Raw genomic sequence first — 65,136 nt, 5'->3', positions numbered from 1 at the left:
TTTGTAAGGTTTGGGAAGATGGAACTTAACTGGATTACGCAGGTTTCTTTCTTTTTTTAATGTGGGGATGTTATTTGCAAGTTTTGACCATCCTTTGCTCGAAGAAAAGGTAAATTCAAAGCAGGTTTTTCAATCTCCATAGCTCAGATTGCACCACCACGGATTCAGGTATGCAAAAAGATAAAAAAATATATTTAGTACCCAATCAAAATAATAAATGAAATTAGAATAAATAGATTAGGAATATGGAAAATACCATTTTCAGACTCGGAAGTTCATTTTGCTTTTAGGCTCTTTTTCGTCTGTCAACACCTCCATGTTGGTTCGAGTGTTCTTCAATGATGTGAGAACAAAGTATTGGCAGGGCTTGAGTAGACTTGTTCTTGCATGACCAACACTTTCAAATCTAAATATCTAATTTGCATATTATTAGATTATAGGGGTGAGCTCTTATTTATAGAGTTCGAAACATGATATGGATCAATGGATTTTTGAGGTCTAGATCCAACTCAAATAAATTTTAGACTATCCCAAATGGGGGATAAGACCTATCCTAGAAAGTCCTCTCGGATGAAGGTTTGTCCAAGAGGAGTCTTCCTACCCCGAAACACCTGCAAGGCATTGGAAAGAGATAGATATAAGCCTCAAAGCTTATCTCCACATTCGGCATAGCAGACGGTGAAGCAACTGTGCCATCCCATGGCGGATGACACTTCCGTTTTGCCATTTTCAATACCGGACAACAGTCTGTTCTACCATCTCATAATGGACAGCAGTTCAAAAAATCATCCTTTAGATGAATGACAAAATCTCCTTTGTCGTCCATCCTAGCTTTAATACCTCTATGCTTACTTTTAATTTTTGAAATCTCTGAAAATTTGGGCAAGAGAATTATGAAAATTTGGAGGGACTTCCTATGGTCAGGCAAAAAAGACTTATAATGTGCATTAGTAGCTCATCGCTCAGCCCATTGATCTTGATGGTTTAGGTGTTTGTGATCCTACATTAACCAACAGGAGGTTGTTAGCCATATGGTGGTGGTGTTTGACAATGTGCCATGGTGTTGCCTTTTACGGAACAAATGTGATATACATCCTAACCTTAAACAATGGGACATATGCAACAAGTGGAAACGAGGATGAGTCATTTGGTGCAATTGGTTGTCTGTGATTCATGACTTCCAGCAGCTCCTTATGTTCAAACTAGGCCAAGGTGATAAAACTCGGTTCTGGTTGGACACTTGGTTAGGTCCAACACTTCTTGCACAAACCTATCTAAGACTATACCAGATAGTTGTGTCCAAAAACTACCTAATAGAAGATTGCTGGTCAGAAAACTCAGGTTGGTTCATTAAGCTTAAACGACAATTGCACGAATTTGAGACAACTTAACTGCAGTAACTCTTACAATAGTTAAGCTTGGTGTATTATATACGAGTTGAACCAGACAGTTGGCTATGAATGACCAGCAATTCGGGTGTCTTCACGTTGGCTTCATTCATCAGAGCCAATGGAGCAGTGGGTCCGCCCACCCCTTTCTCGAAGAAAGTCATCTGGGTGTTGGGGTTGTTGCCCAGAACCAAAACATTCCTTTGGATATTGTCAATTGACTAAAAACAGAGTCATCAATCTCGCTAGCATGTGTGTTATGTGTAAAGCAGTTGAAGAATCATCAGAACACAACCTTCTAAAAATGGCTTGGCTATGTCCTCAATGGCTACAATTCTTATACTGCATCAAAAGCCTCATTTTCGGCCCTTCTTGCATCCAAGGGAAGCAATGGTGGAAGGTGCAGTATGCTGATGGAGGATCTCCTCTGTTTGGAAAGAGCGTAATTCGATACATCTGCAACATTTCTAGCAATACATTGCAAAACTGTGAGTGTTATCCAAGTCTTTGCTTCTCACCTTCGTGCTTGCACATGAAATGCTTGTTGGCCAACACAACCCCGAACCAAACTTTTGCATACTCTGTCTTGGGTCACCAGCCGGTTCTCCAATCCTAAATGGACATACCAAGATACTTGTGGTAGAAGGCCCTTGCTCCAAATCAGACCATTCCATTATTGAACTGATGAGCTAGAGATTTTGGCTTGTATGTTATCCTTCCATATGATTCCGTCTGGCTGGGAATTAAGCATTATTTTGGGTAGTTGTAGATCTGCTGGCAACAAGGGGTTATAGCCAAGGTCCTCCTTATAGAACGGAACTTGGCGCTTACTGTGAGGGGGACATGTTTTTAAACTGCCTCATATTGTTCCCCTTTGACTTGTTGCACCAAAATACTCCTTTCTCTCTGTTCCCAACATAATCTATCTACAACTTCTTTTCATTCCTATCTTCAGCTTCTCGAAGCCCATGAGCTGTTTGAAAATAGCTTTTCAAGAATAAAAAAGTTATTTCATATGAGTTTGCTAAGGCCCTCACTTTTGCTTGACCTTTGTCCTTTTTCTAAGCCCCTAAGGACAACCCTTTGATTCTTGAGGTTGTGACTTTCCATCACCATTCTTGAGAGGTTGAGGGCTCTCTAAGCTATTGGCCATCTCCTTGAGGTGGGATTCATTCTAAGGGTTAGTGAAAGAAAATCCATGAAGGGTGCTTTCCTTGTATTGCAAATCTATCGTCAAGCTGAGTTGTTGGTTTGTGCATCCCTAAAAGAGTTGGCAGATGTTGTGCCACCTTTCTCCCCTTTATCATGCCTTCCCTCTGGACCCTGCAACCCTCCTACCTCCCTAAGGGTTGGCTTCCTTGATAGAGTTGCCCTCTTCCTCCTATAGTGTCACCTTGCCTTAGCTAATCCTTCCCTACCTACATGAAAGCACGCGTGTACATGTGCCTGGTTAGTGTTCTAGGCTTTGAAGCAGGTTATATGTCCCCCCCTTCCCCCGAAGATGCACTATAACAAACATTTTGTGTTTGGGGGTTCAAATGAGCGCCATGTATGCATATGGGGCTCGTATCCCTGTGTGTGTCAGCATCAGTTAGCATCGAAGTCGGATACAATTACAAAGACTTAAGTACCCTTTCTCACCATGAAATGATGATTCTAGAAAATGACAAAAATATTCTTCATCCATAAAAGGGAAGATGATCTTAACTCTTTAAAGTCTAAACATTATGTTTTCGCCCTAAGCAGTAAACTCCTCTTCCGTAACAAGAGCTCCTCACAATATTTCACCCTAAACGTTCTGGATTACCATTTGACAATGCACCATCTGCTATAACAGAAGGTCCATTTGACGACACACCCTTTGTCGTCGTCTGCTACCATCATAACACCCTTTGTCGGCGTTTGTTGCTGTTGAAGCACCCTTTACTGTCATCTATTGCCGTCAGAGCACTTTTTGTCATCATCTACTTATGAGAAATAGTTGAACTACCAGAGAAATCAATATTTTGTCTATTGTTTATCATGATACCAGGGTGCAAGCGTCAAACTGAGTAGACAGAGAATAGCGATTTATAGTAGAGATAATAGTAATAATGTTGAACTGGGTAGACAGAGAATAGCGATTTATAGCAGAGATAATAGTGGCAGCGTCAAACTGAGTAGACAAAGAGCAGTGATTTACAATAAAGATCAAATCAGAGACTAGCGATTTACAGTAAAAATTAGATCAGAGAGTAACGATTTATAGTAGAAATCAGACAAGAGAGTAGCAATTTACAGTAAAAATTAAATTAAAGAGTAGTGATTTATAATAGAAATCAGATTAGATAGTAGCGATTTACAGTAGTGATCAAATCAGAGAGTAGCGATTTACAGTAGAAATCAGATTAGAGAGTAGCGATTTATAGTAGAAATCAGATCAAAGAGCAACGATTCACAACAAAGATCAGATAAGAGAGTAGCGATTGACACTAAAAATCAGATAAGAGAGCAACGATTTACAACAAAGATCAAATCTGATTTCTATTGTAAATCGCTACTCTCTGATTTGATCTTTATTGTAAATCGCTACTCTTTGATTTGATCTCCACTGTAAATCGCTACTCTCTGATCTGATTTTTATTGTAAATCGCTACTCTCTGATCTGATCTCTATTGTAAATTGCTAGTCTCTAATTTGATTTCTACTATAAATCACTACTCTTTGATCTGATCTTTACTGTAAATTGTTACTTTCTGATCTGATTTCTACTGTAAATTGCTACTCTCTGATCTGATTTCTATTGTAAATCGCTACTCTCTGATCTGATTTCTACTGTAAATCGTTACTCTCTGATCTGATATATATTGTAAATCATTGCTCTATGTCTAATCGGTTTGATATTGCCACTATTATTTCTGTTGTAAATCGCTATTCTTTGTCTATTCACTTCGACACTTGCACTTTAGTATCATGATGAACAATAGACAGAATGTCGATTCCTCGGGTAGTTGAACTATTTCTCACGAGCAGACGACGACAAAAGGTACTCTGACGACAATAGACGACAACAAAGGGTGCTTTGGCAGCAACAGGCGATGGCAAACGATGCTTTGATGGTAGCAGACGATGACAAAGGGTACGTTTTCAAAGAGAGCTCTTGTTACAACAGATGGTGCGTTGTCAAAGGGTGATCCGCTGGCAACATAGGAGTTTACTGCTTAGGGCAAAAATGAAATGTTTGGACTTTTGAAGAGTTAAGATCATCCTCTTTTTTCTGGATGGAGGACATTTTTGTCCTTTTCTCGAACCGTCATTTCATGGCAGAAATGACAAGAAAGGGTACTTAAGTCTTTGCAACTACACCAGACTCGGATACTAAGTGATGCTGACACATAGGGGTGAGCAAAAAAACCACGATCCAACTAATCCGGATCGGACCGTACCCAACCGTCTAATTTTGGATCGTAACCAGTGGGTATGGTTCGATTCTTGGTTCTAATTTTTTAAAACCAGTGGGTACTGGTTCGGTTTCCGATTTCGGGTGAAAACCACCCAACCGAATCAGTCCTATATATAATATGAACTTATATGTTGTGGCTTTTTCTCTTTTTTTTTCTGTGGAATTTTTTGTTTGTTTGTGACTTTGAGGATAAGGTAATAGATTTCAGGATATCCCCCCCGGACTTCGTTTATATGTCAAACAGGCTCAAGGCCTTTGTGTACTTGTGGTTTGATCTTTGTGAAGTTTCAAGATATTATGGTTTATATGTTATGATTTTAGGATGTTCCATTTACAAAAAATGTTTTATTTTAAGATGTTTTGGAATGTTATGGTTATAGTCCCATTTACAAAAAGGTAAAACATAACTTCTTTGCAGAAAATTGGGTAAGCATTAAGACCGTAACTGGGATTCAACCGGAACCAAACTGGACCGGTGGTTCGGTTCTTGGTTGGATTCATGAAACGACTGGGTGGTTCACGGTTCGCAATTTGCAAAACTAGCCCCTAGCAGATGGTTTTCGGTTCTAGAATAGGAACCATCCATCTTGGAACCGATCACCCCTACTGACACACATGGGGATACGAGTCCCATGTGCTTATATACGTGGCATTCATTCGGACCTCGAACACGCACTCTAGCAAACCCTGCATCTTCAGGGGAGAATACACAACACCCTCCTTCTAGGCTCTCATGAAATGAATCGGCCCCAACAAAATCATCTTCCAGGCAGGCTAGCTATACCTTCCAATTGCTTGGTTTCACATTTCAACGGGAAGGTCAAACAGTCTTGTCCACAGGGAGGCTCGATGGTTCTCCTTGATTTTCATTGGCATACCAGGATGCCATCTAACAACAATAAGGGCTCTCCCTGCTACCTTTCATGCCCCGCTCTTAGTCAAATCCACAAATAGGTGGCGTGCGGTAAGATCAGGGCCCAGGGCACCACACCTTCTTGTAATAACACAGGTACTTGGCTTTCCCTGGCTTTCCCCTTTCCAAAACCATCTATCTTGACATTTCACAAGATGAGTTGGTGAGACCAGGACCTGTAAACAGGCCAATGAGGCTCGGGCCTCAGGGCCCATGGGCCCAAAAAAATTTTAGGGGCCCATTTTTAAGGCCCGAGCTCCCCTATTTTTATTTAATATAATATAAATATTTGGAATATTATATTTGTTTAATGTGAATGCAAATTTTATTGTTATTTTGATTCTTTAAAAAAAAATCAGAGGCGCTGCCCCCGAACTCCTACTATTAATAGGGGGCTCATTTTTTCCCTCGGCCTCAGGCCCCATAAAACACATGTACGGCTCTGGGTGAGACGAACGGCTTTGAGATGCGTTGCTGCCTACCAGCAACCGCCTGCATGAGAAAATGACCACATTAAAAAATATTAAAAATATTAATGTCGTGTCAGTCATGTTGTCAGCATGTCATGGTGTGTTCGTTTCGTGTCATTCATGGCACACACTTTAAATGTCGTGTCACTGTCATGTGACATAGAAAAGAAAGCTGGACCAAGTGTGGGTCGAACCTCCAACCCATGACAGCCCTAACCTTTTCGCCTTTTAGCCTCTATTTTTTTTCAAACGTGTTCAACGCTATCACCAGAGCCACTGAGTAAGCTTAGCAGCAGCAGCAGCAGCAGCAGAAGAAGAAGAGGAGGAGAAATGGCGTGCACCCATCTTCTTCCTTCTCTGGGGCTCCCTCTCAGGAGGGCCTCCATCCACGGCACTCCCCTCTTGAAGCTGGGCTTCAGCGTCCGAGTCCCATTGAGGCGGTTTTCCTCTGGTGGCAGGATCAGCATGAGCTTGCGGGCAGGCATTGTGGGCCTCCCCAACGTCGGAAAATCGACTCTCTTCAACGCAGTGGTGGTTATCTCTTAGTTCGTTGGTTTGGTGTTGGTGTTTCCTGAACGAGAAAAATTGGTGGTGGTGTTCATTTGTGCGGAATTGCTTGGTGTTCAAGTGATTCTTAATCGTTTCTTTTCGTTTCCCTTTTTTTCGTGTCCCCTCTTTGTCGACGGATGATATTTTAGTAGGTTTTATGTGTTAGTTTGTCGTCTGTAATTCTGACAACATTTTGTTGAAGTTAAAGATAATTGGGTTGCTTTGTTGCTGAATGAGATAAATTGTTTGTGGTTTTTTATTTTAGGGAATTGGTATTTAAGTAATTGAGAATGTCTTTTTTTATTTTTTATCTTTGTTTGAGGGAAATCGTTGGTGGTTTTGTTTCTAGAGAATTGGTATTTAACTAATTAAGAATCATTTTTTTCCTTTGTTCGTGGATGCTACTTTGGTGGTTTTTAGGGTCACAATTTGTATATTTAGAATGGCATTTTGATTTTGTAATTGTTTTCGTGTTGAATTTAATGGTTTTTTGATGAAGAATGTGTTTGCTTTATGGTTTTGGAAGCGGAATTTGTTCTTTATGAATTCATTAGAATGTTTACAGAATTGGTGGATATAGTTAATTCGAAAGGAAAAGAAGATGCTGGATATAGGCTTGTTTTGTGTAATATTTAAGTGGAGAAAGTGTGGAGGAGAAGTTGGCTTTTGGATTGGAGTTGGTTGTCCTCTATGCTAGTTATGTTGTGGTTGTGATGGCGATGGGTTTGCTTGTTATGGATTTCGTGTTAGATTGATAAGTGCAGAACGCATCAATGTGATGAATTGTTAATTTAAAAGAAGCTTGACGGAAACATAGTTTCAAGTTAAAATGGGCTTTATCTTTTTAATCAAATATTTTTCTTGTAATTCAATTATAAGATATTCTTTAAACAAAATTTTGCTTGTATGAATGTCTTTCTTCTTTAGCTAGAGAAGATGATCAATATGGGAATGCGCCATTGAGCTTAGAATGTGTTACTATGCTATGCTGATATCATTAATACTGGATCTGTTTAACTAATTAAGCACAAATTGTCATCTGAATCGCTTAGTCCTAATGATTATCAGATTATGTCTTTGTTCTGGCACTAGTCATTGTCCATAACATTTCCAACATGTGAACCTAACTGAAGTATAATTTTGAAGAAAATTTTAAAAAAAGGGTGCTCATTTATATTGTTCATGAACACATTAAGTACGTGGGTTTGATGACCACAAGCAAAAATTAGGTTTGCATCTCAAAGTATCTTTGTTATAGTGATAGGTTGTATGAACATAAGGCCTCGTTATTTCATTGACATAAAGTATTATTTTGCATTTGGTTGTCTTTTAATTGGTGTCACATAGCATACAGTTCCAATACCTTAAGCTTCATGACATTTACTAGTCAGTCGTGCTTAATAAATTTTGTAGACATTGCATGCTATCAGCTTGAGTCAAACTTGATTACATACTCGTCATTCTATGCATATATTCTGTTATTTGCATCTTTTACAAAATCCTTCTCATTTTGGGTGCTTGTATATATGCTGAGCCATTTTTTATATTGATATCTTCACATGCTTCACAAGAGTGCACTCATGTTCATATAAGGGCAAAAATACATGTAGACAGTGAACATTCACTTGCATGTCAAACATGCAGACTTCAACTCTAGCTTGGAATTTGCAATTTGAAATAAATAAGGCCACATAATTGATGCTAATTTTTTAATTATGTTTGTATATGTTTCATAAAGGGGCTTATATTTCATATTGCAGGTTGAAAATGGAAAAGCTCAAGCTGCAAATTTTCCTTTTTGTACAATTGAACCCAATGTGGGAATTGTTGCAGTACCAGATCCACGTTTGAATGTGCTTTCTAACTTGAGTAAATCTCAACGTGCTGTTCCAGCATCCATAGAATTTGTGGATATTGCAGGGCTTGTGAAAGGAGCTAGTCAAGGGGAGGTGACAACTTGTCTAACCTTATGAATTAGCTCCCAAAAATCTTGTCACGTAGAAGTTTTGCCATTACTTTCTGGGTTTTAAGGTCAAGGTGAATTTTGAAATTGCACTTGCATTCTCATGTTTATATAACTGTCTATTCTAGTCTGATGGTCTTATATAAACCATGAAGTCTTTTTATTACTTTCCAATTGCTAATATTCAACAATTGGAAGCAATACAAGCTTAAAATTTGTTACTTTTTTCACTCACGTAGGCTCAAAGCAATGTGAATATGTGCCTTATTAAAGAACAAGAACTACAAGTCTATCTGCTCTTGTAGTAGACTGGGACCCACTACTTCACACAATTGATCCACTATGTTCTCAGCCATTTAATTGTCCCTATGGAAAATCAATGCTATCAATGGAGGTTTGCAAATAAGGCTTCTTTCACTGTGCTCATGGAGTGTGAAAGGCGGTTGGGTTGGATATCTATTAAAGTGAATGAGGGTGCAATGATCCTTCTTTCTCTACTGACACCAATTTTGTGAAGTATCATAATTGAATAATATGTCATGTTATATATGTATGTATATATGAATGTATGTCTATATGCATCATAGTAATCAATCTTGATGATATTTGGAAAATATCATGATTGAATGGTTTTTTAATGCCAGCTGATGAAAATTGCAAAAAATCACGTGTTCAAGATATTTCCAAAATATATATCTCATGATATATCGCAATTAAATCATGACATTGTTGCGAAATATATCAACAAAAAAGGTGACGCAGGATTTTTCGCAGTTTCAATCCTAAAAGGACAATTTTGAAGTGACACAAATTTGGAAAAATATTATAATTTTTACAAAAAAAGTGATCTGATCCACAATTTTATTTTCAGTGATTTGGTTCAAAAAAGCCAAATCGATCAAATTTGTGAGATTTGGAATTTTTATGAAATATTTTTGTTTTCAAAAAGGTGAAAATAAGGTATTAAAAACATAAAAATAATCATTTTTATGCAAAATAGCCATTTTGGGAAGATGTAGCAAAAGCCTTAAATCGAGCTTTGTGGGTCCCGATGGGCCTTATTTTCAAACAAGGATTTATCGGGAATTTCTATAATTATTATAACATATGGCTTTCTTTAAAACATATATAGATAATTTGGGAAAATGTGAAAAATTCATGTGCTTTAGGGCTCATTTTTTATGGGATATATATATATATATATATATATATATATATATATATATATATATAGAGAGAGAGAGAGAGAGAGAGAGAGAGAGAGAGAGAGAGGTCTAGTGTGGATGTGCATATGATATCAATGAGTTGAAACGAGCAATATCTTATTGGTCATGTTTCTTTAAGAGAATCTAACCTTACAGTTATGATCTGCATGGTTTGTTTGGTGGGAATCGACTTTCAAATCATCAAAATCTGGTGTGTGTACAAATTTTTTTGGTGTTAAAAATTCAACGGCCAATGCCTAAATGCACCAAAATTTAGTGACTTAAACATAGGTACTTTTTGTTGAGAAAACACAATCCAAGGGTTGATCTGTAAGGAATTGACTATGTTGAACACATCTACAGGGTCAGATTGAGTCAAAACAACTTGCACTTTTCAACTCATTGATACCATATGCACACCAAAGACTTATCTATATATGTATATATAGAGAGTAATGCGTTCCTTAGGCCCTCTTTTTTGTTAGGTCTAGTTAGGCCCCTTCAAAAATCGTAGTTTTAAGTATTTTTTCTCACGTCTAACACTGTAGATGTGATCTATAGGTTTTGTTTAGTGGAAACCAGCTTTTGGATCCCCGGAGTCTGACTTGTATACAGGATTTTTCGGTGATCCAAAATCAATAGCTACGAAGGTACCCATTTTTTCTGGCTCATAAAATAATGTTTTTTTGTCGAAAAAACATGATCCAAGAGTCGATTTCCACTAAATCGATCATGCTGAACACATCTAACAATTCAAATCTTTCATAAAATGCTTAAAACCTATTAGGGAAGAATGGGGCAGAACGAGAAATGGGGCCTAATATGTTCAGATCTCATATATATATATATATATATATATATATATATATATATATATATATAGAGAGAGAGAGAGAGAGAGGACTCCACGAGGTTGATTGCAGCAGGGAAGAAGAAAATGGAGGAGAAAGGAAGGTAGGAAGGAGGAAGAAAGCGAGGAAGGTCTTTTGTTAGTTTTTTTTTTCTTTATTTTTTGTACTGTTTATTTAATTTTTAAATTATTATAACCTTTTTAATTAACCATATCTTAAAAAGAACTCCCAAAAAACTTTGTTGAGAAATTGTCGAGAATGATAGTGGTTATTATGGTATGCATGTGTATAAAGCAAGGTTGTAAGTATCATATCATTACCCGTATCGGTTAGGCCCAAATTAAGACCATATTGTATCGTAAAATATCATAAATTTTTAATAAAAAAATTAAAAAAAATCCAAAAAACTCAAGAAAAATAAGAAAAAATTCTAAAAAATCATCTCATAAAACAATGATGAATTGCACAAAATACAACCATAAAATCACATATGAAGCATTTATGTCTCTATGAGTTGCATAAGACATCATCAAACATCATCTATCTCACAAGAACAATGCATAATATTAAATCTTTGGTAATTAAGAACATGTCACAAGACTCATACTTTAATATTACATAAACAAAAATATTATGGCAATAGTTGCACTCGATTTTCAATCGGTTTTCACTCATTATTTGAGTGCATCATTGCCATACCAGATCATCTTATGTCATCTTTGTTGGAGTGTGGAGCCTGATTTTTACCTTGATATAAATCTTTAATTTTTGCGGATGGTAAGTTGGCAGGGGGCAATGCTCCCTGAGGCAATTTTTTTTTGAGAGTAGCTTTGTAATTTTACTCAAAATAAAGATATTTTACCTTAACCCATTTTCTTGACTAGAGAAGCCGGACCTCTGCCCATAATACCCATTAATGGCTTATCCATCAGAGTTTTGTACCATCCATCCTCTCTCTTGATGAACCATATCGAACGGGCACGATGGGGGTTTCTTAACCGCCGTCTCATTCTACATGCTCTGGTCTTTTGACCCACTCGAGCATCTTGCCTGTGAAGGCGCATAATTATCATTATGTGAATTACACACGTCATTGCACGTTCGAGGCAACCACACACCTCTCATCCTACTCACCGAAATACGCAACGTACCTGTTCAAAAGTACAACCACGATGAGAGGGGTAAGGATCTCTCGCAGAAAATCCCCCAACACATCTGCTTTACAGAAGTCCACAGTGAACTCATTCAAGTTCCAACTTATCATGCTCAAGTCCTTTAGACTGTCACGGGCATCTTGCCTATTAGGCGAACATCAGCATTACATGATTTCCTTAAAGTGTCAATACACGTTTCGAGGTTACTACAGACCTCTCATCCTGCTCTTCGTAGTCCAAACATATCGTACATGACTAAGAGTATGGCTACAAGGGGAGGAGCATGAATTTCTTAAAAGAAATCCATCAACAATAATCTCGTGAAAGAGAGAAGTGCGCCAACTATCTTAGTTTGACCAAAAAGCCTAGAAACTAGGTCTCACATCAGAAGTGATATAGCGTCGATCTAGCGATGGCACAGGTACCTCGATAGAACTGTCACCCAACTCATGCACATGCTCCTAGACAGGGTTATCTGAATCATATCGGATACGCGAACTGAAGTTGTAACACACTTCTCCCAAATACATCGATTTGGGAGATCCAACCGCTATCTCGCAAAAGGCTTTCGAAATCTATTTTACAAGTTGTACATTTTGAAATTAGGTTTTCACCTAAACCACCGTTTGAAGAATCGAAGTGTAACGTGAGCATCATGACTTTTAAAACAAATAAGCAAAACAGTATACACTATACACTCGAAGCTACACTCAGGGAGTGCAAGCTGGCAAGGGGCAAACCTGTGCACATTATAGTGTAATGGCAAATCGATGAGCAAGACTCGATGTGCGAAACTGCACCTTAAGCGTAAAACACACAAGCCATACACGAGGTATGAAATCATACCTTGACCATCGAAACACACAAGCAGACAAATACGTAAGCAACTCACGAGGTATGGGATCCTATCCTGACTAAGCAAGTGCAAAAGATGACTCGCGAGGCATGGAGTTGTACCTCGATTAAACGATAAGTGTAAGCAAGTAAAGGAGCATACAACCGAGATAAGATCACAAACAATAGTAAAGCATATGTGCAAAGTGCGATAGCAACGTAAGGACAAAACAACATATGCAAAAAGTGAGTACGAAAGCATAACAAGACGTAAAGCCATGGCGCAAAGCGCAGGGCAATCACAATCTGAAAGCTAGAAAAGAAACGAACAAGAACATAACGAAGGACCATGATTGCATCCTGGAGTTAAAAGGCATACAAGTAAATGTCATGTCGCATAAAGCGTGGGGCAATAGGAAACAAAAGACAAAAAGAAAAGTGTGAAGACGTAGAGGAGGACCAGGATTTGCATCCTGGAGTTAAAGGCATACATATACAAGTAAAGGCCATGGCGTAAAGCGCGGGACAACAGGAAATTAAAGTACGAAAAAGTAAAGAGGACAAGGATCGCGAAACCGCGTCCTTGAGTTAAAATGACATGAACTATAAAGACATGAATTAAAAGTCTGGGCACATATAGCGCGACGACAATAGAAAAGAAAAGTGCAAGGAAAGTAAAGAGGACAAGGTTCGCGAAACCGCGTCCTTGAGTTAAAATACATACGTATATATTTTATACGTATACATATATCATCGTCCTCTTTCATTCTTAGTTATCTTTCCTTATTTTAGCATTTATCCGTTCATTGTTCTTTTAAGCAAGAATCCCCTACCTTGAGGGGTTGTGGGTCCTCGTACGCCTGCGGCATAGGTAAGCACGAGCTGGAGCCACTAAGGCGAGCTGGATCCACCGTTCAACCTGCGATGCTTAAAACGTTAGTATGCAAGCCGAAAGCTAGAAGCGGGTTTGGTAACACCTGCAGTAGTACCGGACCACAAAGGTAGGCAGGGAGCTCAGCTCCCCTCAGAAAAGCAATAGAGGCAACAAGGCCTCCTGCAGGCTGCAGAGGTAGGAACTTTGTATCCTGCCAACAAGGGTGCCAGAGGCAGGGGCCTCACCCCTGCCTGGCAAAAAGCAGCAGAGGCAGGGAGCAGGGGCTCCCTGCCCGCCAGGAGAGAGAAGGCAGGGGAGGGAGCAGAGGCTGAAAAGATGTCATCATATGTCTGACCCGATCCATTTATATATTGGATCGAGTCCAGACCCAATTGGTGTAAATGTAAATTATCACGTTAAAGGGGTATTTCTGTACCCTAGGTTTATTTTACTTAATGTATTTAATAGAATGAAAGGGTAAGTCGATGATCGACAAAACCCCTTTCTCTTAAATCACTGTCCCTCCTCTCTCTCTCTCTTCTCTCTCTCTCTTTCTCTGTTGCAGGTAAGCGTGGAAGATCGAAGGCTCCTTTCTAACATGGTATCAGAGCAGCGTGACGATTGTGCGTGAAGAGCTGCCTTCGTTTCACGGTGGCTTGATTTCACGGTGGAGTTTTCACGGTGACAGTCGATTCTTTGGTAAAAGACTGTTTCTCTTTGGTAAAAGTGACTGTTTCACGGTGACAGTCGATTGTGACAGTCGATTTTTGTTCGATTTCACGGTGGCTCGATTTCACGATGGAGTTTTCACGGTGACAGTCGATTTTCTCTCTTTTCACGGTGACGGTCGATTTTTTCTGACATCTTTTCACGGTGAGTTCGTGATTCTAAATCTAAATCGACCCTTTCTGGAGATATTCACGGTGAGTTCGTGATTCTGTATCGACCCTTTCTGGGAACATTCACGGTGTGTTCGTGATTCTGAAAAATATATCTCTGATTTCGTGATTATGAATCTGTTGTTTCGTGGGTTCTGGAAGTATTACTGCTGTGTGAAAATATTTCTGAGTTCGTGATTCTGAAATTGCTGTTTTCGTGGGTTCTGGAACTGCTGTGCGTGATTCTAAAACTGAACTGATGTATCTCCCATGTTGGAACTGCTGTGCGTGATTCTAAAACTGTTGTTTTTTCGTGGGTTCTGGAACTGCTGTATCTTTGAACTGCTGTGCTTGAGAACTGCTGTATCTCTGAACTGCTGTGCGTGATTCCCATTTCTATTGATCTATACCTAAGTGTCAGCCGAGTGCCCTGTCAGTCGAGACCTCGACTGTGATATCCCTAAAACCCTGTTAGCCGAGTCCTCTGCTGTGAATGGATTCCTCTTATGGACAGTCATGTCTGTCCTCAAGCTTTCTTGGTCAGCTAGTCTCTGAGAAATTGAATAACTCCAATTTCTTAACCTGGAAAAGACAGATCATTCCATTTATAAAGAGTCAGGACCTCTCCGGTCATCTGGATGGATCTGTTCCACCACCTCCAGAATTCCTCTCACAAGAAAAGGCGGACGATAAAGGAGAACAATCTGTTGTTCTTCACAAGAACCCAGAATATGTTGCTTGGATGAAGAGGGATCAATCGTTAGTGGCCTACATCACTTCAACTCTCTCACAGGAAGTCTTTATTGCTCTTCCTGATGATTGTACGGCCAAGGAACTGTGGGATGAGTTAGTTCAGACGTATTCACAAATTTCTGAGGCAAGAATTATGTATCTTAAGCGTGAATTTCAAATGCTGAAGAAAGATTCCATGTCTGTTATGGAATACTTGAACAAAATGAAAGGCATCACGGACCAGCTGGCTGTTGTTGGGTGTCTTGTCAGTGAAAAGGATAAAGTACAACAAACCTTGAGTGGATTGGGGTCAGACTATCATGTTATGACGACTACTTTATTATGTTTGCCAGAACTTCCAAAGTTTGAAGATCTTCGTGCGAAACTATTGTAATATGAGATGACTCTAAAAGGATCTTCTGAAGATTCTCATGGGAATTCAGGAACACAAAATGTGCTGGCTATGGGAATGAGTTATGGCCGAGGACGAGGAAGCTCTTTTCGAGGAAAAAGAGGCTAAGGGAGAAACACCTATGGAGGTCGTGGCATACTTCCGACACCAAATATACAAGGACAAAGACCCATTCCCACTTGTTTTCTATGCAACAAGAAAGGACACATTAAAGCAAATTGTTGGTTTAATCCTCAAAACAAAGGGAAAGCTCCACAAGCAGAGGCTAGGAAGGATGGAGAAGTAAAGGAGTTGCTGTTGGCAGCCTTGGCAGGATTGAATATGAAGCAAAATGACAAAGGAATTTGGTATGTCGACTCTGGAGCAGCTACTCATGTCACAGGTGATGCAGGTAAACTCTTGACTCTTACACCTTATGTTGGTAAGAATAGCATAGTCACAGGAGATGGATCTCATCACTCAATCTCACACACTGGAAATGCCATTATACCAATGTCAGAGTCTTCTCTTAAACTTCCAAGTGTCATCCATGCACCTAATATTCAAAAGAACATTGTTTCTGTCTCAAAACTTGTTGATGATGCCAATGCTTCAGTTGAATTTACTCCCTCTTCTGTTTATGTCAAGGATCTTCACACGAGGAAGACATTCGCTGAAGGAAAACGATGGGGCAACATGTATATCTTTCAAGAAGATCATTCCTCCATTCATTCCGGCTATTCATCCTTGAAGCCTCACCAACGTCAATTTGTTGATTCTGGTTTTATATTCAATATTTCTGAATGTAATAAGCCAAGACTTTGGCATAGTCGTCTTGGCCATTGTGGTCGTCATTTTATTGAAAAACTTGTCTTGAATAATTTTATTTCTAAGTCCAGTCTGAGTTCAGAGGTCGTTGATACAAAGTGTTCTAGTTGTCTTTTATGTAAGAGTCATGTCTTACCTTTTGCTTCCATCAATAAAAGAGCTTCAAGGCCATTTGAGGTCATTTGTTCAGATGTCTGGGGTCCTGGCTCAATTACTTCTCTTTCTGGCAGTAAATACTATCTTATTTTCATTGATAGTTACTCACGTTATACTTGGATATTTTTTATGAAGCACAAATCAGAAGTTTTTGGATTGTTCCAAAGATTTCATTCTTTTGTTCAAAATCATTTCTCTACCAACATCCTCAATTTCCAGTGTGATGGAGGAGGTGAATTCTCCTCGAATGACTTTGTTGTTTTCCTTCAACATAATGGGATAAAGAGAAGAGTGTCTTGCCCGCATACACCTCAACAAAATGGGATTGCTGAAAGGAAGCATCGACATATTATAGAGACTGCAATGAGCATGATGCACGGGAGCAATCTTTCTGTATCATTATGGACTGAGGCTTTTCACTCCACAGTCCATGTGATAAATCGATTGCCCATGAGTATCTTAGAAAATAAGTCACCATATTTCTCTCTTTTTGGCATACAACCTGATTACCATGCATTACGTGTGTTTGGGTCTGTTTGCTATGTTCACATTGACAGCTCACTCAGACACAAGTTCCAAGATAAAGCCTTAAAATGCAGGTTCATAGGATATGCAGAAGACTACAAAGGGTACAGGTGCTATGATCCTCTAACTAAGCGTGTCAAGATATCAAGGAATGTAATTTTCGATGAGATGAACTTTGATGCTCAGGATGCTAATTCAACCCTTCATGCTGATAACTCAAGCCCCAACATTGAGGTATACTATCCATGGTTAAATTCAGAACTTTTTTCCAATGATAGATTAGACTGTCCAGAAACGGAAGAAACTGTTCCACATGTCTTGGAGCCAGCAAGGTATAAAGGTATTGTGTACACCCGGCGAGAAAAAGAGCCCTCATTCCCCCCGCGTACGAGTACGGATTCATCTTCACAGACAATGGATATCAAAAGATCCTCAAGGATTCGACATCCACTTGACAAGTGGATAAGTTATAAAAAATTTTCATTGGATTTTCAGTTGTTGTTGACATCCATAAGTAAAGAGGAAGAGCCCCTCATGTTCTATCAAGCTACGAGCTCTAGAAGATGGGTTGAAGCAATGAATGAAGAAATGGAAGCTTTACATGAATGTGGAACATGAGAGATTGTACCCAGGCCACTAAACAGAAATGTTGTTGGGTCAAAATGGGTGTACAAGATAAAGTATAAACCAGACGGGAGCATTGAAAGGTACAAGGCTAGACTTGTAGCCAAGGGATTTACACAAGAGGAAGGCCAAGACTTTGATGAAACTTTTAGTCCTGTAGTTAAAATGGGGACCATTCGCATTGTGTTGGGTCTAGCTATTAAATATGGTTGGCCATTGAGCCAGCTGGATGTAAAAAATGCTTTTCTGCATGGGGATTTAAAAGAAGAAGTTTACATGGAACAACCCACTGGATATGCAGAACGAGAAGCCAAAGAATATGTATGCAAGTTAAAGAGAGCACTCTATGGTTTGAAACAAGCCTCTCGTTCCTGGTTCGACAGTTTTTCTCTAGAGATACAACGGCATGGATTCTCTCGGTCCCTTCTGGATCACTCATTATTTATTCACAATCTACAAGGAGTCACTACTTTCCTATTAATATATGTAGATGACATCATCATCACAGGGAACTGTAAAAGTCACATTGAGCAGGTGAAGGCCTTGTTAAATCAGAGATTTAAGATGAAAGATTTGGGAGAGCTGCGATATTTTCTTGGGGTAGAAGTTGATAAAAGAAATGATACTCTCACCCTTACTCAGCACAAATACACGTTGGACATTCTCAGCAGAGCAGGCATGACAGATTGTAAGCCATTGACAACTCCAAGTGTCATTCATCAGAAACTGAGTTCAAAAGACGGGGACATATATGAGGATCCCACTAACTATCGCAGCTTAGTTGGCATGTTGCAATACCTGACTTTTACTAGACCTGATATAGTATATTCGGTTAATCAGGTATCCCAGTTTATGCATGAACCTCGTATGTCACATATGGAGGCAGTCAAACGTATACTTCGTTACCTGAAGGGTACAATTGGTGATGGGCTGGTATACAAGAAAAAGGAATTAGATCCAGGCGGGGGCCATGAGGGCCATGAGATCGTCACTTATGCTGATGCTGATTGGGCGGGTGATCCAGACGAACGACGATCAATATCCGGTTATTGCAGCTTCATTGGGCCAAACTTGGTATCCTGGAGCAGTAGAAAACAAAAAGCGGTTGCTAGATCGAGCACTGAGGCTGAATACAGATCCATGGCCACTGCCACGGCCGAGGCTACATGGATAAGACATCTCCTGACAGAAATGGGAGAACCGATTGCTCGGTCACTGTTGCTGTGTGACAATCAAAGTGCCATCAACATGTCCTTCAATCCCATTCATCATAGTCGAGCAAAGCACATTGAAATAGATCAACATTTTATTAGAAAAAAGGTTGAAGATAAAGAGATTGAGCCTATGTATGTGCCAACTGAAGAACAAGTTGCTGACATTCTCACTAAAGGGTTGACGAAGGACAAATTTTGGTGTCTGAAAAGCAAGTTGTACATGGTTCAGCACCATGCACAACTTGAGGGAGGCTGAAAAGATGTCATCATATGTCTGACCCGATCCATTTATATATTGGATCGGGTCCAGACCTAATTGGTGTAAATGTAAATTATCACGTTAAAGGGGTATTTCTGTACCCTAGGTTTATTTTACTTAATGTATTTAATAGAATGAATGGGTAAGTCGATGATCGACAAAACCCCTTTCTCTTAAATCACTCTCCCTCCTCTCTCTCTCTCTTCTCTCTCTCTCTTTCTCTGTTGCAGGTAAGCGTGGAAGATCGAAGGCTCCTTTCTAACAGAGGCTCCCTGCTGAACCTGCCACAACAGGACAGGGGGGGGGGGTAACACCCCCCTGTCGGAACACACATCGGGATAGGGGGCGCAACCCCATGTTGGGAAGGAGTCATGCAGGGGTTTTGCCCTTGCCAGCAGAAAGATCAAGGCAGGGGGCGAAGCCCCCTACCGGGAAACAAACAAGATGCAGGGGGCTTCGCCCCCTGCCCGAATACAGGAAGCAGAGGGGCTTTGCCCCTGCCGGGAAACCAAAGGAGGCGGGGGGAAAAGCTTCGCCCCCTGCCGACGTAACACAGGAGGCAGGGGGCAGAACCCTCTGCCGAGAAGCAACAGGAGAGCAGGGGGAGCTTCTCCCCCTACCGGAAACAACAAGAAAGCAAGGGGCCTCGCCCCCTGCCGGGACACAAATGCAGGGGGAGCTTCGCCCCCTGCAGGCAAGCACAAGGACAGGGGGAACATAGCCCCCTGCTGAAAAAGAAAGCGACAGGGGGTGGGGGCGGCCTGCCGACGAGAGGCGATGACAGGGGGCTCAGCCCCTCCTGTCGGTCAACCCTTCATAAAGGAGAAGAAGAGGGGAGGGTTTTACCTGAGAGTCGGGGGTTTTCCGGCGTGATGGACGACGATCGGGGTGAGGATGTCGAGAGCACCGCCGTGAGAGAAGAGAGGAAGAGGCAGTTACAGGGGAGGTCGCTGACAAGAGGTTATTGGCGATCGATAGTTGTCGGAACTCGGAGGTCGCCGACGACCGGCTTCCTGCAGCACCCGGGACGGAGCTGGGAGAGGAGGCAGAGGAGAGAGAGAGAAGGGGCGAGGGTTTTTGCCCCTCGCCCGAGATGCCTACGTCCTTTAAAAGACGCAGGTTCTCAAAGCTTCGAGAGCCCGGGTCCGGGTCAGGCTCGAGTCCAGCTCAGACTCAGACCCAGGCCTGACATAGCCGACCAAACCTTGACACGTGCTCTGCACGTGTACGACACGATTTTTTTTTCAGGCTTTACACATATACTTTACAGTAAAATGGTTTAGCAGAAAGAAAATATAGACATATTATAGAAACAACAAAAACTCTACTCATTACTCATCAAGTACCAAAAACCTTTTGGGCTGAAGCTACTTTAACTGCAGTATATCTCATTAATAGAATGCCATCATCTTTGTTAAACAATATATCACCTATGGAAAAACTTTTCAAACAAATTCAAGATTAAGGATATTTGGTTGCAAATGTTTTGTTTTTTCTAATAAAAATGACAAACTTTTTCCTCATGCTATTTCATGTACATTTCTTGGTTATGCAAACCATCAAAAAGGTTATAGATGTCTTGATCTCAAAATTAGAAAGTTATATGTATCACGAAATGTATCATTCTTAGAAAACGAGAGTTCTTTTGAAATTAAGAATTCTAGAGAAGTGGATGAATACTCTATGAAGAATCGTTACAAACAATCAAGTTTTCAAATAACTTGATACTTCAATTACTCAAGACACAAAATAGCATTCAAATGTTTTACACCACAAAAGAAAAAAAGTGCAATAAATGCACTGTGTTTATAAACCTAAGGAGACAAAACTCCTCACTGTAATACCCTTTACAATGGGCTCACACAACCCTTATTTATAAGGCCTATTAACTCTTGAAGAGTTGTTGGGCTATTCCCAATGACTCTAATTAGAGCCGTTGGGAATTAGCCCAAGGACTCTTCTTTTTGAATGTGTACAAGAGTCAATGGCTGACTGTTGTACACTGTACACAGTCAACTACTGACTGTGTACAAAAATAGTACATAAAAAAGAAAAAAAGAAAAATGAAAAATTACAAGAATAAGAAAAATTAAAAAAGTAAGAATTACAATCATATTGAAAAACATGAATATGCGTAAAATAAACAAATGACTAAAATAACCCTATAACTAATACAAGAAAGAAATTTATATTATATATATAAGTAGATAGATACTGTTAAAATGTAAAACTGTACATATATGTATATATAATAATATTATATTATTATATATATATATATATAAATACATTTTTAATTTCTTTCTTTTTTGTATTTTTTTTCCTTTATTTTTATTTTTTGTCTTTATGTCATCTAGTTCAGTTTGAACTAGAATGACTGTTGCTAGTCAAGTCCTGTCCAGACTTGACTAGCAATAGAGCTGTTGGACTGACACAGTCCAACAGCTCTTAATAGAGCTGTTGGACTGACACATTCCAACAGCTCTAAATAGAGCTGTTGGACTGTGCCCAACAGCTCTATTGAGTCCTCTTTCAGCTGTGTATATAAAGGGGTGCAGCCCCTCTTGTATTTCACTCCAATGCTTCTTAAGCAATTGGTTTTTCATATCAATAAAGAATACATTTTTATTTTTATTTTGTTTCCAGTTATACCCTTTTTAAGGGTTATGCTTTAGTGTCATTCTTGACACTTGCTCTTGTTAATCAAAGCTCGTGTTTCGAAGATCCCCATTTCATTTCATGGTATCAAAGCCGCGGAAGTACTAAATCTTGAGGAAAAGTTGCCTCGGTTTCCGTGCCAGTTTGCAAAAGTGTTCGCCACTTGAAGAAAAGTGTTTTATCACTTCATTGGAGAAGATTTCACATCTTGTTGTATTGTTTTTTTTTTTCTTTCTTTCTCATTTTCCTTCTTGTTTCTCTTCTATCCCTATTCTTTCTCTCCTTGTAATCGATGGATGACAATGATAAAGTCACCATCATGCCTATGAAACTAAGCGATACGAACTATGTAACATGGGCTTCAATCATGAAGCACCATATATGGGGAAAAGGCTTATGGGGGATTGTGGATGGTTCCGATTCGGAACCTAAGCTATCTCTTACTAAAAAGGAGGGAGATAAAGACGTCCCTCTATCGGAAGAAGAGAAAATCAAGGCTATTGCCTCATACGAGAAGAAATGGAAAGAATGGAGAATATCTCATGCGAAGATAATGTCATGGCTTATCAATAGCGTTGACATTAAAAAATGCTCAAGTCTTGCCAAATTTGATCATGTCGATAAGGCATGGGAATACCTTAAGAATATGTATTCCCTTAAAGATATTGCACACGTGTGCAACCTCCAAGAAAAAGTTCGAATGATGACACAAGGAGACAAAACTATTCGTGAATATTACAATGGGTTGTCCGAACTTTGGGAAGAACTTTCCCTTTTAGAACCAAAGTGGCATTGTGCCGAAGACATCGAGCTTCGTCAGAAACAACTCGATGTTGAACATTTTTACCAGTTTATCACTGGATTAAGGCCGGAATTTGAAACCACTAAATCGGCCCTACTTCACCGGGGAAAAATTCCTTCTATTGTTGAAACTATTGAAGAGTTAACAATGGAAGAAAATCGTCTCCGGAAAGGTTCTTTAAAAATTGAAGATGATTCCGTTTTAGCCGTGTCTAGACCAGGGAATCATGTTCGATCATATAGGCCTCCTCACTTTAACCGACAAAATGGTGACTATGATAAGAAGAAAGTTATTTGTCATCACTGTCATGAACCGGGACACTACAGGCCACAATGTCCCAAACTTAAGGAGCTGAGAGAAAAAAGAGCTGCAATTGCTGGATCGGAGCCTAAAGATCAGGATGCACCAGTTTCCCTGGCCCAACTAATGGAGATCCTTCAGCCTCTCATCAAAGGTGCCTCTTCCTCATCTGAAGCTTCAACCGGCGCAGCAGCCTCATCTTTTTCTGATTTAGGTAAAATTTCTTGGCTTCTTGACTCTGGTGCATCTTTTCATATGACCCCAAATAATCAAAGTCTATCCAAATGTGTTAAAAATAAAACAAGTGTGTCAAAGGTCTTTACTGCTGATGGGACTTCTCTTGAAATAGAAGGAATAGGAGATTTTGAAAAAATTTATAAAACAAAAAAAATTTTTATTCCAGAAATTAGACATGTTCCCAAATTAAATTTAAATCTTTTATCTGTATCTCAAATTTCTGATTATGGGTGTAATATTTCTTTTTCTTCTCATGGTTGTTGGGTACAGGATCGCCAGTCAGGCAAGCTGATTGGGGAAGGCCATAGAGAAGGAGGACTCTATTACATGGATTTTTTGGAAATGCCGAAGAAAGCTTTTTGTTATAATATTCAAAAAATAGAGTTGAAACTGTGGCATAAGAGACTTGGTCACCCACATATAGCCAAAATCCAACATTTTCCAAATCTAGGGAAATTTTGTAACTCTGAATCATTTGATTGTAAAGATTGTATTCTCGGCAAAATGAAAAGATTACCATTTCAGAACAGAACCTTTTTCTCTTCAAGACCACTTGAATTAATACACTCGGATGTTTGGGGTCCTGCACCAGTAATTTCTAAAGGAGGATTTGTTTACTATGTTATTTTTGTCGATGATTTCTCCCGACATACGTGGATGTACTTTCTCAAACATAAGTCTGAAGTATTTTCATACTTTCAAACTTTTCATAATATGGTTAAAAACAAATTTCAAAATGATATTACTATTTTTCGCACAGATTCAGGGGGAGAGTTTTTATCCACAGATTTTCAAAATTATCTTAAATTGCATGGCATCACACATCAAAGATCTTGTCCTTATACACCTCAACAAAATGGACTGGCAGAACGAAAACATCGTCATATTATAGAAACCACTAGAACTTTATTAATAGCAAATCAAGTCCCTAAAGACTTTTGGGCAGAAGCTGCCTTAACTGCCACCTATCTCATTAATAGGATGCCATCTTCTTCGTTACAAAATATCACTCCCATTGAAAAACTTATGAACATTTCTCCAGACTACTCTAGATTAAGAATATTTGGGTGCAAATGTTTCATATTTACTGACAAAAATGATAAACTTTCCCCTCGTGCGATTCCCTGTGCCTTTTTAGGATATGCTGAAAACCAGAAAGGTTATAGATGTTTTGACTTCAAAAATAATAAACTATATGTGTCTAGAAATGTTTCCTTTCTTGAAAAGGAGAGCTTCTTTGATTTTAGAAAATTAAAAGACGTCACTGAGTACTCCTTTTTGCTAGATCTAACATCAACATCTGATGAATATGACCTTGATTGTAACTTTGATGATGATCCAAGAATTATTGATCTTAATGTTGAAAATGAAGAAGTTCATAGAGATACTAGTATTCAATATTCCAGGCGACAAGAGTCTAATACTCCATGTGCACTTGAGAAATATTCTAACATTCTAACTAGACAATCATCCCGAATCTCAAGGCCTCCAGAAAAGTTTGTATCATACGAGTCTTTCTCACCCACATATAGGGCAGTTATTGTATTAATTCACTCATATGAAGAACCATCCACATATTTTCAAGCAAAAAATGATATCAAATGGATAGAAGCCATGAAAGTTGAATTAGATGCACTTGAAAAGGCTTCTACATGGAATATTCAAGATCTTCCTCCAGGGAAGAAAACTATAGGATGTCGATGGGTTTATAAAATTAAAACCAAGAGTGATGGTACTCTTGAAAGATATAAAGCCCGTTTAGTAGCCAAAGGTTATGCCCAAGAATATGGGATTGATTATGAAGAAACCTTTGCTCCGGTGGCTCGTATGACTACTGTCCGAACCTTAATTGCCTTAGCTTCTATCAAAAAATGGTCTATTTTTCAAATGGAAAGCTAGTTGAAGAAGTATATATGGAACCCCCTCCTGGTCTAAGTATTCCTAAGGGTAAAGTCCTTCGCTTAGCAAAAGCTCTTTATAGACTTAAACAAGCACCAAAAGCTTGGTATGATAGGTTTAGTCGTGTTATGATTGATATTGGTTTTCAATTCTGTTTAACTGACACTGCTTTGTTTATTAAGAATTCTGATGCAGAAATCATTGTGCTTCTTCTTTATGTGGATGATATGATCATCACCGGAAGCGATAAACAGGGAGTTGAAACAATCAAAACACTTCTTAAATCTCATTTTGAAATGACTGATTTGGGCTTGTTGAGATAAAGTTGCTTATTCTCCTAGAGGATATTTATTATCTCAGACTAAATTTGCTTTTGATATTGTTTTCAGGTCTGGTATTACTGATGATAAGAAAGTTGACACTCCAGAAGTTGTTAATGTTAAAATGAAGATTGATGATGGAGAACTTCTTGCAGACCCTACTCCTTACAGACAGCTTGTCGGGGCACTTTCCTATCTATCCATTACCAGACCAGATATAGCACATGCTGTTCATACAGCAAGTCAATTTCAACATGCTCCTACTTCTGTTCATATGGGAGCAGTCATGCGTATTATCAGATACATCAAGTCCTCTCTTTCACGAGGACTTTTCTTATCTTCCTCCTCTTCTCTTGATTTAATTGCATATACTGATGCTGATTGGAGAGGTGATCCCAATAACAGACACTCAACCACTGGCTTTTGTGTCTTTTTAGGGGAATCATTAATCTCGTGGAGGTGTAAAAAGCAGCAGAAGGTATCTCTCTCATCCACCGAAGCTGAATACAGAGCCATGGCAACCACGACCATGGAAGTAGTTTGGCTCCGACGACTGCTTGCTGACATGGGAGTTGAAGCAACAAAGGCTTCACAAATGTGTTGTGACAACAAAAGTGCGATCTACATTGCCAGTAACAGAACATTCCACGAACGCACCAAACACATCGAAATGGATTGTCACTACGTCAGAGAGGAATATCTACACGGGATAATTGATCTGCCATATGTCACTTCAGAATATCAGTTAGCAGACCTCTTTACAAAGCCTCTCGCTGCTCCCCGATTTCACTTTCTCTTAGACAAACTTTCGCTCATTGTACCGTAAGTTTGAGGGGGGAGTGTTAAAATGTAAAACTGTACATATATGTATATATAATAATATTATATTATTATATATATAAATACATTTTTAATTTCTTTCTTTTCTGTATTTTTTTTCCTTTATTTTTATTTTTTATCTTTATGTCATCTAGTTCAGTTTGAACTAGAATGACTGTTGCTAGTCAAGTCCTGTCCAGACTTGACTAGCAATAGAGCTGTTGGACTGTGCCCAACAGCTCTATTGAGTCCTCTTTCAGCTGTGTATATAAAGGGGTGCAGCCCCTCTTGTATTTGACTCCAATGCTTCTTAAGCAATTGGTTTTTCATATCAATAAAGAATACATTTTTATTTTTATTTTGTTTCCAGTTATACCCTTTTTAAGGGTTATGCTTTAGTGTCATTCTTGACACTTGCTCTTGTTAATCAAAACTCGTGTTTCGAAGATCCCCATTTCATTTCAGATACATGTACATATATATGAAATATATATGTATATATATCTTCTTTTATACATATAAAATATATATAGAAAATACATTGTCTTATGAGTTACAATTTAACACCCCCCTTCAAACTTAGGTTATAATAACCAAAAGTTTGCTAAGAAGGAAGTTGAATCGCAGAGAGCACAACGATTTGGTGAAGAAATCTGTCAGTTGATATTCTGAAGTTACATATGGAAGATCTTTGACTCCTTTTAGATATGCTTCTCGGACATAGTGGCAGTCCATCTCGATGTGTTTGGTCTGCTCATAAAATGTGTAGTTTTTGACAATATAAATTACACTCTTGGTATCACAACATAGCTTGGTGGGCCCTTCTAAATTAATACTCATATCTTCTAATAGCTGATGAATCCATAGAATCTCCATGGTAGTAGTTGTCATGGCTCGGTATTCAGCTTCAGTAGAGGATAACGATACCTTTTGTTGTTTCTTACATCTTCATGAGATTAGTGAGTCTCCTAAAAATACACAAAAGCCAGTGGTGGAGTGACGATTATTTGGATCATCTCCCCAATCAGAGTCTGTATAAGCTATTAAATTTAATTCAGAGGAAGTGGATAAAAATACTCCCTTATTCAACGATCCCTTTATGTATCTGATGATCCGCAAAATTGCACTCATATGAACGGATGCTGGTGCATGTTGAAATTGGCTGGCAGTATGAACTGCATGTGAAATATCTGGTTTAGTACTCAGATACATCAAGGAGCCTACAAGCTGTCTATAGGGAGTGGGGTCTTTGAGAAAAATTCCATCATCAATTTTAATTTTTGTTCTTACTATAGCAGGAGTTTTACAAATTTTATCATCTGTAATACCTGACCTGTCAAGAATCTCAGAAGCGAGTTTAGTTTGAGATAAAAATAACCTCTATGTGAATATAAACTTCAATTCTCAATTCTTAGAAAGTAGGTCAGAAATCCTAAGTGCGACATTTCAAATTTATCTTTTAAAATAGATTTTATGCTCTTAATTCCTTTAGAATCGCTTTCAGTTATTAGCATATCATCGACATATAAAAGTAATATTACTATTCCTACTTTGGATTTTCTGACAAATAAAGCGGTGTCAGTAAAACATGAGGAAAAACCATTTTTCAATATTATAGAGTTAAATCTGTCATACCAAGCCTTGGGAGCTTATTTTAGTCCATAAAGTGCTTTCTAGAGACAAAATACTTTTCCTTTAGGAGTCTCCATTCCTTGTGGAGCATCTATATACACTTCTTCATTAAGATCGCTATTTAAAAGGGTATTTTTAACATCCATTTGGTAGATGTTTCATTTTTTAATAAAAGCGATGGTAATAAGATATCTGACAATAACCATTCGTGCAATAGGGGCAAATGTTTTTTCATAGTCAATCTCGTATTTTTTACTATATCCTTTGGCTAATAGACGAACTTTATATCATTCAAGAAATCCATCGCTCTTGGTTTTGACCTTAAACACCCATCTACACCCTATGGTTTTCTTACCCTTAGGAAGATCTTAAAATTTCGCTTTTCTGAGAGCTCTAAGTTCATTATCCATAACTTCTATCCATTCAATATTTTTTTTGGCTTCTTCAAAGTTTTTGGGTTCTACATATGAGTGAATGACACTAAGGCAAGTTCTATGTTTAGGTGTGAATGAATCATAAGAAATGAACCTAGAAGGAACTTTTCTATTTCTCTCAGTTCTTCACGGATTTTTCTTATCTGAAGAGGTAGTTCCACTAGATTCGTTATATTTTTCTATTGCACTTCTAAAACTATTTTTATCTCTATGGGAATATGTGACAGGATCTCTAGATGTTCCTTCATCAATATGTTGATAGGTAGGTGGGTGTAATAAAAAGTTATTTTTCTCAACTTCATTATCACTAGAGTCATTATGTGGGAACTCATCATCACTAGCAATCATTTCTAGATAATAACTCAAATAAAAAGGAATAATCCATATTTTCTTCATGAGGTTCATATCTTTCAAAACAACTAACATTTTTCAGAAAACTCACATTTCTGGACACATATAATTTGTCGTTTTTAATATCGTAACATCGAAACCCCTTTTGAGTTTCGGAGTAACCAAGAAAAGCACATGTGATAGCTTTTGATGAAAGCTTGTCATTCTTGTCAGTAAGAACAAAACATTTGTATCAAAAAATTATTAACTTATTATAATCAGGTTCTTTTGTTTACAACATTTCAAAAGGCAAAATTTTGTTTAAATTTTTGGATGAAAGTCGATTTATGAGATAGACAGATGTGAGAGCTGCCGGCCCAAAACTTTTTTGGTATGTTTTGGAAAATGAGAAAGGTTCGAGTAGTTTCAATAATATGTCTATGTTTTCCTTCGGCTAATCCATTTTGTTGAAGTATTTTCGGACAAGATTTTTTATGGAGAATACTATAATTCTCAAGATATCTTTTGAATTCATTTGATAGGTATTATCCTCCAGAGTTGGTTCTAAGAATTTTCAAGTCACCATTAAATTGGTTTTTGATCATCATATGATATGTTTTGAATGTCGTAAATACCTCATGTTTGTGCTTAAGAAAAAATATTCAACAATATCTAGTGTAATCGTCAACAAAAATCACATAATACGAAAACCCCCATTTTGATAAAACAGGTGTCGGTCCCCATATGTCCGAATGGACAATTTCAAATGGTCTTTTTGTAAACATAGATCTTTGATTTAGAGGGGGTAAATAAATGATAAAAGACACCTTCAAACTATTTTGATTTGTGTAAGGGGTAAATAAATGATAAAAGATATCTTAAGACTATGTAAAACAATTAAATATAAAAAAGAGAGAAATGATGATATAACACATTTATTTTATTAGTGAATCTCATTTCTGTTTTTAGTAATGGAAATTTATCTTCTATGAACAAGTTTAAAATTGGAGAATCAGTAAACCATGCTTTAAACACTAAGCTTGGACCCTATAAGCATGTTTCATTGGTCAGAATTCACCAGTTTCCTCCATTGATATCAGCTAACTTGCTATATTTGTGTTAGGAACTAGTCATTTATAGCTTAATGTGCATATTTCATATCATCCTTGAAATACTGAAAAATGCTCATGATTCAAACTGAAAATCGACAACAATAAAAATACTGAATTATAGTTTTCACACTGCCAAATGAATTGTATAAATGTGAAAGTTGCAGATCATTGAAAGTTTTCCTTATGAGAAGGCTGGGGCTCTCTTAAGTTAATTGCTCTTTTTTTTTCCTTTTTCCTTTTCTCAACTTTTCTCAATTTTCATGGATCATGATATATGAATCTATGTTCCTTTGTGTTTTTCTTTTTCTGCATTTCAGGGATTGGGTAACAAGTTCCTTTCACACATTCGTGAAGTAGATTCCATACTTCAGGTTTGTGGATTTTTTAGTTCATCTTTTGTTTCCTGTCTTCATGAATCTGTATTTTTATTAATTGACATGTCATTATGTCTCTTTTAACATATGTTGCTATTTTCTTCTCTTTCGTTGGGGTTGTATTCCATCACATCTCATACTATACATTTGAGTTAGTGAAGATTGTATTTTTGGTAAAATGAAATCCTTGCCATTTGGACAAGTCATTTTATATCTAAAGAACCATTTGAGTTAGTGCATTTAGATGTATGGAAACCGACTCCGGTTGTGTCCAAAGGAGGAGTATCATACTATGTTATTTTTGTGGATGATTATAGTAGACACACTTGTATATATTTTCTTAAATACAAATTTAAAGTATTTGATTTTTTCTAAAAAATTTATCATTTTGCAAAAACTTAATTTAAAGTCAATATTAAAACTTTTAGATCCTATTCCGGAGGAGAATTTTTTTCAAATGACTTTAAAAACTATCTTGATTTACATGGGATTATTCATCAAAAATCTTGTCTATATACCCCTCAATAAAATGGGTTGGCTAAAAGGAAACATAGACATATTGTTGAGACTATTAAAACACTTGTTATATCAAGAAATGTTTCTAAAATGTTTTGGGTTGAAGCTACCCTTACGACGGTCTATTTAATAAATAGAATGCCTTCATATACTATTATAATTTTTTTTATTGAAAAATTATTTAAAACTCCTGATTATAAAATAAGAGTTTTTTTTTTGTAAATACTTTGTCCTTACCAACAAGAATGACAATCTTTCTGCCAAAGCTATTCCTTGTGTTTTCTTGGGATATACCGAAAACCAAAATGAGTATAGATGTTATGAAATGATAAAGGACACGCTATATGTTTCAAGAAATGTCACGTTTCTTGAAAATGAAAATGGGTTTGATAAAGATAAAACCAAAGAGCATTATGATTAATCATTTCTTTTTTATCTTGCTAATGAGCGTGATAAAGGTGTTGATTATGATAGTAATGGTATTCATGATGTGCATGAGTGACAATGAGGACACTCATAATGCACATGAGAATGGGAATAAAGGTCTTGATGACATAGATCATTCACATAATGAAGTTCAAACTTATACTCGATGTACCGAAGACTATCCTCCATGTGCCCTAGAAAGATAATTTCAAAATCAAGACCGATTCATCTAGTATTAGAAAATCAATGAGGACCTCCAAAGCTTTAAATAGATTTGTGTCGTATGACTCTTTTAAACCCAAATATAGAGCATGTCTGATGGCCATCCACTCATATATAGAACCATCATCTTATAATGATGCTAAGAATCATTAAGAATGGATTAAAGTCATAAATGATGAATTAGAAGCTCTAGAAAAGGCCAAACCTTGAAAAATTAAAACATTATTCAAAAGAAAGAAAAAAAATAGGGTGTAGATGAGTTTATAAAATTAAAAATAAAAGTGATGGGACATTAAAGAGATATAAGTCTAGACTTATAGGCAAAGGATATAGTCAAGAGTACGGAATAAACTATTATGAAACATTTGCTCCAGTTGCTCGTATGACCACAGTTAGAATTTTTGTTTTTATAGTCTCGACTAAGAAATGACCAATTTTTCAAATGGACGTTAAAAATAAATTTTTTGAATGGTGAACTTAATGAAGAAGTTTACATGGAACCCCCACCAAGATTAGGGTTGGCACATGAAAAAGTCTTTCGCTTGCGTAAGGCTTTGTACGGTCTAAAACAAGCTCCTAAAGCTTGGTATGATCGATTTAGTAGTGTGATGACACAACTTGACTTTAAATCTTGTTATACTGACACTGCATTGTTTGTTAAGTCTTCTAATGCCAGCATGATTGTATTACTTCTATATATTGATAACATGATTATCACATGAGGTTATAAGCAGATAGTTAGTCATATTAAAGATGTTCTCAAAGCTAACTTTGATATGACAGATCTTGGTTTCTTACGATATTTTCTTGGAATTGAAGTGGCTTACTCACCTCGTGGTTATTATTTGTCTCAGACTAAGTATGCAACAGAGATCATAGAATGATTAGTGGTTTCTGATAAAAAACAAATTGATACTCTAGTGGTTATCAATGCCAAGATGAAGAAAGATGATGGACAACCTTTAAAGGATCCAACTCCTTATAGACAAATGATTAAAGCTTTATCTTATCTCTCTATTACTCGCCCTGATATTACATATGCTATTCACTCTGCTAGTTAATTTCAACATGCTTCTACTAGAGTGTGTTGTAATGAAGATTACTATATATATCAAAAACATTATTAGTTATGGTTTATTTTTGTCATCTTCTTTCCCGTTAAAAGTTATTGCATATTCAGACTCTGATTAGGGAGAAGATGTGAATGATCGTCGCTCAATTACGAAATTTTGTGTTTTTTAGGAGATTCGTTGATTTTGTGAATATGCAAGAAGCAACAAAAGGTGTCCTTATTGTTTAAAGAAGCAAAGTATCGATCTATGACAATCACTACCTTTGAGTTGGTATGGCTGAAACCAGAGTTACCGGAAGCGTGCTTTCCCAAAGCGTGTTTCGGAAGCGCGAAACGTCGCGCTTCCGAAACGCGTAGGGAAGCACATATTTTTTTGGGAAGCGCATTTCCCTTTTATGGGAAGCACCTTTCCTTTTTATGGGAAACACACTTCCCATTTATGGGAAGCGCGCTTCCTTAGTGCTTCCCCCACACTTCCCCATTTTTTCCATTTTTTTGTATTTTTTTTTACTTTTTATTTTTTTCGCTTCCCCCTCGCTTCCAGTCTTCTTAAATTGTATATATGGATGAATCAAGGGGGACTTAAGGGTAATGCATCAACATTTAGTAGCATTCTTGGCATCAATACTGACGTTGGAGCTGTAGAATGGGGACTTCAGATTCATAATTTGAGTATAGTTCTTGGGTTTGAGTTGAATTTGTATGTTGGGTCTGCTCTTGTTGGTTTTTATATGCAATGGTGGAGCATAGATGATGCAATCAAAGTGTTTGGTTTAATGCCGGAGCGAACTTTGGCTACTTGGAACTCAATACTTTGTGGATATAGCAAATATGGTCGATAAGACGAATTGCTTGACATGTTTGGAAAGATGCAAGCAGCAGGCATGGAACCAAATGGAGTTAGTTATTGTTATGTCATGGGTGTGATCATGAAGGTGTTTTGAGCTAGGGAAAGCAAGTGCATTGTCTCATGATTAAAACTGGATTGGCTGAATCTCATTTTTTCATCGCTAATGCAATAGTTGACATGTATTCTTCTTGCGATTGCTTAAGCGAAGCCATCAAATCATTTGAGCTAATGCAGTTTCAAGATGTGGTCTGTTGGAATTCTATTATTTGGGTCCATTTCAGACATGGATATCTGCACAGAGCTGTAAACTTGTTCAGCCAGATGCGTCTGTGGGGGAAAAAACCCACGATTCATTCACTTATTGAACTCTTGAATTCGAGTACTGGCTTGCAAAGTTTTCAACTTGGGGAACAAATATATGGGCCCATTCATCCACATATTTTTTTTCGCTTACCCTTAACTTAAGCCCCGCTTCCCCGTTCGTGATTTTCTTCAAAGTCATCCCACATTTCCCGCTTCCTAAAATTTTGAAAGTGCCTCGCTTCCCGCTCCCGCTTCCCGTATCGCTTCCCGCTTCCTCGACTGGTAACTCTGGCTGAAACATTTGTTAGAAGACTTAGGAGTTCACGTAACAGAACCTTCAAGATTGTTTCGTGACAACAAAAGTACAGTTTACATCACCGACAATCACGCGTTTCATGAGCGGACCAAACACATCAAAATAAACTGCCATTATGTCAGAGAAGAATTCTTGAAGGAAAGCATTACATTGCCATATATAGCATTCAAGTATCAATTGGCGGACTTCTTCCCCAAATCACTTCCGTCACAAAGATTTCAATATCTCCTTGGTAAACCCTCAGTTGTGGCACTGTGAGTTTGAGGGGGATGTTAAGATATGCATATTTGCATATACATGTATGTATATAAATATATATAATTTGTATATACATTATATATATTTCATCATTGCAATAGTTAAATACCCAATAGGGGTATTTTAGTCTTTTCACAGCCTTGTAATAAGGTGTGCCCATTAGGGGCACAACAGTCCTTTTATATTTTTTCCTTTTTTATTTTGCTTATTGTCATTTAACTTTAGGTTAAGGGCATTGAGGTAAATGGGAATTAGAGTCGTTGGGACCTCCCCAACTGCTCTATTTCCAACCGTTGGGGAAGGTTCCAATGCCTCTTGTGAGTGTGTGTAGTGTATATATAGGGGTGAGTCCCCTCTTGTATTTTAATGCTTGCTTAAGCATTTTTGTTATACAAATCTTTATATTTTTATTGTGTTCTTGGCCCCTAAGTGGACTTTGTGTATGTGTTTATGTGATTGACCCATAAGTGGTCTTTGTGCTTTTTAATATTGTGTTCAACTTTATCTATTTCCTTTTATGATCTTATGTACTTGTTTGTATTCTCATTTTTTTTCTTTTAAAATTTGTCATCAATTACATTACATGTTAATTTCAACTTAGTTTCATTATTTGATGTCCCTAATTATAGTGATTTAGAATTGTAGTTTTATACACGCACATACATGCATTTATCTGTACACGGCCATGTCCCTGTGTCCTAATTTTTTTAAATTATCATTTCCTACCAAACATATCTGCATTGTGTCCCGATCCCGCATCTGTATCCATGTGACATAGGTTTTGTATTTCTACCTATAGTGTAATACTAGCTGTAACGGCATTTTAGTTATTTATCCAAAACCCTAATGTAATCAACATATTAGCGATGTTAATGTGCCTCCTCAATTCATTATCATTCTGTTAGGCTACTGCATTTGTCTCACTTTCTGTTCTTCTTCTTCATTGCAGTTACACATGAATTCACTGGCACCTTCTATTCCTAACTATTTTTGAAAATGATGATGATGCCTTCTATGATTGGTACCTGCGGCAATGCATCACTAGACATGTAAAAAGAACAGATCACCTTCTAAAAGATCCTCAAAATAAAAAGAAAAAATAGTCATTATCACCCTAGTGGCAACTAATGTAAGAGACCATCATTACTTTTAAGGATTGATAGGTTTAAAGAAGGTAGATGAGCCTATTAACATCAACTTGAAATTGCACACAACTACGTGTGTGTTTATGTGAGTGTATGCATACACGTGGTATTCTATTGGGTATCTAAATCTTGCATATGGGCTTAAATGACATTAATTTGCATTTATGTGAAAACTTTTCAGTGGCTTTCTTTCTTGATGAATGATAGGATGCCTTTCTTGACACCAACCATTCTTGTGTTTCAGGTAGTCCGTTGCTTTGAGGACAATGACATAGTTCATGTGAATGGGAAGATTGACCCCAAATCAGACATTGATATTATCAACTTAGAACTTGCATTTGCTGATCTTGACCAGGTAAACTCTTAAGTTCTTATTACCTTCTTGCTTGATGTAATTTTTAAACATAGAATAGTGGTTCACCATGACAATCTAACATATATGTTGTGCATATAGCCCTATTACTAGATGATTATGCTGATGCTGTCAATGCTAAGTGGTCAAATAATACCTAAAAATGTTCATCCTATAATATAGATTTGCTTGATCTCATGCTTCAGTGTAAATGATTGAATTGTGCTTATTAAAATTGCATTACTTTGAGAGAAATTGACTGTTAACAAAACAGAAGTTGACCTCAGTGTTGCTTTAAATACACGAGTTATATTAGGATCTATTGCTTAATATGGATAGGAGTATTTGAGTGTTTGTAACTTTGTATCCTAAATATCATTAAGAAAAAGTCATGATCACTTCATATGTTATTCAGCTTTTGAAAAAGAAAAGTTTTCATGGTTTGCAGTATAAAAAACATTTACATAACTGGTTCTAGTTTTAACTTAGAAAACCTATTGGTAGATTTTATGTGCCTTAATGGACATTTTAGTTTGTGCCAGTAAATTATTAGTTTTTTCTTTATTTAATGTTTTTTATGATATTATGGTAGTACATGTTTGATCTTATATTTGTATATCGCAGTATATATTTTTATTAGTCTTTAAGGAACAGTCTCCTACAATTTGTAATATGTCCTAGTGTAACACCCCGATCTGGGACCTCAGGAGTCCGAGTTCGGTTGGTATTACTTCCCAGAGGGAAGAGTGCAAAGCTTACACAGTGAAAACGTGGCTAAAAAAAACTTTTCATTTTATTTCATAATAAAACTTTTTCTTACATTGATCATCATTCATAACAGAAGAAAAACAATTACAATTTATTCTCAATGACAAGGAAAGTAAAAGTATACCACTGCTCTGCTGAAGACTGAAAAAGAACTGCTCACCAGCGACTGATTTAATACCTGACACCTACAGTTGTAATTAAACACAAATGGGGGTGAGTCTACAACCCAGTAAGAGATAATCATAAGTAAATAAACACAATTTACAATTGTAGTGGGCTCTAAGCCCCTAGTCTTATTTTAATTCTCGATACACCACACATGTTTGTATATTTTAAATTCCCCCATTATCATTCTCAATTACTCTCTTTCACACAACTATCACTAGGCTGGCTATACCGGTAATAACCATCTATGGGCGTAACAACCCTGTAGAACACCCCAATTCTACATGTTGGACAGACAATAAACCATACACTCCCAGTGGTTCCCAGACCACCAGGCACTGCAGTGAACCACCACGGGGACCCCACCGGTAGCTAGCCGGGAGGTCAAGCTCTCAATCTCGGCATGGTTCATGCTACATCCTAACCATGATGGTTATTAACCATCCATGGTCCTCTAGAGTCTCAAACCAGTGTGAGTGAAATCCTAAGTCATAACCAAGTTCACACATTGAACAATATTCTCAAATTCAAAGTTCACTCGTTCCCTCACGAGTGGTGTCATGACTAATCACAACAATCTCATTCACAATCCCATGATGACGTTAGGACTCACACCGCTCTCACTTAGCACGCAATGATGTAGTGTCTCTACATCATTAAATCACCGGCGGCCCACTCTCCATGGTGGCTGCACTCTAGCCGCGAACCAGGTAGCCCTTGCCACAGGTCGCCACTTCCGGGATTTAAGGGGTACTGCATGCTGAACTCTTAAATATCCATTCACACCACATGAATGAAAATGAGACTCAAATCTAACTCAATCTCATCACAATGCATGATATAAATGCTCAATTAACATGCAATCATAAACACAATCTCTTTCTATCATGCATGACATATTAACACTAACATGCATCTCAACATAAACATGTATTTAAAGTAACTCATAATTGTCAAGCATGGAATTTATGCATGTCATGGTCTAACTCAAAGCTATCATGCTAATTACATCACCTCTATAGCACTACGATAACAAGCAACGTATAAAGGGTTTATTCACATCTAAAATTACTTATAACATCCCTTACCTCAAGTGCGAATCTGTACTTTCACCAAGAGTGAGTCTCAAGATGCTCTAACAGTAGGATCTGGTAATTAAAGCAATATATTTGAATTAATCACAAAACCTCTTACTAAAATTACCAAAATACCCTTCCCGAATCTTATTAAAGAAACCACGGTTTCTGTATTACTATTTTGACTGAAGTTCATAAACCAATGGATTCCTCTCTTTAATACGAATCCAACGCACCAAACCTCGCTCGATTCCGAGTTCGGAGTGCGAAGATATGTCTATTTTACTGAAATGGATCTCACAAATCCAAATGGATCCCTTAGTACATTTCGGATTTCGGGCCACTTCGAAACTATTTTCAGATCCAATCCTGATCTGGATCCAAACTCTGTCTGTTTGGATTCAGATCCTTCTCATAACTGGATCCAAAACTGTTGACTGGATCCAGAAAGTCTGATTGGGTCTGAACTGGATCCATTCTATTCTGACTGGATCCAAAATAGCCTGACTGGATCCAGGACAGTCAGACTGGATCTGAATCTGTCTGTCTGGACCCATAGCCTTCAGACTGGATCCAGACCTGCCTGACTGGATCCTGGACAGTCTGACTGGATCCAGTTCTGATTGTCTGGGTCTAGACTCGAGACAGATCCAATTGGATCCAGAACCGTCCAAATCCAATCATACCCGGTTTGGATCAAACCGGTTCGATCCAACCCAACACGGTCTGAACCGGTTTCCCCCAAACTGGTTTGGGTCTGAACCAGTTCACCCAACCTGGTTTGGGTCTGAACCGGTTCAACCAAACTGGTTTGGGCCTGAACTGGTTCGACCCGAACCGGTCCACCCAACAGTTTTGGGTCTGAACCGGTTCGACCCAAACCGGTTCACCCATGACAATATTTTATATATATATATATTTTTTTCTCAACTCGTCTCGGTTCGGTCTGGGTGCGACCCGGACCGACCCGGTTCGGTCTGGGTCGCACCCAGGCCGAACCGGCCTCTCTCAGATTTTTTTTTTTTTTAGAAGGGCTCGGTCTGGGCGCGACCCAGACCGGTGGGCTCGGTCTGGGCGCGACCCAGACCGGTGGGCTCGGTCTGGGTCGCACCCAGACCGAACCGGTCCCTCGATAAAAAGAGGCGGAAGGGGCTGTGCCCCTTCCGATAACGGTTGCAGAGGGTCGGCCCCTGCCGACCCTCTCTCTGCATTTCCCGCCTGGGCCGGCCTCCGGGGCCGGCCGTCAGAGTCGGCCGCCACAGGGGCCGGCCGACCTCCCCCCCTTTCTCTCCATCTCTGTGATTTTTTTTTTTTTTTTTAAACCGTAACACGCCGGCAGCCATGGCTGCCGGCCCTCTGAGTTCCCAACAATAAAGAAGAACGAAGAAGGAGATGGGAAAGGGGCTTACCTCGCCGCCGTCGCCGCCGTCGCCGGTAAGTCTCTCCTTTCTCTCTCTCTCTCTCTCTCTCTCTCTCTCTCTCTCTTTCTCACTGTGCAGAATGCGGAAAAGGGGAGCCTGCGTGAGGGTTTTTATAACCCTCACGCAGGGTGTGGGCAGAGGATAACCTCGCCCCCCCCTTTCCGCGGATTATGGGGGGTGAGGTTTATCCTCACCCCCACTCGTTACGTGGTTTCCCCCTTTGGGGGGAAACCGCAGTTTTTTTTTTTTTTTTTTTTAAACTTCATGTTTATCCCCTCCGGCGACTATGCCGGAGGGGGTTTTACACCTAGTTTCTTTTGGTATGCCTTCTTGCTATTGATAGAGAATGGTGTTGCCAATAAAGAAGGCAGAATCAAGTAGCAATGAACAAAGTGGGAGGTAGGAAGTGAATCAGGATTTATAGTGGGAATCATTTAGGAAGAATACTTACTAAACATTGAAGGACTAGTAACCAATGTCCGCACTTGTGGAGGGGTGACAACCAATTTTCCTATAACGGTTGGGTTACATCAAGGATCTGCTTTAAGCCTTTTCCTATTTGCTATAGTGATGGATGAGCTTACGAGATCAATTCAAGAAAATGTGCCGTGGTGTATGTTGTTTGCTGATGATATTGTTTTGATTGATGAGTCTAGAGCTGGGGTTAATGCTAAATTAGAATTATGGAGACAGACATTGGAAGCAAGAGGTTTTAAGTTGAGTAAGAGTAAGACAAAATATATGGAATGTCGGTTTAGTAAGCAACGAAGTAGTGATGGGAGTGTAGTGAAGCTTGGTGAGTAAGAAATACCGGTGGATGATTGTTTCAAATATTTGGGATCTATCATTCAAAAGTACAGAGAAATCGATGGAGATGTAAATCATAGGATAAAGGTTGGGTGGATGAAATGAAAAAGTGCAACTGGAGTGTTGTGCGATCGTAGAATGCCATTGCGGTTGAAGGGGAAGTTTTATAGGACGACTATTAGGCCCGCTTTACTATATGGTACGGAATGTTGGGCTGCCAAGAGACATCATATTCAAAAAATGAGTGTAGTTGAGATGCGTATGCTTAGATGGATGTGTGGAAATACAATAAAAGATAAAATTCGGAATGAGGAGATACGTAAGAAGGTAGGCGTTGCACCCATTGAAAATAAGATGAGAGAGAATCGTTTACGGTGGTTTGGACATATTCGGCGAAGGCCTAATGATGCTCCAGTTAGAAGGATGGAGAAATGGGAAAATATATTAGTTAAAAGAGGTCGGGGTAGGCCTAGGAAGACTTGGATGGAGATGATAGGAAAGGATATGAATGCTTTGAACCTCATCGAGGACATGGCATTGGATAGAAATGATTGGAGGAGAAGGATTCATGTGGAAGACCCAGAATGATTTTCTTTGTTGGTTCATATCGCCGACCCCAATTGTTTTGGGATGAAGGCGTAGTTGTTGTTGTTGTTTGTTGTACTTACTAAACATTGAAATCATTTGGTAAGCATGCTTCCCATGAAATACTGTATACTGAAGAGTTTCTTTCCGTGGTCAAAAGGAAATTTATTAGCAAAAGTGATAAAAAGAAAAAGAAAAACTGGAGAGAACAAGACTGTCAGCCCAAAAATATCAAGTTGTACCTATCTAAAGATAGCTTCCTCCTGGAAGTGTTCTCAAATATTAGGTTTTTCTTCTCTTTTCAGACTTCCTGCCATATTTTGAAGAGCCAGCATCTCCAAATATCTCCCCTTCCTCCCCCCCCCCCCCCCAACCCAACCCAACCCAACCCATTTTTGTCCATCTTAAGATGAGCTGCTGCCTATAATCCCACTCTATAGATGTTGTCCTTATCCTCTAGTGAAGCTAAAGCGAATAGATTTGAAAGAATGGATAATTCGCAGATGCATATGGGATAATTTCCAAATATTTTAAGCATAATATGGGTATGGATACATGGTACGACATGAATACCAAGGATTCGACATGGAAAATGTTGAAAAGATGGGTCTCAGAGGGTGAGAAGAAAGTAGAGTGGAGTAGAGAGAGGGAAGTATGGGAGGAGAGAGAGAGAGAGAGACTCACCTCAATCTCACACATGCACACACACAAACACACTGGGTTGACCCGATTCGAAGAGGTCTTGCCTCCAAAGAGCCTAAGCCCAATTTCATTCAAATTCAAGATGAGTTGCAAAATGAATTACAAAACGGATCTTGGATCTCGGATCCGATCCAGATACGAATTATCTAATTAATATGTAGATCCAGACTGGCTTATTTCCTATCTATCTTAGGCTAGACTACACTTAACTGAATTAGGCTCGGGCCCCTATCCATTGACCGAGCCAGTGACTTTCCAAAATTAGCATGACCACTAACAATGGCGAAAAATAAACAACTCACAATTTATGAAGGCAAGGATGCTTTAAAAATGGCTTAAAACATAATCTTATAATCAACTTTAACACATCAAAATAGTAAATAAATCATGTTAATTCATGATCGAAAGGTTAGTTTTTGCTTTTGGAGATTAGATCTGTGTAAATCAAGGGTGCACTGCCATAAGTTGTTGTCTATGTCACATAGGTGCGGGTGTGGATGCGAGTGTGGATACGGGTGCAGATGCGGGTGTGGATGCGAGTGTGGATACGGGTGTGGATGCGGCGATGTGTTATTTTAAAAAAACTTGGATGCGGGGGTGCGGGGAGGGTGTTAAGATTGTACTTGATCCCTTTGAGAACGAATTTGGTCTCGCATAGCCGTTGCAAGGGTACTTAGGGAATCCATCAAGAATCCCCGCAGTTCTGACCATTCGTCAGCAGAATTGTCGTTCGAGTTCCTTACCATCCTTGAAATAAACAAGGGGTACCAAAGATCAGAAATTTCAGGAAACTCGAGATAGAAGCCAAAACATCTGTACTATTTATGCGTAACATGAGTAGTTTACAAAAACCCAACAATGCTGGTACATAAGCAAAACGTATCAAACCACTTAGCTTAACAATACAAAATGCACCTATAAAGCAAGAGGAAAAATATACTCACAGTGCGATGCGGATGCTCAATGGTCAAGAATTCTTGCTTCCCTTAGCTCTGATACCAAAACTGTAATGCCCCAAAATTTCAAACTTGCGAACCTTTCAGAAAATAGGCAAGAGACTAGAAAAAATCTCTTTCCTTCAGAGTTTGTTTATGAAATCAGCGGAAGACTATTCTTTTGTTGAATTCAGAAAGGCAAGCTGACAACTTTGGGCATGTTAGCTAAAAACACCAAAACGCACAATCCATGTTACTTGCAAAACACTTGGAAAAGCCACTTCCATTTAAGAAGTTCTCAAATAGTACAAAATTCGGATATCCAAAAGAAAATCCGTGACAAAACCCACAAACGTCCAGGACGCGAGCTAAGAGCAGGAAAAATGAAGTCTTGAAGTCATCGTCCATGGTGTATCTAATCATCACCTGTACCCATAGAATGGGTTAGTTTCGCGAAAAACTAGTAGGTGCGCAAGAGAGACTACAGGAAACTGAATTTAGTACATTTAATTCAGTATGCTAAACAGTTTAAAGCAGATATGCAGTTAAACAAGTATGTCGTTCAAAACAGGTAGGCAGTTTAAAACAAGTAAGCAGTGCAACTGTCAAACACAGCATAACGATTTATTTGATCGTAAGCTGTGAAGTACTACGCAATAAGCAAGTCTCATGACCCATCAACCAGTGTGAACAAACTTTATGTTTCGATATTACTGGCCTGCGGGTACGCGTAGGCAAAACGTAGAAACAACTAAGACTAGTTCGGGCATCTGTTTTTCTATGTATTTTCAATAACCTGAATAACTAGTTGAGTCCGCTCCTAAGGGGACGACTTTAACCGACAGAGGATTCCCCAAAGGCAGGTATGTGGCAACGAATGCATCCAACTTCTGCAGAAGTCCATAGGATCTACCACCTAGGATAATGTCTGGTAGTCCCTTCTCCTAACTCCAATGACTGGGGAGGCCGGATCTTTGCCCGTGGGGTGGTTGTTAACAACATGTCCATTGGAGTTTTGTACCACTCTGTCCTCTCCCTTGACAGACAACAAGAAGTGAATGGGTGTGTTAGGTGTTGCTTAACTAACGACCCATTTTATGTTGTGGTCTTTCAACCACTCGAGCATCTAGCCTGTGAAGGCGATCAGTCACCATTTATGTGATTACAACATTGTGTATTTAGCACTATTCGAGGTCGCACGACTGTCTCAGTTGATCATCGCAGTATTAGCGTGTAGTGCACGACTACAAGTACTCTAGGATGAAAGGGGTATAGTTCCTCAATAGGAGCTTCAACAGAAGTGTTTCACAAAGATGTAATGTTTCTCAAACTTTACTTTTGACATTCTTTATCTTTTGAAACAGCCAACAACTTGTGCCAACATTTGGCATGCAATTTTTTAGAATCTCATCCGCTATCGGGGTATCTACATGCTTCGCATGACTCGATATTGGCCTCGATGAACGGGATACAGGTTTCTCAACAGAACCCTCGCTAAGAAGTTCGCTCGAGCCCCAATTCGAGGTTACCCGAGATGTGTCGAAAAGACGAACAGAACCACTCAATCACATCCTTCCAAATGCTTCGATTTGGGCAGTCTTTCATGCTTTTGCGCACCCCCCTAAAATCTCATGTCTACTCTGCAAGACTGCGTACTCGAAGAGTCAGGATCCTTACAAGGTATCCCTCTCCTTAGATGAGGATGTATCGCTAAGCTCTCGACTCAATTCTTGTCACAAGAGAGAGCGGTAAATGCCTCTTGCATCCTTCACGAAGATGCCTTTATAGCACATGCAATGAGCGAAAACCTGAGCGTCATCTGTAATGGCAAGGCAGTAACAAAACATTTGCAAAAGCAAGAGCCTAGGTGCAAAGCGCGACGGCAAGGGAAAGACATGACAGAAAGTAAATGACAAGGATCGCGAAACTGTAATGAAAAGAGGCGGAAGCACCAATAGAGCAAAAGGGTCACTCCCTAAGAGTGACTACTAGAGTCAAGAACACAAACACCGAATGTGCACACACAAAACTCTCAAATATAGAAAATGACTAAAAGTCATAAGTTGGATTTATTGAAGAAAAGAAGAGAAGGGTGTAAAAACCCATGCTTACAAGAGGGGAAGACCTCCTCTATTTATAGAGGAGGGAAGCACTAAAAGGAACCACAAGGGGGGCTCCCTTGTAGTCGTTGGGAGCCCCAACGGTCAGAAATCTGCCCGTTGGAGCCCCAACGACTACAAGTGTGGGCCCCCCTTGTGGTCATTTCAAAAAAGGAAAAATAAAGAAAAAGGAAAAAGGAAAAAGGGGAAAAAAGAAAAATAAAAAAAGAAAAAGATACATATGTGGTTTTACAAGAATACCCCTATCGGGTATTTATCTAAATGAGAAATAGTATATATATACATATATGTATATATATACTTATATATATACGGATGTATATATATAAGTATATATATATATATATATATATATATATATTTTAACACGCCCCCTCAAACTTTACGGGGAGAAGACCGAAAGTTTGCTAAGGAGGAACATAAATCGTGGAGTTGGAAGCGCTTTGGTGAAGAAGTCAGCTAGCTGATATTCTGAAGTAACATATGGTAATGAGATAGTCCCTCTGAGATATTCGTCTCGAACATAATGGCAATCCATCTCGATATGCTTTGTCCGTTCATGAAAGGTGTGATTGCTGGCAATGTATATCGCACTTTTGTTATCACAGCAGAGCTTGGTAGGAGTGGAAATGAGGACGCCCATGTCAGCAAGGAGACTTTTGAGCCATACGATTTCCATAGTTGTCATCGCCATAGCCCGATACTCAGCTTCAGTAGATGATAAGGAGACCTTCTGCTGCTTCTTGCATCTCCACGAGATGAGAGATTCACCTAAAAAGATACAAAGACCCGTAATTGAGATACGATCATTGGGATTGCCTCCCCAGTCAGCATCAGTAAAAGCAGTCAATTCAAGAGATGAGGAAGAGGATAAGAAGAGTCCCTTTGAGATGGTATTTTTGATATATCGCACAATTCTCATTACGGCCGCCATATGAACCGTGGTAGGTGCGTGCTGGAACTGGCTTGCTGCATGAACCGCATGGGCTATGTCAGGACGGGTGATGGATAGATAAGTGAGGGATCCAATTAATTGACGGTAGGGAGTTGAATCTTCAAGAAGAACACCATCTTCAAGTCTAAGTTTTGCATTGATAACTTCGGGAGTCTCAACTTTCTTTTCATCAGATATTCCTGATTTGGTACAAATTTCAGCAGCTAACTTCATCTGAGATAAGATGTATCCACGTTCGGATTAAGCCACTTCAATACCTAAAAAATATCGCAAATAACCAAGGTCAGACATATCAAAGGTATCTTTTAGCATAGACTTAACATCATTTACTCCCTTTTTGTCATTCCCAGTGATGATCATATCATCAACATACAGCAGAAGCATAATAATGGAGTCACCTGTTCTTTTCACAAAAAGAGCAGTGTCAGTATAACAAGAAGAAAATCCTAAATTTATTAATACGTTACTAAACCTATCATACCAAGCTTTAGGTGCTTGCTTAAGACCATATAAAGCCTTTTTTAATTTTAAAATTTTTTCATTTAAATCCATACCTGGAGGTGGTTCCATATACACTTGTTCATTTAAATTACCATTCAAAAAGACATTTTTGACATCAAGTTGAAAGATTGGCCATTTTTTAACTGCGGCTATAGCAATAAGAGCTCGAACACTAGTCATTCGAGCAACGAGGGCAAAGGTTTCATCATAATCTACCCCATACTCTTGGGCATATCCTTTGGCTACCAACCTAGCCTTATACCTTTCCAATGAACCATCACTCTTAGTTTTTACTTTAAAAACCCATCTACATCCGATGGGTTTCTTGCCATTGGGAGGATCAATGATTTCCCAAGTTTGTGCCTTTTTAAGAGCATTAAGTTCAAGTTGCATAGCTTCATTCCAATGAGCATATTGCTTAGCATCATTGTAATGAGATGGTTCATGAAAAGAGTGAAGAGCAAGTAGGCATGCTCGAAAGTTAGGCGAAAAAGAATCATAAGAAACAAATCTATTTGGTATTTTGGAAATCCGATTTGATCTTCTTTGAGAAGTCTCTTCGGTGAACTCATTTTGGGAAAATTTTTCAAGGGCACAAGGAGGATTCCTTTCATTCCTTCTAGAGTAGACTTGAATTTGTCTTGAAATATTTTCTTCAAAGTTTTGATCATCGTTTGGATGTTCAACAAGATCTTCACTAAGAGATTCATTAGGATCAATATGATCATCTATGATGTTTTCTTTAGGCAATAGGTCAAATAAGAATGAATAATCAATATTTTCATTCGGTTGGTGCGAAAAACCACTCTCCTCTTCAAGGAATGTGACATCTTTAGAGATATAAAGCTTGTTTTTAAGTATGTCAAAACATCGATACCCTTTTTGTTTTTCGCCATATCCCAAAAAAATACATTCAATAGCCCTAGGGGAAAGTTTATCATTCTTGTGAGTTAAAACAAAACATTTACATCCAAAAATTCTTAGTCTTTTGTAATCGGGAGACATATTGTAAAGTTTTTCAAATGGAGAAAGATTTTTCAAAGAGGACGAAGGGGTTCTATTGATAAGATATGTAGAGGTTAGAACCGCTTCGGCCCAAAAGGATTTTGGAATGTTTCTTGAGATTAATAACGTTCTTGTAGTCTCTATTATGTGCCTATGCTTTCTTTCCGCAAGTCCATTTTGTTGCGGAGTGTTGGGACAAGAACGTTGGTGGAAAATTTCATTTTCTTTCAAATAGTTTTGAAAATCATTGGACATATATTCGCCTCCCGAATCGGATCTAAGAATAGATAAATTTCCCAAAAATTGGTTTTTGACCATTGCATGAAATTCTTTAAAGAAGGAGAAAACTTCGGATTTGCGACTTAGGAAGTAAATCCACGTGAATCGAGTAAAATCATCAATAAATACCACATAATACGAAAAACCTCCTTTAGACAAAATAGGGGAAGGTCCCCACACATCGGAATGAATAAGTTCAAATGGCCGAGTGGTAAAGTAACTTCTTTGTGGAAATGGAATAGCTTTAGATTTCCCAAAAATGCAATCTTTACAAGTCATGTGATTGTCTTTACAAGTATTGTTCAAAAACGGAAAAAGAGACATTTTTACAAAATTTGGATGGCCAAGTCTCTCATGCCATATTCCAATACTTTTGTCTTTTACAAGATTGCATGATGCCTTAGATGGGAGAGTCAAAAAATCCATAAAGTAGAGGTCACCCCTTCTATGGCCTTGCCCAATCAGCTTCCCTGACTGGAGATCCTGCACGGTGCAATCCTTAGGTGAGAAAGAGACTTGGCATCCATGATCGGTGATTTGAGATACGGAAAAAAGATTTAAATTTATTTTAGGAACGATTCTTACTTTAGGAACAAAGAAGTTTTTGAAATCAAGAGATCCAATACTTTCAATTTTTAGTGATGTACCATCGGCCGTTGAAACACAAGAAGATATAGGTTCGGAAAAAATATTTGAAAGAGAATTTTTATGAGATGTCATATGAAAAGAAGCACCGGAGTCTAGTATCCACATACCTGGAGGAGATGAAGAGTAGGCAATGGCGGCCCCGGATGTTGAAGGAGAAGTCTTGAGAAGATGTTGGAGAACTTCAGAGATGTGATTTAGAGTTTCTTTGATATCTCCTTCTTTGGTACTTTCTTCCTTCTTTGGAGAAGTTTCCCCAACCACGACAACTTTTCCTTTGAGTTTTGGACAAGCCGGTCTAATGTGACCCGGTTCATTACAATAATGGCATATTATTCCCCTTCTAGGCCCATTGATATTTTTGTTAAAGTGGGGAGGTCTATATGCTTTAACATTTGATCCGGGCCTATTAACGGCCAAAACCTCATCATTCCTAATGCTTAAGCCAAGTCGAGTTTTTTCTTGACATACTTCGGCAAGAGCATCTTCAATAGGTAGGGCTTTGCTTCTATGGAGAAGAGATGCCCTAACTTGTTCAAATTCCGGGCGAAGTCCATGAAGGAATTGAAAAAAGTGCTCCTTTTCAATTTGTTCCCTTCTTAGTTCAATATCTTGTGGAGCAACCCATTTGGGCTCAAGAAGGGCAAGCTCATCCCAAAGAGGGGTTAGAGAGTTAAAATAGTCTCGAACACTCATATCCATTTGTTTAGTGGAACGAATTTTTTCTTGACAAAAGAATTGCCGAGCAAGATCCTTTTGGGTATACATACCCTTAAGAAAAAACCAAGCCTCATTGGCCCTTCTAAACTTGGCAATATTAGCACAATTTTTGAGTTTTACATTGTTCATAAACCATGCCAAAATTTTGGCATGGTTACTTTCCCAATCCTCGATTTTGGATTGATGTTCATTAATGGCTTTGATGCGCTCATCGCCATCTAAAGCCTTTTCAACTTCATTTTCAATTTTGGTAAGAACAAGAGAGGGTTCGGGAGTAGTTCCCATAACAAAGCCCCAAAGTTTCTTACCTCTTAGATGATTTTCCATAGCGGAGGCCCACATGAGATAATTGGACCCATTTAGCTTGAAAGAAAGCTCCACTTTAGAGTCACGTTCCATCGGTACCAAATATTCTTCTTTTCTTCAAAACTTTGAGAGGCACGCTTTCCAAGATGACAAAAGAATAGCCCAATCACCAACCTTGCTCTGATACTATGTAATGAAAAGAGGCGGAAGCACCAATAGAGCAAAAGGGTCACTCCCTAAGAGTGACTACTAGAGTCAAGAACACAAACACCGAATGTGCACACACAAAACTCTCAAATATAGAAAATGACTAAAAGTCATAAGTTGGATTTATTGAAGAAAAGAAGAGAAGGGTATAAAAACCCATGCTTACAAGAGGGGAAGACCTCCTCTATTTATAGAGGAGGGAAGCACTAAAAGGAACCACAAGGGGGGCTCCCTTGTAGTCGTTGGGAGCCCCAACGGTCAGAAATCTGACCGTTGGAGCCCCAACGACTACAAGTGTGGGGCCCCCTTGTGGTCATTTCAAAAAAGGAAAAATAAAGAAAAAGGAAAAAGGAAAAAGGGGAAAAAAGAAAAATAAAAAAAGAAAAAGATACATATGTGGTTTTACAAGAATACCCTTATCGGGTATTTATCTAAATGAGAAATAGTATATATATATACATATATGTATATATATACTTATATATATACGGATGTATATATATTTATTTTAACAGAAACTGCATCCTTGAGTTAAATGCGTACTCGTATAAATATATATTTGTATATATATTTATTTAATTGTCCTTTTTAGTTAATTGAACTCAATTCAATTATCCAAGTCCTCTGTGCAATCTTTCCCTACCTTGGAGAGTTGCAAGCTTGTTGGCGCCTGCGGGTGTAAATGATTGACGGCTCGGGTCACGGAGCGCGAACGGGATCCGTCATACGAGTTGCAAAAGCGACGATCTTAGCAAACTAATACCAAAAATAGAAGGTCAGGAGCACTACCGTGGTCCTGACGTGAAGGAAACAGAGGCAGGGGCATCGTGCCCTTGCGCACCTGCTATAAGCGCAAGAAGCAGGGGCAGGGACTGTGAGCCCCTGCTGACCTACTGTTAGCAAACTACGAGGAGACAGGGGGTTGCACCCCTGCCCTCAGAAAGCGAGGGCAGGCAGGGTTGCGGTCCTGCCTGACAAAGTAGAAGAGAGGCAGGGGCTTGTCCCCTGCCTGTCAACAACGAAGGGGGGGCTTCGCCCCTGTCTGTCGAGCATGCAAGGAGGCGGGGACTTGTCCCCTGCCTGGCGATTATGCGAACAGGCAGGGGGCGAAGCCTCTGCCTGATGTTGGTGGGAGAGGAAGGAGGCTCTGCCCCCTTTCAGCCAAGAAGCAAAAAGGCAGGGGCTAGGCCCCTGCCCGTTAGCCACAAAGGGGGAGGCAAGGGGCTTCTCCCTTGCCTGTCGAACACGCAAACAGGTAGGGGGCGAAGCCCCTGCCTGACGCTAGAGAAGAGGGAGCAGTGCCGAAAAAAGGGGAGCAGGGAGGGGCTCGACCCCTCCCTTGCCGTAACAAGGAGCAGGGAGGGGGTTGGGCCCCTCCCATGCTAAAGGTGGTGCAGGGAGGGGGTTCGACCCCTCCCTTGGCCATGAAATGAAATGGGGATCTTCGAAACACGAGCTTTGATTAACAAGAGCAAATGTCAAGAATGACACTAAAGCATAACCCTTAAAAAGGGTATAACTGGAAACAAAATAAAAATAAAAATGTATTCTTTATTGATATGAAAAACCAATTGCTTAAGAAGCATTGGAGTGAAATACAAGAGGGGCTGCACCCCTTTATATACACAGCTGAAAGAGGACTCAATAGAGCTGTTGGGCACAGTCCAACAGCTCTATTTAGAGCTGTTGGAATGTGTCAGTCCAACAGCTCTATTAAGAGTTGTTGGACTGTGTCAGTCCAACAGCTCTATTGCTAGTCAAGTCTGGACAGGACTTGACTAGCAACAGTCATTCTAGTTCAAACTGAACTAGATGACATAAAGACAAAAAATAAAAATAAAGGAAAAAAAATACAAAAAAGAAAGAAATTAAAAATGTATTTATATATATAATAATATAATATTATTATATATACATATATGTACAGTTTTACATTTTAACACTCCCCCTCAAACTTACGGTACAATGAGCGAAAGTTTGTCTAAGAGAAAGTGAAATCGGGGAGCAGCGAGAGGCTTTGTAAAGAGGTCTGCTAACTGATATTCTGAAGTGACATATGGCAGATCAATTATCCCGTGTAGATATTCCTCTCTGACGTAGTGACAATCCATTTCGATGTGTTTGGTGCGTTCGTGGAATGTTCTGTTACTGGCAATGTAGATCGCACTTTTGTTGTCACAACACATTTGTGAAGCCTTTGTTGCTTCAACTCCCATGTCAGCAAGCAGTCGTCGGAGCCAAACTACTTCCATGGTCGTGGTTGCCATGGCTCTGTATTCAGCTTCGGTGGATGAGAGAGATACCTTCTGCTGCTTTTTACACCTCCACGAGATTAATGATTCCCCTAAAAAGACACAAAAGCCAGTGGTTGAGTGTCTGTTATTGGGATCACCTCTCCAATCAGCATCAGTATATGCAATTAAATCAAGAGAAGAGGAGGAAGATAAGAAAAGTCCTCGTGAAAGAGAGGACTTGATGTATCTGATAATACGCATGACTGCTCCCATATGAACAGAAGTAGGAGCATGTTGAAATTGACTTGCTGTATGAACAGCATGTGCTATATCTGGTCTGGTAATGGATAGATAGGAAAGTGCCCCGACAAGCTGTCTGTAAGGAGTAGGGTCTGCAAGAAGTTCTCCATCATCAATCTTCATTTTAACATTAACAACTTCTGGAGTGTCAACTTTCTTATCATCAGTAATACCAGACCTGAAAACAATATCAAAAGCAAATTTAGTCTGAGATAATAAATATCCTCTAGGAGAATAAGCAACTTTATCTCAACAAGCCCAAATCAGTCATTTCAAAATGAGATTTAAGAAGTGTTTTGATTGTTTCAACTCCCTGTTTATCGCTTCCGGTGATGATCATATCATCCACATAAAGAAGAAGCACAATGATTTCTGCATCAGAATTCTTAATAAACAAAGCAGTGTCAGTTAAACAGAATTGAAAACCAATATCAATCATAACACGACTAAACCTATCATACCAAGCTTTTGGTGCTTGTTTAAGTCTATAAAGAGCTTTTGCTAAGCGAAGGACTTTACCCTTAGGAATACTTAGACCAGGAGGGGGTTCCATATATACTTCTTCAACTAGCTTTCCATTTGAAAAATAGACCATTTTTTGATAGAAGCTAAGGCAATTAAGGTTCGGACAGTAGTCATACGAGCCACCGGAGCAAAGGTTTCTTCATAATCAATCCCATATTCTTGGGCATAACCTTTGGCTACTAAACGGGCTTTATATCTTTCAAGAGTACCATCACTCTTGGTTTTAATTTTATAAACCCATCGACATCCTATAGTTTTCTTCCCTGGAGGAAGATCTTGAATATTCCATGTAGAAGCCTTTTCAAGTGCATCTAATTCAACTTTCATGGCTTCTATCCATTTGATATCATTTTTTGCTTGAAAATATGTGGATGGTTCTTCATATGAGTGAATTAATACAATAACTGCCCTATATGTGGGTGAGAAAGACTCGTATGATACAAACTTTTCTGGAGGCCTCGAGATTCGGGATGATTGTCTAGTTGGAATGTTAGAATATTTCTCAAGTGCACATGGAGTATTAGACTCTTGTCGCCTGGAATATTGAATACTAGTATCTCTATGAACTTCTTCATTTTCAACATTAAGATCAATAATTCTTGGATCATCATCAAAGTTACAATCAAGGTCATATTCATCAGATATTGATGTTAGATCTAGCAAAAAGGAGTACTCAGTGACGTCTTTTAATTTTCTAAAATCAAAGAAGCTCTCCTTTTCAAGAAAGGAAACATTTCTAGACACATATAGTTTATTATTTTTGAAGTCAAAACATCTATAACCTTTCTGGTTTTCAGCATATCCTAAAAAGGCACAGGGAATCGCACGAGGGGAAAGTTTATCATTTTTGTCAGTAAATATGAAACATTTGCACCCAAATATTCTTAATCTAGAGTAGTCTGGAGAAATGTTCATAAGTTTTTCAATGGGAGTGATATTTTGTAACGAAGAAGATGGCATCCTATTAATGAGATAGGTGGCAGTTAAGGCAGCTTCTGCCCAAAAGTCTTTAGGGACTTGATTTGCTATTAATAAAGTTCTAGTGGTTTCTATAATATGACGATGTTTTCGTTCTGCCAGTCCATTTTGTTGAGGTGTATAAGGACAAGATCTTTGATGTGTGATGCCATGCAATTTAAGATAATTTTGAAAATCTGTGGATAAAAACTCTCCCCCTGAATCTGTGCGAAAAATAGTAATATCATTTTGAAATTTGTTTTTAACCATATTATGAAAAGTTTGAAAGTATGAAAATACTTCAGACTTATGTTTGAGAAAGTACATCCACGTATGTCGGGAGAAATCATCGACAAAAATAACATAGTAAACAAATCCTCCTTTAGAAATTACTGGTGCAGGACCCCAAACATCCGAGTGTATTAATTCAAGTGGTCTTGAAGAGAAAAAGGTTCTGTTCTGAAATGGTAATCTTTTCATTTTGCCGAGAATACAATCTTTACAATCAAATGATTCAGAGTTACAAAATTTCCCTAGATTTGGAAAATGTTGGATTTTGGCTATATGTGGGTGACCAAGTCTCTTATGCCACAGTTTCAACTCTATTTTTTGAATATTATAACAAAAAGCTTTCTTCGGCATTTCCAAAAAATCCATGTAATAGAGTCCTCCTTCTCTATGGCCTTCCCCAATCAGCTTGCCTGACTGGCGATCCTGTACCCAACAACCATGAGAAGAAAAAGAAATATTACACCCATAATCAGAAATTTGAGATACAGATAAAAGATTTAAATTTAATTTGGGAACATGTCTAATTTCTGGAATAAAAATTTTTTTTGTTTTATAAATTTTTTCAAAATCTCCTATTCCTTCTATTTCAAGAGAAGTCCCATCAGCAGTAAAGACCTTTGACACACTTGTTTTATTTTTAACACATTTGGATAGACTTTGATTATTTGGGGTCATATGAAAAGATGCACCAGAGTCAAGAAGCCAAGAAATTTTACCTAAATCAGAAAAAGATGAGGCTGCTGCGCCGGTTGAAGCTTCAGATGAGGAAGAGGCACCTTTGATGAGAGGCTGAAGGATCTCCATTAGTTGGGCCAGGGAAACTGGTGCATCCTGATCTTTAGGCTCCGATCCAGCAATTGCAGCTCTTTTTTCTCTCAGCTCCTTAAGTTTGGGACATTGTGGCCTGTAGTGTCCCGGTTCATGACAGTGATGACAAATAACTTTCTTCTTATCATAGTCACCATTTTGTCGGTTAAAGTGAGGAGGCCTATATGATCGAACATGATTCCCTGGTCTAGACACGGCTAAAACGGAATCATCTTCAATTTTTAAAGAACCTTTCCGGAGACGATTTTCTTCCATTGTTAACTCTTCAATAGTTTCAACAATAGAAGGAATTTTTCCCCGGTGAAGTAGGGCCGATTTAGTGGTTTCAAATTCCGGCCTTAATCCAGTGATAAACTGGTAAAAATGTTCAACATCGAGTTGTTTCTGACGAAGCTCGATGTCTTCGGCACAATGCCACTTTGGTTCTAAAAGGGAAAGTTCTTCCCAAAGTTCGGACAACCCATTGTAATATTCACGAATAGTTTTGTCTCCTTGTGTCATCATTCGAACTTTTTCTTGGAGGTTGCACACGTGTGCAATATCTTTAAGGGAATACATATTCTTAAGGTATTCCCATGCCTTATCGACATGATCAAATTTGGCAAGACTTGAGCATTTTTTAATGTCAACGCTATTGATAAGCCATGACATTATCTTCGCATGAGATATTCTCCATTCTTTCCATTTCTTCTCGTATGAGGCAATAGCCTTGATTTTCTCTTCTTCCGATAGAGGGACGTCTTTATCTCCCTCCTTTTTAGTAAGAGATAGCTTAGGTTCCGAATCGGAACCATCCACAATCCCCCATAAGCCTTTTCCCCATATATGGTGCTTCATGATTGAAGCCCATGTTACATAGTTCGTATCGCTTAGTTTCATAGGCATGATGGTGACTTTATCATTGTCATCCATCGATTACAAGGAGAGAAAGAATAGGGATAGAAGAGAAACAAGAAGGAAAATGAGAAAGAAAGAAAAAAAAAACAATACAACAAGATGTGAAATCTTCTCCAATGAAGTGATAAAACACTTCTCTTCAAGTGGCGAACACTTTTGCAAACTGGCACGGAAACCGAGGCAGCTTTTCCTCAAGATTTAGTACTTCCGCGGCTTTGATACCATGAAATGAAATGGGGATCTTCGAAACACGAGCTTTGATTAACAAGAGCAAGTGTCAAGAATGACACTAAAGCATAACCCTTAAAAAGAGTATTTCTTTTTTGGTTCATATCGCTGACCCCAATTGTTTTGGGATGAAGGCATAGTTGTTGTTGTTGTTGTTTGTTGTTGGAAACAAAATAAAAATAAAAATGTATTCTTTATTGATATGAAAAACCAATTGCTTAAGAAGCATTGGAGTGAAATACAAGAGGGGCTGCACCCCTTTATATACACAGCTGAAAGAGGACTCAATAGAGCTGTTGGGCACAGTCCAACAGCTCTATTTAGAGCTGTTGGAATGTGTCAGTCCAACAGCTCTATTAAGAGCTGTTGGACTGTGTCAGTCCAACAGCTCTATTGCTAGTCAAGTCTGGACAGGACTTGACTAGCAACAGTCATTCTAGTTCAAACTGAACTAGATGACATAAAGACAAAAAATAAAAATAAAGGAAAAAAAATACAGAAAAGAAAGAAATTAAAAATGTATTTATATATATATATAATAATATAATATTATTATATATACATATATGTACAGTTTTACATTTTAACAGGCCACAGGGAGCACAGGGAGGGCTCGGCCCCTCCCCTGCCGTACCAATGAGCAGGGAGGGGCTCGACCCTCCCCTGCCGTATTAGGGAGCAGGGAGGGGCTCGACCCCCTCCCCTGCCGTAAGGAGACGCAGGGAAGGGCATCGACCCCTCCCCAGCAGCCAGAGGGCACCGAGAGGGGGCTCGGCCCCTCCCTTACCAAACACGGCACAGGGAGGGGCTCGGCCCCTCCCTCGCTAAAAGGAGTCGCAGGGAGGGGGACTTTGCCCATCCCTTGCGATTTAGGGCAGCAGGGAGGCGGCTCGGCCCCCTCCCTGCGCAACAGAGAGGTGAGGGAGAAAGAGAGACGAGGGAAAACGAGAGGGGAAAAGGAGAAAAAGAGGGGAGAAGAGGCGTACTTGGGGGTCGCCGGAGGAACTCGCCGGAGGGAGGAGGGTCGTCAGTGGCGGCTACTCGGCATACGCGAGGAGAGTGAGAGAGGCGGCCGGGGGAGAGACGAGAGAGCAAAGGGGAAAGCGGGGTTTTGAGAACCTCCCCCCTTGGCCTCGCTGTCTTTTAAATGACAACGAGGGAGGCGGTGCCTCCATTGGGTCTGGGTCGGGTCCGGATCCGACCCGAATCCAAGGTAAAAAATTTTTTCGGGCCTTACAGAAATGGACCTCGGTGTGGTTGATTTCACATAACACAAAGGAAGCCATGTCCAAGTGTCGCACCCGCACCCATGTGGGTGTGACGCAGGTGTGGCGCCCTCTTAGAAGAGTCCATGTTACATAGGTTATGGTGAATCAGTACCACAATAGATGCACAATTGCACAAATAAGAATTTTCTGGACATATAAAGGCGAAAAGACATGTAAAGTATATGCTATGTATCCATTAGATGCCTAAACTATTAATGCACTTAAGAGAGTTGTATACAACCAAATCAATCCAAATTCATCAATGTCATGCTCAAAACTATGTTTTGTATTTCAAGGAGCTAGGCATCTACATATATTGAAAGTTCTTTAAAGGTCATCTACCATGATTTGATGAAAAAGGTCACCTTTGGTACCAATATATGTAATTTAATGTTCTTCATTTGAGGCAAGGGGTACTCTCTCAAGTAAGGTCATGAGGTCTTCCATTCCTTAGGCTCTTCTTCCATGTCCTTCATGAGGGAAATAATCAATAGCTTTAGAGATAGTGTCACGGTGCATAAGGCTATGCAAACAATATATTTAGGTGGTTTATCCAAGAGCCACAAATACTTCCAAGACTAGATTTTTGACTCTAGAGATGGAGAACTTTTGGCTCTAATTTGATGCAGCAGCCTGCTGATGCCTGGGCCTAACCCCCAAGTTGCTATTGCCTATCATCCCTGAGAGATGGTGGGTTCCCGTATCATCAGAAAAGATTATGATGATAAATCAATGTATAGGCTAGCTGCATGTCTTGCATTAGTGGGCTGCCCACGTTGTGCTGTAGCCTCATCGCAGCCAGATTTGTGGATGTGGTTAACTGGCAGACATGTTCTCAGGACAACTTTTATAGACTTCTCACCAATCTATTTGTCATTAGGCATTCCGCATGGCTAGCATTTATTTGTCTGTTTATAACTGAAACACCATCTTCAATAGCCATATGTGCTGCATGGACCGTCATGTAGGGATTTATGAGCTGTCCGTGCTTTGCTTTACAACCTCTCTAGTTTGGAAATCCACATAGCGTAGACCTCATGCTGAAAGCACTCAATGCCTTTGAGGGATCCCTAAGTGTTATTGGAGACATTCCCCAGAAGTAACAGCAGTTGTCATGTTCCATTGTGTTTTTTCATTCTAATCTAGACTTTAAACGATTAAAGGTACCTTTTTCTGGCTTTATTACCCATGTGTGTTTTATTCTCTTTCTTTGTAGTGATATTTTCAACAGCATGTGCAATCATAATTCGTTGAATTGCCATGTAATGATAGGGGCTATTTGGTTGATGCATCTTTGATATTATATAGGATGAAAAATAGCATACTTTTGAAGTTGGGAACATGTTTAGACAATGAGCATTTAAATTAAGCAGGAATTAAACTTTGATTAGATGACATAGCTGTGTGTTTAATATGCCACTATATTCATATTATTATATATAAACTGGATATTATGAGCATCTTCCTTCTATCTCTTGCTCAAATATGTTTATATGTCATAGGAAAAGGCCAGGTTCTATCTTAGTTGTCAAAAGCACTAGTTGGCGCCTAGGCGGATGACCCTAAAAAGGACTAGTTGGGGCCTAGTAGGGACCAAGAAAACAAAATATCAAGAAAAGTGTAAACATTACAATAAATAGTTAATTTTAGTAACAAAGATATGATTGTAATTATGAATTAAGCATACATATGTAATTCAGTGTAAAATATCATAAAATTCGTAAAATTGCATAGCATTGAACATAAAGCATATCTATATTGTATAATGTGTTTATATATATATATATATATATATATATATATATATATATATATATATAATCATAGTCACAAATATTGGCAATATTTTCAAAATGTTGTGATATTATCATTGTATTTTTAGCTAACGGTATTATAGGTAAAATATCATAATATTTTGAAAATATGAGAATATCATGATATTCTCATGATAATTGTTATTGTTTTTATTTATTTTCTACATCTTAAATGTGTGTTTTTTTGCATTTTTTACTTATTTCTTTTATTATATGTGTTTTATTATCTAAACATGATATTTTTCTTACTTATTTTTGTTAATTTTATATATTTTTATTTTCTTAAGTCCCACGATTTATCACCAAACCTATAATATCATGAGAAATAGCCTCACCGATATATAGCCGATACCGATATTTGTGACTATATATATATATATATCTCTGTGTGTGTGTGTGTGTGAAAAACATGGTCATACATGTACAAAACAAAAATAAAACAGAAAGAAAAAAGGAAGAAAAGAAGGAAAAAAAATGAAGAAAAAAAGAAGAGTGGAGGGGCGAGAGGAGGAAGAAAAAAAAGAAGGAAATTTTAAAAGAGAAAAAGAAGGAAAAAGACGAAGAAGAAGAGGAAGAGGAGGAAAAAGAGAAGGTGGAGGGGCAAATTGAGGAGGGAGAAGAAAAGGAGAAGTTAAAAAGGAAAAAAATAAGGTAAAAAAGGAAAAAGGAAAGAAAAAGATAAAAAGAAAGAACAAGAAGAAAAGGAGAAGAAAAAAGAAAGGGTTTTGGGGTAGGAGGAAGAAAGAAGAAAAAGAAAAAAAAAGAACCAAAAGATAATGACAAACATGTGTTCACGGCTTAGGCAGGGACAGCCTAGGCGAGAAAACAAAGCCTTACCACCTAGACCCATAAGCCTAGGTGGTAGTCCTGCCCCAAGCCCGCCTAGGTGGTGCCTAGGCACCGTTTTTGACAATTAAGGGTTCTATAAGTTGGCATATGTGAGTGCTGCTTTGCATGCCTTCTGCGCATCAATCTAAATAATGCCTTATGAATTGGAAATATTTGAGTTTTACTCTTTAATTCGTGCAGATTGACAAAAGGATGGAGAAATTAAAGAAAGGAAAAGCGAAAGATTCACAATCAAAGTTAAAGGTAACTTAAGGATTTATAACAGCCTCTGAGTTGAATTCCAGCATATTCCAGATGTTTATTCACTGAGATTTTTGGATGTTAGGAGGAAGCTGAAAGGTCTTCTTTGGAAAGGATTCAACAGACACTGATGTCAGGAAAGCCTGCAAGATCGGTTTCCCTGTCAGATTTTGAAAAGGAAGCAATACGCCATCTATGCCTGCTCACGATGAAGCCAGTCATATATGTAGCCAATGTGGCTGAATCTGAGATTGATCATCCTTATGAAAATCCACATGTTAGAGAAGTGGCAAATCTTTCATCAGAGTTGGACTCTAGGGTGGTAACAATCTCAGCCCAGGTACAGTTTTCCCAATTTTATGGATGTGAAAATTCAAAATGGTCTGGCTTTGTATGCCTGATGTTTTCTGATGTATTTAATGCTCTAAATCTGAAGTATTGGAAAATTGGATTTTGCTATTCACGAGTCCAATTTAGCCTTTGAAGTTTTTCTTTATATCATCAGAAAATGCTATATCTAGAAAATTCTGATTTTTTTTCTAAAGGAACAAATTATTCATGTGCTCTTTGTTTAAGTGATCCACATACGTGTCTGTTCTGTGTGTAGGTGTGCACTCATGCACGTGTGGGTGCCTGTTTTTTTGTGTTACCAACAATTTGCTAATGCTCATTTTAGTTGAAGCCATTTTAAAACCTTCTTTGATCAATTAATTTACGACTACGAACATATATTCTGAGGGTTGTTCCATGCTTATTTAGATGGTAGTCGAATAGTTTGATCATCAACGGAGGGCCTATTGTTTCTCCGTTTGTTTCATGTCCTTTTCTCTTTTCTGGGGTGTCGTTAATGTCATGTTAGGACTTGTAACTTTCTCTAATTTAAGATTGCATCATTTTGGTTCTATTTTTATGTTTTCCTCTTCCATGTCCAATCTAATTTACCTTGGCTCTGAAGCAGATTCCTGGTGAGTTTAGGGTCTCTCTTTCTACCACTAACTGAAGGGTTCTTGTTTTCTTCTTGTGTGAAATGCCAAATGGGATTCTATATTTGGCATTTTCTTCAAAGTATCACTAAATTTTGGTGTCGTGGTTATGGAGATGCATCATTGCCAATTATTTGGCTTTTCTATTATGTTTATAATTTTCGTACCTAGAATAACTCATTGAATTCAAATTCAAGAATATGTTCCAAAAATGTAAGAAAAATTTTAGTCTTCGAATAATTTTTATGAAATGAAAATTTGATGAGGAAAATAACCTTTCCAAATCAAGGGGAAAAAAGTGGAAAAGGAAAAATCTGTCAAATCCTTTGGAAACTTTGGTGCTGATTTTACAAAATGATGAATGCATTCATTGTTTGATAAAGTGAATCAAGATTTCTATCATGTCATAATAGGTTGAGTCAGAACTAACCGAACTTCCACCTGAAGAAAGGCATGAATACCTGAAATCTCTTGGGGTTAATGAAAGTGGTCTTGGAAATCTTATAAGAGAAACCTACAGCCTTTTGGGATTGCGCACATATTTCACATCAGGAGAGAAGGTGCAGGAACTCACACTGTTCTATTTTCTTAAATATTTGGTGTTTTTAACCAGACATTGGAATTCATTTCCTTATGCCTTTTCAGGAAACCAAGGCCTGGACGATTCTTGCAGGTTTACCTTTTTTCCCTTCATTTGTTAGCTTCTAAGCATATTTTTGAGGATTTTCTGTCCCATTATTTACTCTCATTTCTGGTTGTTAGGAATGACGGCACCTCAAGCAGCGGGAGTTATTCACTCTGATTTTGAAAAAGGCTTCATTCGGGCTGAAACTGTAAGTGCATCTGTCGACCTTATTTTCTTTCTAAAGACATCTTCAGTCCATACAATGGACTGTTGAAGAAAATATAACTGTCAGCATGATGAAATACTGTACACAGTGCTAAAGAGTGAATTTCTACTCTCTCTCTCTCTCTCTCTCTCTCTATATATATATATATATATAATGTTATCTTTGTGTGTGTGTGGGAAAATATATTACTTAAAAGAGGTCGGGGTAGGCCTAAGAAGACTTGGATGGAGATGATAGGAAAGGATATGAATGCTTTGAACCTCACCGAGGACATGGCATTGGATAGAAATGATTGGAGGAGAAGGATTCATGTGGAAGACCCAGAATGATTTTCTTTTTCGGTTCATATCGCCGACCCCAATTGTTTTGGGATGAAGGCGTAGTTGTTGTTGTTGTGTGGGGGGGGGGGGAAATGTTTGCTACTCTTGTGGGTTCCAAACCCCCTAGTGAAAAACTTTATTTTTTTAATTATTTTCATTTTGCACATCTGACCCTTCAGATGTGATCTACATGTTTAGTTCAGTAGAAACCGGTCCTTGGATCATGTTTGTCTGACGTTTATGTTGGATTTTTCAATGGTTGGAAAATCAATAGCCTACAGTGTCCCGAATTTTAACCATCAAAAAATCTTAATTTTATGTCAAAAGAATATGATCCAAGGGCCGATTCCTACTATTTTGTCCATGCTGAACGCATCCATGGGGTCAGATTTATTCAGAATGACCTCTCTATGAGTTTCAGCTATGGGTTTTGGAACCCACAAGGGTAGCCAATATTTTCTCATACATACATACATACATACATACATACATATTTCTGTGTGTTTGTGTGTATGTATGTATTATGTATTAACCTTATCCTAGTGTATAAGGCTTTCAATTTTCAGGAGCGGCAGATTTTAAATCTTCTGCTTCTTTACATTCCTGTTAGTTACCTTTGCAGAAAAAAAAATAGTTTCAAAATTTTAAAACCAAGCTTGAACTGAGAGCAGAGCTGGCATGTGCATCCATGAGCTGGTATCTTTGTGCTCAATTACTCATCTGGACTAATTTGTTTGTTTGTGTGTATGCACATGCCCACATGTTCTCAGTCAATAGTGTCCAAGTTATTGTTGCTAATGTTTGTGATGCATGGGTATCACAGGTTGCTTATGATGATTTTGTTGCTGCCGGTTCCTTAGCAGCTGCAAGAGAGAAAGGGCTTGTAAGTTGTTTCTACCAAAATGATTGCATATGCCCCCTTTTGAGCATGTCTTCATTTTTTCGATCACTTGTCGGCATTTTATTTATCAGTGATTATTATTTTAACAGCGTGAGTTGGATTGTAGATGTGTAGCGCAGTAATGCCGATTTGGTGACTTTTCAGTTGCAGTTTGGTTCCTGTGCTTGTCCTATTGGTTGTACAGTAATGGATCTTGACCTACTTTTATATCCTCTCTGCATGGTTGGTTTGGTCCCATGGTTGGTCTTAAGGCCTATTGTATGGGTCTTCAGTTCTCCACATCTCAACCAAGTGCCTAAGATTCATAACATGATATTGAATTAGGGATCAGTGGGACCATTGATTCAAGTATAAAGAACACAACACACATATGCGACACAATTTATTAAGTACACAAGCTTATACACTCTTAGAGATGCATGCATGTGTATCAACACACGCACCAGGGTTACCGAAAACGATGCTTGAATGTGGAAATCCATTTCCTAGGAAACCGTTTCCTAAACATGAAACCCAACCAGTGGATCAATGGCCTGATTTGAACATGTAAGGAGTCCTATGCACGTATAGGAATGTATGCCCACATGTGCAAAGATACATGTTTAACTTAGTGTGTGCGTTGATGCAGTTGAGGTCAGAAGGGAAAGACTATGTGGTACAGGAAGGAGATGTCATGTTGTTTCGCTTCAACGTGTAATTAGCGGACTCCAAAGTTAAAGAACTGAAATTGATGTTCTAATCTTCTTTTTTTATTTCTTGTTTATTTGTTGACACCAAAAATATTTGGTGGTCAAGGGTGCTGCTGCCATGAGGGCAGCCTCTCCGTAAATGTAAACAAACTTTATATAATGTATCGAGTATTAAATCCAATGAATGTATTTATTAAATAAAATTTCTTTTTCTTAATGAGTTTATCAAATAAGTTTGTTTTTTTTTGTGGGAATGTAAATGTTTTGATTTGTATTTGTTAGATGCTCTCTCTCTCTCTCTCTATATATATATATACACTGACCTGCCTGTGCTGAATCTTATAGGTAGGTTTAGAATATGAGTTCAGCAAAGGGATAGGCTAGCCTACCAATAGCCAGCTTGAATATTCCAAGCCCGGAACTTTACTAGATTTAGGTAAATCATTTACTGTTTGAGAGTAAATTATAGGCTAGATCAAGCTAAATTAATACAGAATGTCCACAAGGGCTCTGCACACCGGCTAGGTGGGTTGGTTTAAGATGTTCAAGTTGAAGAAAGATTCGAGTTCGACACTTGGGGTGTGTGCATCCCTTGTCGTAAGATTGAAGCAGTAGGCTCCTAGGTGGGTGGGAGCGGCTACCTTAGGGTTTTATGTTGTTGGGTGTGGTGACCATAAATCGGAAGGGCTTTCTAGGGCCGCAGGTCTCCCAACCGGCACTGGTTTCCCAGTGTAATAAACAAAAGAAGAAGAAGAAATGATAGTTTTAGCTACAGTGCAAGCAGATTTGATACATGTTGGATCATGGTTGATTTGAATCCATGTCTAAATTTTAAGCAATGAATCTGCATCTGAATCCAACTAAATTCGATGAAGTAAAACTGAATCTGGATTACAATTTTGGGTAATGTTTTATTTACAAATATTTGTTGGTACAAACGCTTCTAGATCTCTATGTTGTAACTTGTAAGTTGTTTTGATCCAATTGGACCTCATAGATGGATTCAGCATGTTCAAAAAAATGAAGATCGGCTTTCAGATTGTGCCTTTGTTGAAAAAACAAAACTTTATGATCTGGAAAATGATTGCACATTTTAAGTCGTTGATTTATGAAGTCTTGTAAAAAAAACCTTCATATGTGTCGTAATCGGACGATCTAAGAGCTGATTCCCACTAAAAAAAAACATGTACATCACATCTATAAGATTATTTTCATGGGAAAACAACCAAAAAAATAGAAAAAAATAGGCATTTTTGTACCTACAAATGACTTTAGCAAATATGGTCCCCATAATTTTATATGCAAGGTAGGCTAATTGCATGGAGCAATTGTAATGTGTGAGATGTTACCATTTTCAATGCTGGATCCTTAGAAAAGAGAGATTTACATGTCAAAAATCACGAAAGGATAAGATTGATTTAGATATAAATGTGGATCCATCAAAAGATGATGGTATGAATTTAAAAGTCCAATTAGATAACTCTGGGTCTGATCTAAAATGACATCCAGATTATTATAACATCCGTACCCAAACAGAGTATGGTGGATTTGGTTACGGATTCTGACCAAGCCTGACCCATGTTCACCCTTTGTTTTAGGCAGGCTTAAGCTGGACACGGACCCACCACAGACTTGGACCTGTTTCTTTGGACCCAGCCTAGATGTATCTCTTACTTCATTACATGGCAATTAAGAACTAATGAAAACATTACAATGAAAATTTGCAACCACAGATTGAGCGCTTAAGCAGTGTCCTATCATGATTAGCATCATCCCCAACCAAACCTTTCTTCTAGTTTTTTCTTCATACTTTCCGTCCACTTCTAAGGCTCTAATGTAGGTAGAGATGTAAAAAGGCCAGGGTTAAGCCCAGTTTTGGTTCAGAAATCCTAGGGTTGACTAGGCCTGGTTCAAAGTCAGATATGACTCGATCTGGTCTTGTTCTTACATGTTTGGGGCCAGGCCCAGGCTTATGCCAATCATGCTTCGGCCAAAATTTGAGCCTGCAATTAAAAATGAAATGCAAGGAACATGGGGTTCAACAGTAATGTCATGACTACTGTGGAATCCTGGTTTTATGAACCCAAACACAGTTCTGCTGTAATAAAATGCGTGTGAGATCCTAATTTTGCAAACC

General features: G+C 38.6%; 1 protein-coding gene across 2 annotated transcripts; it reads left to right on the top strand.

Annotated features, from left to right (window-relative positions):
- Positions 1 to 6,485: 6,485 nt before the first annotated feature.
- LOC149831169 (uncharacterized) lies at positions 6,486 to 63,216 on the top strand. 2 transcript variants are annotated; one of them, XM_090011991.1, is made up of 11 exons: positions 6,486 to 6,744; positions 8,523 to 8,711; positions 30,111 to 30,164; positions 35,520 to 35,630; positions 59,196 to 59,258; positions 59,341 to 59,595; positions 60,652 to 60,798; positions 60,884 to 60,911; positions 61,001 to 61,071; positions 62,233 to 62,292; positions 62,939 to 63,216. In XM_090011991.1, the coding sequence occupies exons 1-11, from the start codon at positions 6,544 to 6,546 to the stop codon at positions 63,005 to 63,007; spliced, it is 1,248 nt and encodes a 415-aa protein (XP_089868117.1). In that variant the 5' UTR covers positions 6,486 to 6,543; the 3' UTR covers positions 63,008 to 63,216. The 2 variants fall into 2 exon arrangements, with proteins under 2 accessions (XP_089868117.1, XP_089868116.1); XM_090011990.1 differs by having other exon boundaries at positions 6,488 to 6,747.
- The last annotated feature ends 1,920 nt before the right edge of the window (positions 63,217 to 65,136 follow it).

This window comes from Nuphar pumila, chromosome 7, assembly GCF_984573655.1.
Source record: "Nuphar pumila chromosome 7, dmNupPumi1.hap1.1, whole genome shotgun sequence".
Taxonomy (NCBI): domain Eukaryota; kingdom Viridiplantae; phylum Streptophyta; class Magnoliopsida; order Nymphaeales; family Nymphaeaceae; genus Nuphar; species Nuphar pumila.
Note: the sequence above shows the minus strand (reverse complement) of the source record. Positions and strands in the feature narration are given on the sequence as shown.

What these genes read in the sequence shown, in the direction of transcription:
- LOC149831169 (XM_090011990.1), top strand. Translation starts at nt 6,544, where the DNA reads ATGGCGTGCACCCATCTTCTTCCTTCTCTGGGGCTCCCTCTCAGGAGG. An exon ending in CTCTCTTCAACGCAGTGGTG is followed by an intron (nt 6,748 to 8,522) that starts GTTATCTCTTAG and finishes TTCATATTGCAG; the next exon opens with GTTGAAAATGGAAAAGCTCA. An exon ending in GGCCTGGACGATTCTTGCAG is followed by an intron (nt 60,912 to 61,000) that starts GTTTACCTTTTT and finishes TCTGGTTGTTAG; the next exon opens with GAATGACGGCACCTCAAGCA.